This window comes from Pangasianodon hypophthalmus, chromosome 27 (assembly GCF_027358585.1).
Source record: "Pangasianodon hypophthalmus isolate fPanHyp1 chromosome 27, fPanHyp1.pri, whole genome shotgun sequence".
NCBI classification, from domain to species: Eukaryota; Metazoa; Chordata; class Actinopteri; order Siluriformes; family Pangasiidae; genus Pangasianodon; species Pangasianodon hypophthalmus.
Window position 1 is genome coordinate 3154549 of NC_069736.1, and position 58868 is coordinate 3213416.

General features: G+C 38.5%; 5 protein-coding genes and 1 long non-coding RNA gene across 7 annotated transcripts; 3 read left to right on the top strand and 3 right to left on the bottom strand.

Annotated features, from left to right (window-relative positions):
- Window positions 1-563: 563 nt before the first annotated feature.
- Window positions 564-9941, bottom strand: LOC128317611 (uncharacterized). The gene is made up of 3 exons (XR_008301137.1): window positions 9817-9941; window positions 2015-2065; window positions 564-628 (listed from the first exon to the last, which is right to left on the bottom strand). It is a non-coding gene; the product is annotated as an uncharacterized LOC128317611 (long non-coding RNA).
- A 4407-nt stretch (window positions 9942-14348) lies between these two features.
- On the top strand, window positions 14349-19047 carry rabepk (Rab9 effector protein with kelch motifs). Its single transcript, XM_026922373.3, has 8 exons — window positions 14349-14581; window positions 15504-15560; window positions 15658-15812; window positions 15981-16136; window positions 16216-16377; window positions 16921-17070; window positions 17149-17298; window positions 18546-19047. The coding sequence occupies exons 2-8, from the start codon at window positions 15508-15510 to the stop codon at window positions 18764-18766; spliced, it is 1047 nt and encodes a 348-aa protein (XP_026778174.3). The 5' UTR covers window positions 14349-14581; window positions 15504-15507; the 3' UTR covers window positions 18767-19047.
- A 653-nt stretch (window positions 19048-19700) lies between these two features.
- Window positions 19701-23818, bottom strand: hspa5 (heat shock protein 5). Its single transcript, XM_026921821.3, has 9 exons — window positions 23648-23818; window positions 22781-22926; window positions 22451-22682; window positions 22216-22353; window positions 21962-22074; window positions 21433-21823; window positions 21096-21333; window positions 20834-21001; window positions 19701-20745 (listed from the first exon to the last, which is right to left on the bottom strand). The coding sequence occupies exons 2-9, from the start codon at window positions 22894-22896 to the stop codon at window positions 20183-20185; spliced, it is 1959 nt and encodes a 652-aa protein (XP_026777622.2). The 5' UTR covers window positions 22897-22926; window positions 23648-23818; the 3' UTR covers window positions 19701-20182.
- Window positions 23819-27407: 3589 nt separating this feature from the next.
- Window positions 27408-29279, top strand: LOC113531427 (homeobox protein goosecoid-2). Its single transcript, XM_026922181.2, has 3 exons — window positions 27408-27666; window positions 28855-29087; window positions 29178-29279. Exons 1-3 carry the CDS (start codon window positions 27408-27410, stop codon window positions 29277-29279), a joined length of 594 nt encoding a protein of 197 aa, XP_026777982.2.
- Window positions 29280-30850: 1571 nt separating this feature from the next.
- LOC113531609 (3'-5' RNA helicase YTHDC2) lies at window positions 30851-49445 on the top strand. Of its 2 annotated transcripts, none has more exons than XM_026922433.3 (31): window positions 30851-31004; window positions 32074-32238; window positions 32718-32808; window positions 32891-33090; window positions 33741-33943; window positions 34076-34242; window positions 35168-35270; window positions 35752-35908; window positions 36743-36850; window positions 37226-37374; window positions 37478-37613; window positions 37758-37884; window positions 38708-38773; window positions 39164-39342; window positions 39723-39819; window positions 39911-39998; window positions 40092-40172; window positions 40263-40345; window positions 40625-40730; window positions 40892-41011; window positions 41452-41724; window positions 42331-42457; window positions 42632-42837; window positions 42944-43139; window positions 43594-43706; window positions 44079-44362; window positions 44527-44719; window positions 45278-45481; window positions 45630-45812; window positions 47719-47790; window positions 48644-49445. In XM_026922433.3, exons 1-31 carry the CDS (start codon window positions 30959-30961, stop codon window positions 48647-48649), a joined length of 4329 nt encoding a protein of 1442 aa, XP_026778234.2. In that variant the 5' UTR covers window positions 30851-30958; the 3' UTR covers window positions 48650-49445. The 2 variants fall into 2 exon arrangements, with proteins under 2 accessions (XP_026778234.2, XP_026778235.2); XM_026922434.3 differs by having other exon boundaries at window positions 43597-43706.
- Window positions 49446-49504: 59 nt separating this feature from the next.
- Window positions 49505-51306, bottom strand: LOC113531539 (vasotocin-neurophysin VT 1). Its single transcript, XM_026922324.3, has 3 exons — window positions 51088-51306; window positions 50452-50656; window positions 49505-49924 (listed from the first exon to the last, which is right to left on the bottom strand). Exons 1-3 carry the CDS (start codon window positions 51304-51306, stop codon window positions 49785-49787), a joined length of 564 nt encoding a protein of 187 aa, XP_026778125.2. The 3' UTR covers window positions 49505-49784.
- Between the last annotated feature and the right edge of the window lie 7562 nt (window positions 51307-58868).

Here is a 58868-nt window from a genome sequence, read left to right on the forward strand (position 1 = left end):
TTGATGTTTACTACTAAAACAAACATGATACCATCTGATATACTTGTGATAAAGCTTGAATACCTGATTGCTCGGTCACGATTCCAGACAGTGAACAGAAGCCTCTTCTTCTTCTCCTCATCAGTGACGGCACTGGAAACAAGAAACGGATTCATCTCAGAGATCCATATGGTACTGTTCTTTTGTGGTGTTAATAATAATACAAACTAAAAACTAATGCACAACAAAACAAGCGATTTTGTCTTACAAAAAAAGAGTCTCCTGGAAAAGTGGACTCCTGCAATCAGGCACCGTCTTGGTCTTCCTACGAGTTCTACCATCGCTGTCTGGTGCCAGTCCCACCTGAGAGAGACAACCAGATTAAACACAGGCTAGAGCATGTAAAATAATTTTTTATGATACATGCTGTATGAAGGTTATCATCTGTACATTGCTGAGCACTTGGGGGTTAAAGATCTCGATCGTGGACCAACAGTCATTCTCTGAGAGTCTTCGAATTTTCTAGAAACTAGAAATACTTTAACCCTTGAGCTACGCTGCAAATTTCAGATACGGTGTGTGTTTCTCACCTTGACGTAGCAGTTGCACTTTCCCTGATCATTTCCCACAAGAGCCTTAGCCTCAATAACTGCAAGTGTCAAAAATTGAATGACAAAATATGAGGCAAGAACTATGAAGGATATATTACGCAACAATCACTACAGAACAATCCTTGATTGTAGATTTGGATTGGATCATGTCAATATAAAGCTAAAAAATGTATGAAGAGGTTTCTACATTCATGTCATTTAACTTTACTTGACACATTCAGTGAGTGCACTTTAAATATTCACAGTTTTTTTCATATTTCTTAATAAATTTTAATGAAGTAGGCTTAAAATTTTTATTCCAAAAGTAATCGAGTAGCCAGGCTTATATCGAGGTGATAAGGCTAGCTAACGTTGTCACAAGTTCGCTCTCTCAGCACTGCACTCACATTGTAACACAGGGGTCAAAACAGACTCAACATAGGGCAATCCATAATTGTAAATCAAAATAAACATGCCGAGAACAAAACCAGGACATAATCAAAGACATGGAAACAAAGGCTTAGACTTAATTAAATAAAGCACAGTAAGCACGCCACAAAGTATTAATGGGAAAACTAATCAAGAGCTAATATAAAACAGGTGCACACAATCAGGTAATACACCAATGACAAGATGAGGGGAGGAGACAGGACCATAACAGAAATAAACACAACCATGAGTACTTGTCACCCAGGGAAACCACAATGTGAAGGAGGAATCCATGACACGTTTTGTTTTGAGGTCACGTCACGTCAGGTACTGTCTCCGCCCCTGTCCTGTCATTGGTGTGTTTCCTGATTGTACTCGCCTGTTCTCGATTCAGCCCTGGATCATTTTGTCTATCTTGTGTCTTTGTCTAGTTGCGAAGTCTTTCTATGCATTCAGGTAGTTAAGCCATAGTGTTGTTTTCTTCGTTTCCATGTTCTGTGTTTCATGGATTAGACCCTCACCAATTTGTCTAGTTTTGATAATGACCTTATTTGACCTCTGCCATGAAGTATGACAATGAGCCTTGGATTTCCCTTAATGAACAACACACTGATCAACACACTTCTGTCCTGCTTTCACTTACTGGACGTTACATTTACGGCATTTCTCAGACACCTTACATGTGTAAGGGAAAGCTATAGAAGACATTTAAGCATCATGCAAACTTAAATTACATCATCTTCACACAAGTTTTGAATGTAACGAGAAAATGGTGTAGGCATTTTTTTTTTTGCCAAACCATCTTTATAGTTTATAATTCTGCCCAGACTATTATTATTATTATTATTATCCTTAGTGATAAAAATGCCATATGGCTTTATGCTGAATAGTGACATTAATGTTACTATATATAATACCTTAACAAACTATATAGAAAACATTGAAAGTGTTGCACATCACTATTCAGTTTGCACTTTAATTGAGAGTCCAGGAGTTTACTGCGTTTACATACTCACTGTCGACGATGAGGACGCCATCCCTAAACGCCATCGATAACCGGAGCTGCCCTGTGCAGATAAAATGAGCGAAATTTCATAATTACGAAACGTTTTAGTGCAGCTTGAAGAAATGTTCAGTGCTCCTCACATTGTATGAACATAGCATAGAAAGAAACTTGAAGACAAACCAAAGTATATTATTATTCACAAAATTCCCGTTGTGCATTATTGACTTGAAAATAACCACACAGTCAAGTTTTCATGTAACTAAATGCAGCTTTATTAAATATGGGCCTGTTGTATACAGTACATGGGTGTCCTGATGGGCTAGCAAGGACTCTCGTCAACTTCAGTCAACTACTAAAGTTGAAGCTTTCTGAAAGTTCTCATTTCATGAGTCTCAATACAATACTTGATATGGTAGATGTCTGGACTTTAGCATTTGTGATGTGTAATTACAGTGGAATTTTAGTTGTATTATTGTAATTTTACAGTTGTAATTTTAGTTTAGAGTGTTTTTCACTTAATTGACCAGCACTTTTGAGGAAAATGTTGGTATTGCCAATGATTTTTGATTCATTTCCGCTGTCATTACACCTCTGCACTGTGTATATACAAGACTTAACAGCTACACCTTAGCTAGCTCAATTGTTAGCAATATTTCTGGTAAAATAACATTGACAAAACATTAAGTATTGTATATAGACAATGCCAATGTGTAATGACAGTGGAAATGAGTGAAAATCATTGGGAATACCAACATTTTCCAGTCAAGATCAGACTTAATGGCTACGAGCTAGTTTGCTCAACTGTTAGCCTCATTTCTAGTAAAATAACATTGAGTTGTTTTGGTCATCTATATTACCCAGTTGCTTAGCAACAGTCTTAAATCAGATAGAGGGTGCTCAATTTCCTGTCCTGACAGAAGAACAATTTTCTTCTTTATCCACAAATTGTACAACATCACCATAACAATATATCTAACCTGTAACTAGCGTGCTAGCAAACCTGGCTAGCTACATGACATCTGATACTGTAGCAACTGCTGAAATAGTAACATTAACATTTAGTTAAGCTAAACAAGCTAAATAGCTATTTAAGAGTAGTGCAGTTGTGCTAGTGTGCTAACATTGCCAAGCCCCAAAAAAAGAAAAGAAACAGCAGTGGTAATACGATGGAGTTTATGACTAGCTGAGCAAAGTTAGCAAACTTGTCGGCTCAGGGACTCCTGATGCTCGGTAAAATCAGGACGTGCTTATATAACTCGCGCGTGAATATTGCATGAGTGTTGCTCTGTTCCTCCGTGCTAGCAGTAAAAATTAAGAAGGCTGAAGAGACAAAGGATGTGAGAGGAAGCTGTCGCACAGCCGAGACGGTCTCACTGTTTAAACCCACACTCAGTGTGTCTGCACGTCTCATTAATCATCTCTTGCTGTCTCCATTTCTATTTTCTTTGTCCTATCTCTCCCTCTCTCTCTCACTCACTCTCTCTCTCTCTCACTCTCCAAGTGTCTTATTTTAGACCCAGCCTCAAGCATCAGCGCAGGATTATTTTTTCTTAAGCCCACATCTGTACATAAATCCACAGTCCCAACACATAAGAAACAGGGAGACACAAAAAGATACATTTTATTGAATTATTTCTAATAAGCACATACTTTATAACCTGATATATCTTCCTGTACAAAGAACAACACAGAAATCCATTGGAAGTTGGAGCAGTTGATAAACACCACAAAGCTCTTGAATCCTCAATTCTGATTGGTCAGAAGGTATTGATTAATTTGCTACATCAGCAGACAAGATTGCAAGGTTTATATTGATGCGTTTATTTTAATAAATAAGAGAAGCTGCCGAGGAAATGACAGTTTATAGTTACTATAACATAAGTGATAACAGGAACTAACTAATCTTGGATGTTCCACACCCTTAAACGCAACTATAAACAGATAAAAGTACAATGTGTCATTTTTTATTTAATTAAAAAATGAATCGTTGGCAAATTGTCGTGGTATAAGAGGAATAAAACACTTGTTTTGAGATGTGCTGTTATGGGAAAATAAGCAACTTCATTGTGGTGAATAACTCAGCTTCATCACATCACCCTATCATTGATTATTTTCCGAGACCATTCCATGAGAAATGTACATATTTTTGTAGAATGTCCTTCTGAATTATTCAGTCAAAGGCATTTGTCAAGAGAAGGATTTTTTAATGAAAAATCAAAGAATCTTTATTGCACAGTATAACTTGGTGAAATAGTCCAGTCTGCATCTTCCTAATATTAATATTGCAGGAAGGATGTCTGGATAAATTTAGTATTAGAGTATTAGCAAATTAACCGTTCGGAAGTATAGTTAAAGTTGAGGGAATAATTTATACACAGGTTCAAATATGTGGTTAAATAATCTCTCCGGGCCAGTCTTGTTTTTTAGGTTAACGTTTAAACACTGCTGACAAGAGCGCCCGTGTGATGCAACAAGAAAAGCATTTGGACTATTTGAATCCATATGAGGGGTGGGAGGGGATCGTGTTACTCTCTTTCCCCTGTCAATCACAGCAACATTAGCCAATCATGGGTGTCTGTGAACTCATGTATGCGGAAAAGGGCGGACAGCGCTTTCCTTCTGAGTGTGTTACACTGCCCTGCATGAGCATCATTTCAAAAAGTTACGCTAGTTGGCTTCAGGCACTTGTTAGCCTTCACCCTGCCATGTTACTTGTTGTCATGTAATATTGGAAAGCTGGCTGGTTGGTGGGAATTAGCAGATGATGAAATTGGGGGGAAAATCATGGCTGCTGATGGATGGGGGAGATGAGGCACGCTGAGATTGTGTTTGGATCTCCTCTGTGCTCACTGTGTGCTTTAATTGCACTTCGTTTGAATTAGCAGGAGGTCCGAGGGAAAGCCTGGCAGACTGGAGCACACACACAGATACACACACACATGGTGACACACACACACACACACACACACTCAGGGGCTTCACATGTCTGTCTGGCTGTCTGTGCCAGTGAGGATCCTGGCATTGATCCTGTCATGGTATAAAGGGATTCAGGTCTCCATGTTTGGCTGATCTTCATACGAGACACTCTTTCAGGGGAGAACAAACGCTGGACACGAATGAGAGGACAAGAGGACGAGTCTACAGCGTCACTCAGTTGAGACACGGAGGATTCAAGAATCATGAACACGCTTGGATTCAGACATGCGGTTGTGTTTTTGAGTGATTTTTTTTTTCCCTTCTGCATGTTTGTGGACTTGTATGGAGAAAAAAAAGAGGTTTTTCAATAAGCAAAACATGCATGGAGATTTATTCGATAATGTTTTCCAGACCCTAAAATATATTCAGTATACACTGCCAATCAAATGTTTTTGAACAATTTCATCACTGTTATTGCCACAGACCCAACAGAATGAGCAATTAAATGAACAATTAAAAAAAAATTGACCTTTAAAAAAATAAGACCTTTAATTGTAAGACATTTAATTGTAACTTATAAACTGCTTGCTCTCAGATCCAAATGCGATGCAAAATGAGTGTTTTATTAAAGGTATTCGATAAAACATCTCATAGACAGCGCTAATATTAAGTGTATAAATAGTTTTGGTAATCTGTGATAAAGATTTCTTTTCTGATTAGGTTAGATGTTCCAATAAAGTTTCGATTTTCTGAACATTTAATAATAAGTTTGAATTATTTGCTTATAAAACAAGAAAAAAAATCCTTAATTCACTAAAACCTATTCCTTTATTACATTTTCTTAGTATTACATCATCATTTTTGAAAAATAACATTTATATTGAGTGCACAGTGAAAATGAAGACTGTATTTGCGGAAAAGTATACATATGCATGAATATTAGATGACATATATAATTCCACTCTTACTTCTTTGTGGTCGTATAAATGTGTTTATAGAAAACTGGCATTCACACTATGACTGTAAGATCAACAGCTGTACCCTCAGGCAGGTGTGTAATTTGATGGTAAAATATTTGCTGGATATTGCTAACTTATTTGGGCATAAGCTACTTTTTTTCATGTGTTTTCCACATTTTTGTGATCAGAAATGAACATGGCTACGCAACAGGGGGTGTGAAACTTGAAAATTGCCAGAGCAGTGGGATTCCATTCTCTTAACATGAACAAAAAGGCTTTAAGTGAAGCCTACAGAATTCATTTGTCTTTATGCGATCTAGGAAGTGTCTAACAACATGCCTGGCATAAAAAAAGATGATCACCAGGATGAGTGTTCTCTAGTCAGATGAAACAAAACTTGAACTGTCTGGCATTATGGATGGAGGAAAAAGGCTAAGGCTTTTAATCTAAAAAAAAACACCATCCCAATTGTGAAGCATGGGGGTGGCGGCATCCACCACGATTTGTTTTATGTTTTTTTATGCATGAAAACAGGAATATTTAAGCAGTCAGGAAAATACCAGTTTAGCATTACGCCTAAGGATGGAGTCATGAATGGAAGTAACATTAGCTGATGGTTTTTAAATGTCACACACCTGTTGTGTCGCTGTGCCACTTCACCTATGTAAATGCAAATGTGATCATTTCTGATTGTGAAAACAGCAAGTGAAGAGAAGACAGAAATAATATGCCCTACTCTTGACCAAATTAGAAAACAAACAGTGCTTTCATATGAATTACATAAAGCTGTCAGTGTCACGCTGTTTGGTTTGGTACAGAGGTAGTTTCTGTAAGAAGAAAAAAAAACATCTACAAACCATGTGGTCAGTAGGAACGGACATGACACTGACATGACATCTCGCTATTCACAACAAAATGTTCCGATTACCCAGCAGCCCCTGGGGCAGCCTGTCAGTGTCAGTGAGATCTGCAGCAGTAGTTTGCTTGTTATCCCCAAACTAGTTCTGCAGCCTCCATGAGAAACACAGCCGTCATTCTTTCCTTTCATTATCCCTCCCTCGCTGCTTTGCCTTTCCTTCCATCCCCCTTCATTACAGCGAGCCAGCAGCCAAACCTGTGTACCTTCTTCCTTCCTTATTCCGCCTACTTTCTTTCTCTTTTCTCTCATTATCCAGCCCACGCTTCCTTCCAGACTCCAGTTAGACACAAACTTGTTGTGTGTTATTTAGCAGACAAATCTGACACATCCATCACAGGAGGCGGTTATCACAGGCAGTGTGTAGAGAAGTTCCCATTACTGGAACACTTCCTGAAATTCTGAAATCCTGAAAATCCTAAAATCCATCGGGATTGAAGATAAACCCAGTGTGGGTGATTAATGACTAGTGTGTGTGTGTGTGTGTGTGCTCGTTCAGCGATGGACAGAGTTTAATGGCCTAAATGCATTTTCCATAATGCCGAAGTGCCTGCTCTCCCCCTGTTCATCCTTTGGCATTGTAATGTATTTAAAATGGACGCTAAAGATGCATGACATTCCTGTGCAACTTTTAAATGTCCACGCAGAGCTTAAGAAAGTGACGAGTCGTTTTGGGGAGTGGCCTGTTTTTTAGTTCTGATGAGAAACACTAGGCGCTATATTGTATAGCTTCTAAAGTTAAACACAAATTAAATACGCACTAATGAGTGTGAAATTTGTTTTGGTTATTTGATTGACATGTTATGTTCTTTGTTTTGTACTAGCTTTATTTGCAGATTAGATTAGCAAAGCAAACTATTTGTACTAGCTACATACACATACACCAGAGGCACCGACGATCTCTGCTACTTCCTTCCAAGCTTTATTTTTCTTCATAAGGTCTCAAGGTCTCTACACACTTTGAATGAGAGGCCGTATATTGACAGGGTAAGATGAAACCAGTTATTTTTCATTTCGTGAAACTAATCGCAGGTAGGAACTGAAGAAACTTCAGACCACATGCTCCATAAGATTGGTTCAAGGAATCATTCAGGATAATCTTTTGGATTTTTCGCTTCACAGTGTCAATTTGCATAGAATTGAGAAAACGTTCAATTAAAGTGTCACTTGTTGCACTGTTTCTGAAATTGTGGCTCCGTTTCAGGTTTATACATAGAAAATGGATGCTTACCTGCACTCAAGCATGTGATGTGTGAAAACAAATCATACCGAATAGAAAACTAACAAAAAGTATTGATTTCGCTCAGATTGGACCTTGAAGATAAAGCCGAGAAAGCCACCTGAATACAGTTTTAATTCACATCTACTTCCAGTAACCAATTTTCCAGCATTTAAACAGGATTAGTTTAGCATTAATGTAAAGCCGGAGATGCTGAGTCAATTAATGAACAGAATAATCCAAAAGTGAATCAGTGACTCAGTGAATCATTGAATCATGGAGTCCCGGTGTTCCTCTATGCTAATCCGCTGGAGCTAAACTCTTCATTATTGATGACTTTGGCCTTTGAGGCTCAGTGACAGCAGCATGAATGATTAAATGCTCCTAAAGAGACGAGCTGCTAATTACCCCCAAAATAAGTGCAAGGTGAGCACCTGAGCTTAGCCACCTGTGCTGTTAGCATAGCATCACTGTAATACAAGCTTTATCAGTTCAAGCCTGCGGAAATGACAACAGGGATTTCTAACATTTGGGAATGTACTATATGTGCTGTAACAATCTGTATTATTATTATTGTAATTTTTTTCAATTAATATTATTTTTATTACTATATTGTATTTTTTTTAAGTGAAAAATAAAAATAAATGATGATTAGTGGGTTCAAATTATGTTGGAGGGTAAAAAGAGTTCTTATTCATAATCAAAAAAAAAATCAGTAAGACTTATGTATAGTGACCTATGAATATTTTTCATTACCTGTTATAGTGCATTCATAAGGCATTATTCACACTGTTATAATTATTTATGAAAAGGCATTACATTAGCAATGTTTATGATGTATTTATAAATTGTTAACAGAATGAATTATAAGCACAGTTTATAACACATTATGTCAATACCATAGACATTCTGCCCCCTATTTGGTTTCTTTGGTAATGGTGTTATAATCTGTTAAGAGTACTACTTTAAATTTAACATGTTAACAATTCATAATGCATAATAAACAGTGCTATAATGTGTATTGTGCATTTTCATAAATAATTATAACAATGTGTATAATTCCTTATGAGTGCTTTATAATAAGTTCATAGTTCATTATAACTACGACCTTCATAGAAAGTGTTACTGAAATATTTAATACATAATGTTTTAAAAGATAGAAATATCTTGTATATTTTATTGATTGATTGAGAAACTTAATTTTTACTTAACTTAGCTTTTTTTTTTCAGGACGATTTTTGTTAAAGCACATGTTAGTAGTTTATCCAGTTCAGTGGAAAATTTAAATAATTGTGTGTAATGTTAACTATAGGCAATAATTTATTGCATATTCTTTCAAAGGGTGCCAATAAATTTGACATAAAAACATAAAATGAAAATAATGAAAACATTAGACCTAAAAAAGCAAGGAATGTTACAATAATGTGTTAAAAATATATTAATTAGTACAATAAGTCACATGACCTGCTAGAAGGAAGGAATCTTACAGCCTGAATTCACCTGTTGGAGATTGCACTGCCAGTTCAGCGCACAAGATTTCTCATGGTTGAATTTACATTTATTGCTGAAATAATTCTACCTGATTAATCACAATTTCTGGAATTTCTTTAACAAAGAGACTGTTAGAGCACAAACGTAGAAATAGTTTATAACACGGAGCAACTTCCTGAACTTCCACAGATCAACTGAAGAAGATCAAAAATCAACATGTGACATCAAGTTTTTCAAACTCGAGTAAAAAAAAGGAATGAATGAATGAAGAGAGTTGTGAATAAATACATTTTTAAAAACATGAAACTCACCATAGGTTTGGAGATAGAAAGAGGATTCGGGAGAATGTGAGCGATTGGCAAAAGACACTTTGTGTAAAGTAGAAACGTCCATAACAATGTGACACACAGTCATTACAAGAGAGACCAGAAACCTGAACCTGCACCTCGCAACCTGAGACAGAGAGAGAGGGAGAGAGAAAGAGTGAGAGAGAGAGAGAGAGAGAGAGAGGCAGAGACACAGAGAGACATAGAGAGTGAGCCAGAGACAAAGAGATTTAAAAACATATAGAGACAGACAGAGAGAAAGACACAGAGATACAATCAGACAGAAAGATAAAGACAGAGAGAGAGAGAGAGAGAGAGAGAGAGAGATCTACAGTGAAAGGATCAGCACCCTGTTACACCTTGTTGCCACTGACGATGAGATGATACACACTCAACACACACTGAAGACACTGAACACACACTCAGCACACACTTCACTCGCTCTTTCACTCTCACTCCATCATGCACAATCACTCACCAAGTAAAGTTCATGTTTTCCGTCCCTGCATTAATGTTTGCTTCTTTAAAGTGAGTCACCAAAATATTCAGATGATGCAAATAAGAGTAAGGAATTTGAGATTTTCTTCCTCATAACAATTTTTTGTAGTAACACTTTCTGCATTATTTCTTTTTCTTTTCTTGGTTATTTTTTTTTTTTTTTTTTTTTTGCTGACACGTTTATTGTATTGTGTATTGTTTCCTTTACTTTCCTCGTCACTTTGTGCATTTTTTTCCTGCTTAATACATTTTGTTTTATTTATTTTTCTGTGTCATATTTTGCCTTTTTCTTTTTCTTGCCATTTTTCATTGTGTTTTTTACTGTAAACCGTTCATTTCTTATCATTTTTTCACATCTTATCATTTCTTATTTTCTTATTTTTCTTTTTTTCATTGCTTAACACTTCCTATATTGTTAATTTTCTTATCTGTGAGTCATTTTTTTAATTATTCTTTGCATATATTTTTTGTGTTATTTTGTTTTATTTTTCTTGTTATTTTTGCCTTTTTTTATGTTTGTTTGTGAAGTAAAACTGTGTCCTGGAGCTGAAAGAGTCGGAGCTGAAATCAGGTTTCAGGGTTTTGATGACGGCGAGCTGATGATGGTGTTTGTGTCAGTGGTGTGTTTGGCACACTGACCTGAGAATGACCTGAATCAATCAGACATCAGACATCAGAGAGTCAGACATCAGCCGTCTAATCCCTGTAACACACACAACCACACGTACAGTACTGTTCACTGTTTACACACATTTCTGCCCTAATGTGTCAGTGGAAAATGGTGAATTTTAGGTTTCCAAACATTCATTTCCACATAAATGAAATATTACTGAGGTTTGTAAGTACTTTTCAGATAAAAATATGATGGCTGTTCTGGTTTTAGCTGCAGAGGGGGGACAGATGGGGGTGTGGGGTGGAAAGAGGGTGGCAGGGGGTGGAAAGGGGGCAAGGGGGTGGATAGAGGGGGCAGGAGGTGAATAGAGAGGGGAGGGGGTGGATAGAGGGGGCAAGCGGTGAATAGAGAGTGACAGTGGGTGAATAGAGGGTGGCAGGGGGTGAATAGAGGGGGCAGTGGGTGGACAGAGGGGGCAGTGGGTGAATAGAGGGGGTAGTGGGTGAATAGTGGGTGTCAGAGGGGTGAATAGAGGGTGGCAGTGGGTGGAAAGAGGTTGGCAGGGGGTGAATAGAGGGGGCAATGGGGTGAACAGAGGGGGCAGTGGGTGAATAGAGGGGGTAGCGGGTGAATAGAGGGTGGCAGGGGGTGAATAGTGTGGGCAGGGGGTGAATAGTGGGGCAGGGGGTGAATAGTGGGGGCAGGGGGTGGATAGAGGGTGGCAGGGGGTGAATAGTGTGGGCAGGGGGTGAATAGTGGGGCAGGGGGTGAATAGTGGGGGCAGGGGGTGGATAGAGGGTGGCAGGGGGTGAATAGTGGGGGCAGGGGGTGAATAGAGGGTGGCAGAGGGTGAATAGTGGGGGCAGGGGGTGAATAGTGGGGGCAGGGGGTGAATAGTGGGTGGCAGGGGGTGGATAGAGGGGGCAGGGGGTGAATAGAGGGGGCAGGGGGGTGAATAGAGGGTGGCAGGGGGTGAATAGTGGGTGGCAGGGGGGTGGATAGAGGGAGCAGGGGGGTGAATAGAGGGTGTCAGGGGGTGAATAGTGGGGGCAGGGGGTGAATAGTGGGTGGAAGGGGGTGAATAGTGGGGGCAGGGGGTGAATAGAGGGTGTCAGGGGGTGAATAGAGGGTGGCAGGGGATGAATAGTGGGTGGCAGGGGGGTGAATAGAGAGTGGCAGGGGGTGAATAGTGGGTGACAGGGGGTGAATAGAGGGTGGCAGGGGGTGAATAGTGGGTGGCAGGGGGTGAATAGAGAGTGGCAGGGGGTGAATAGTGGGTGGCAGGGGGTGAATAGAGGGTGTCAGGGGGGTGAATACAGAGTGGCAGGGGGTGAATAGAGGGTGTCAGGGGGGTGAATAGAGGGTGGCAGGGGGTGAATAGTGTGGGCAGAGGGTGAATAGAGGGTGGAAGGGGGTGAATAGAGGGGGCAGAGGGTGAATAGTGGGGGCAGGGGGTGAATAGAGGGGGCAGGGGGTGAATAGAGGGTGGAAGGGGGTGAATAGAGGGGCAGGGGGTGGATAGAGGGGGCAGGGGGTGGATAGAGGGTGGAAGGGGGTGAATAGAGGGTGGCAGGGAGTGAATAGAGGGTGGCAGGGGGTGAATAGAGGGGGCAGGGGGTGAATAGAGGGTGGCAGGGGGTGAATAGAGGGTGGCAGTGGGTGAATAGAGGGTGGCAGGGGGTGGATAGAGGGTGGAAGGGGGTGAATAGAGGGGGCAGGGGGTGAATAGAGGGTGGAAGGGGGTGAATAGAGGGTGGCAGGGGGTGGATAGAGGGTGGAAGGGGGTGAATACAGGGTGGCAGGGGGTGAATAGAGGGTGGCAGGGGGTGGATAGAGGGTGGAAGGGGGTGAATAGAGGGTGGCAGGGGGTGGATAGAGGGTGGCAGGGGGTGAATAGAGGGTGGCAGGGGGTGGATAGAGGGTGGCAGGGGGTGAATAGAGGGGGCAGGGGGTGAATAGAGGGTGGCAGGGGGTGGATAGAGGGTGGCAGGGGGTGAATAGAGGGTGGCAGGGGGTGGATAGAGGGTGGAAGGGGGTGAATACAGGGTGGCAGGGGGTGAATAGAGGGTGGCAGGGGGTGAATAGAGGGTGGCAGGGGGTGGATAGAGGGTGGAAGGGGGTGAATAGAGGGGGCAGGGGGTGGATAGAGGGTGGCAGGGGGTGGATAGAGGGGGCAGGGGGTGAATAGAGGGTGGAAGGGGGTGAATAGAGGGTGGAAGGGGGTGAATAGAGGGTGGCAGGGGGTGGATAGAGGGTGGCAGGAGTGGACTATAACAGGAGTACTGATGCTCAAAAGTGTCCTTACCGTAGGTTTTGGTCGATATCATGTCTGAGATATCTCGGATTAGCTCATCATCATGTCTGCAATGTGGTGGGTTTCACTTTATCTGAAGACATAAACACATCTGGCAAATAATTTCAGTCGGAGTCCCAGCTGTGTTTGAAAACCATCTATCACTCATAACTTCTCCAACAGTGACCTCATGTGGTGGTTTGAAATCACAGTTTACAAACATTTGTCCTTATTCAGGATTTGGTATTACACATTATCCTAAGGAGGGAAGGAAAAAGGAGACACTAATGGCTTCTGTAGCCGGGGAGTGCACTACATGTCCATCTGGGATTCGGCCATTGCATACAGACGCTCTGTCACATGGGTTCTTGCCTGTAAAGGCTTGTTAAATTGCTCTGCTATTAGATTTTATTGGTGCAATGCAATAGTTAATATATTGTCTTTTAAAAGATAAGAACCTTGAGAATAAAAAGTGCTTGCTGAAGTCCACACTTTGTCAAGAACAGCTACAATCACAAGAACTACTGTGCACATTTTGTAGAGCAAATATTAATTCAGAAAATAATGAAATGAAAAGTTAATAAATAAATTAATTACTATACTGAGCAGTAAACATTATTAAGCAACCAATGAAAAATGAAATGAACTCACAATTTGCCTTGAATAAATTCTCTTCATACAGGTTTTGAAGGAAATTGGATCGAAGGATGTTCCAGGATTCTTGGAGAGCTTCATTTGAAAAACTTTTTTTTATTAATACACACTATTATAAACATTTTAAACATTTCAGAAATAAATTATTACTAGTATTTAACCATGTTAAGATTTGAACTTAGTGTTTAAATCAGTATCAAATATATGAATCAATCCAAAATAATCTATTTATATGATTATATAATTCTGTATTTAAAGACTAAAAACAAGAAATAAGCTAAAATTGCTTATTATATAGTAAAATATTCTGGGAGCTTTAATTTAAACCTGTGAAAGTTTAAGCTTGGCCTGACTGTAGCCTGTTTCACAGGTCATTATTGAGGCGTTTTCATGATCATCCGCTAGATGGCGACAGCAGCCCTTTCTCTCCAACACACACGCTCACAAACACAAACTTCCGCAGAAGAAGCGCGAGTTGCCCTGGGTAACAAAATTCGGTTGTGTTCCAAATGGCTTCCTGTTCCCTACATATGTGGTCTGTTTAGTGTTTTTCAGGCTGACAGCGCGGCACCACGCAGCGCACTATATAGTGCAATGTTCAGTCATTTGGGACGCAGCCACTCCATATTTGATTTTGAGCAGTATTAGCTGAAGTTTGTGCTCGTAATCCGTTTTGTCGTTAATTACGAAAGGTAGGTTTAAAATTTGTGCGTCTGCTAGACATAATAATGTGAATTAATTTATTAAATAGTTAGCTAAACAGCACGACAGACAACTTCCGGTTGCTAACGTTCCTGAGGCTGTCATTAACCACACTGTCATCTGATGTGGCTGGTTATCATTGTTTTTTATCCTGACGCTTGGTTTGTTCGTAAATGTTAGCTAAAAGAATCACAGATAGCTAATAACATAAAATATTTCAAATAAACCTCATAGCTCTATCGGAGCCGTCATAAATAGTGCAATAAATAGTGTGTATATCATTGATGTGTCGTTCCCTTTGAGTCGGCTCGCATTTCTGAATAGCATTTGGGGAGTCGACTCGCATTTCCAAAGAGCCGTTTGGGAGTCGACTCTCATTTCTGAATAGCATTTGGGGAGTCGACTCGCATTTCTTAAGACCCGTTTGGGAGTCGACTCGCATTTCTAAAGAGCCGTTTGGGAGTCGACTCGCATTTCTGAAAAGCGAAACTTATTGGAAATAAAGACTACAGCTCTGTGATGCTCTTGCAGAAAATGTATCGATATTCAATACATAAGTAATAAAACATCACATAGCCATATATTTTCATATAACAGCACACCCTGAAGTGTTTTATTCCTCTTATACCACAGCACTTCACCAGCAATTCCAATTTTTAATATTAACCAACATCATCCATTTACAGTTATGTTTATTTATGGAACATCTGAGTAATCGCTCCCTCACCTGCCATCTGTCCTGAAAACGTACTGACTTAAAAAGCACTGACACTGGAGACTCCTTCCATAAACATTCATTAAATTTCTCCTTCTTTTTTCCTATGTGAAATAGCATGCTTTTAATCCATATATATGGCTTTTCTATCATACAGACTGATCTGATTCACTGTTATCTTTCTGTGCTTTATCCAGACTCATGGAGCTTCTGCCCATCCTCGGCCCAGAAGATAAGCCCAGAGAAAAGCAGTGGTACATAGCACACACACACACACACACCAGGTTGATTTCCCATCATTATCTGCCAGTGCTATGATTCAGTGACTTTTTTCCTCTTTAAACCCTGCAGGTATGCTCTGGTGCCCCGAGGTGAAGCTCCTGGACTCAGCGTTGGTCACACCTGCATGTTCATGCCTTCAGCTAGTGGGGGAAAAGGACAGATTGTGATTGTCGGGGGGGCCAATCCGAGCGGCAGCTTTTCACACTCCTCCTTTATAAATCTCGGTAATGTCTCATCATATCCTGTCTCAGCAGTTTCATGCATTACTGTTCATAATTGTACTGGAACACATTGAATTAAAAACATGCTTGCTTGATGAATAAAAGTGTTTATAGAAATGACTGTTACTTAATTGACTTAAGTAATCGAAATTAATTTAATCGGTTTTTTAGACAGTCATGAATGGAACTTTCCAGATTGGGAAGGTCTACAGGCGAGATATGAACACTGTAGCTTTGTGTCTGAGAGCGACCCTGCGAGTCTGTGGGTGTTCGGAGGAGCTGAACAGAGCGCTAACCGGAACTGCGTTCAGGTTTTACACACCACAGGTAATTACTGTACTGTCTTATGAGTGGATTTTAATGTAGATTTTATTACGTAGCTGTGTGTTTGTGTTCCTGTGTGCAGACAGTGTTCTGTGGAGGACAGTGGAGGTGAAAGGGACACGCCCGAGCCCGAGAACGTACCACACTAACTCAGCGTGTATTAGAGACAAACTGTTCGTCTTCTCTGGTGGAGAGACGGGAGCTACGCCTGTGACCGACCCCCAGGTGCACGTCTTTAACACAGGTCTCTTATATACCTATAACTATCTACGCCTGTATGTTTATGTGTTTGTCGACGAGTTTGTTCATGAAATGTTTGAACTGTGTATGTTGTCTATAACAGAGCATTTTTTATTACACACCTTTTTTTTGGCTCTTATCAGGAATTTAAACTTTTATATGTCAGGCATCTTTTTAGATTCTTGGACCCAGTTAAAGGAAGAGGATTGTAAGCCAAAAAAGATTTTTTTTAAAAAGTTTGTTAGGCAGATGCTAAAAATTAGCTATTCATCACAATATTACGCCCACAAAATATCATGGATCATGGACACTTTAAAATATCACTGCTACCCCTGCTGTAGATCGATTTCAAATGCAGCATGAATATTATTTTTAAATACCTTAAAATTGAAGAAAAAAATTGAAGTAGGTCTAAAAATATGTACGTGTATGCTCTTAGTGAAAGAAACTGTGTAGAAACGTATCAGCTATTGGACTTTATACACATTAAAGCTACAGTGCAGTTATTAAAGTTAATAATTGTGTGTGTGTGTGTTTCTCTCTAAAGTAACCTGCACATGGTCACAGCCAGAGAGCAAAGGAAAGCCTCCCTCGCCACGGCACGGTCATGTGATCGTAGCCGTTGGGTCTTTCATCTACATCCACGGAGGGATGGCAGGAGAGAAGTTCCACTCTGATATGTTCTCTCTGGATACAGGTACACAGCACACCTTCTTCCACTCACTGGATAAGTTTAAATAGTTGTGGTATTTTTATGTGTTAATGTGTTCCTCAGAGAGTATGAAGTGGGAGCGGGTGAAGGCTAAAGGAGACGTTCCTCCAGGAACAGCAGCTCACTCCGCTGTGCCTTTGGGGAGAAATGTTTATATATTTGGAGGGATGACGGCGGACGGAGCGAGCAATTCTATGTACAAGTTTCAGAGTGGTATGTAAAAGTAAATAGCGTGATGCCATATTACATTCTTGTAATGTTTACATAATACACATTTACATACCCCTGGCAGAATCTGCAAGATGTACAAACCATATTTTCTTTATTTATTAATAATCCTCAGATGAAGGTATTTATTCACAGATATTCACAGAAATTTCCATGTATTATATTAATCATAATAATAACTGAATTTACACAAATGACCCATGTCAAAAGTTTACATACCCTTCTATTTTGAGCCTGTTAATACTCACTCAAGTGTATTGAGATCACTGAAGGTTAAGAATCCACACCTTGTCTTGTTTGATTGTAATCAGAGTGTGTACATGAATAGTCAGTGTGTTTTCTCAGTTATTAGGGAAACATTGTGCATTTAGTCTGTGCCTGCACTGAATTTGCTGAACAGTAAAATATAGGGAAAGCAAAAGAACTGTCAAATGATAAGTGAGAAAAAAGTAATTTTAATAATTTTGTAAAATTGTACAAGGTGCAAAGAAAAGCCCTAAAACAACTTCTCAAATACAGGCTTATCTGAAACAAAGTGTGATGGCTGTTTCTGACTGCACCATAAGGACATGTTTTAACAAAAATAGGCTGGGTGGTAAAGTTGCCAGAAAAAAAAAGCCATTTTACACCACCACCATAAAACAGCATCTAGAGAAACCTCAAGAATTTTAAGTAATTTGGAGTGATAAGGCAAAAACAAAGCTTTATGGTCACAACCATAATAATGAACAGAAACACACCCTCCATACCATGAGGCATGGAGGTGCAGCTCTGATGTTTTGCAATTGTGTGAGCTACAGTGGCAAAGGAAATTTCGTCCAAATCGATGGCAAGCAAAAAATGGAGGAAAATTCAGTGTCTGGAGAGCATGTGGACGTTCAAACATGACAACGATCCAAAGCACAAGGCCAAGCTGAATGATCAGTGGCTATAGAGGAAGGAAGTGAGGGTTCTGGAGTGGCCCTCGTGGTCCCCAGACCTCAACATCATAGAGACTTTGAAGAGAACTGCAAAGACTTTTTGCCCGGAAGAGTAGGCAGCTACTCTGCTCACTCATATTTTCTAAAAATCACAAACATCTTACAAATTCTGCCAGGGGTGTGTAAACTTATGAGCAGAACTGTATACATAAGACTGCATATGTGCAGTTAGACAGAGGATACAGGTCTGTTAATGATGCAAACTGCCTTGACATTGTGATAATCAAGATTACATTCCTCTTATCGTCACAGACAAACAACGCTGGACTCTGATGAAATTCGAAGGTGACCTTCCTCCTAACCGACTGGATCACTCCATGTGTGTCGTGCCTTGGCCGGAAAAGACAGACGCCAGCGTGGAGGAGAAAGCAGAAAGCCGTGAGGGGGAAATGAAGCATCTGTGCTTTGTGTTTGGAGGCATGGATACTCAGGGGCTCATTTTCAACGACTGTCTAGTCACCGTGTTAACATGATGCTTTTTAGCTGCTTTTATTTTTGTAATAAACACAAAACTCTTGACTAAACCCGTGTCTGTAAATGAGTGTGAAGACTGAGAATGAGAAATGTTATTTATTAATGTATAACGGATGGGTAGAATTGAAAATTATTATAATTAATAACATAAGGAGTACAGCCATTCTCAAACTACAGAATATACAGCATATTGATTATGATATATTTATACATTCAGTCTTTTTTTTTTTAAATGTAGTTCTTCTTAGTACACTGTATTTACTATCCACCATTTTAAAAGTTAATTTTTACAGCAAGTAGTAAACACACCAAGGCAGAAAGGTTGTACAAAACATTGCCTAAGGTGTGGAAAGTCCCAAATTTAAAATTGCTCACTTTGAGAAAATGGAACATAATATGGAAATCGTAATCAATCTGCAAAAGCATGGATTTATTTATTTTTATTTATTTTTTTCCTGGATAGAGGAAGGAATTTCACCACTGACTAGTTCTTCCAGCAGAGCTTCAAGTTAGTACATGCTCAAATACCAAATGCAGGTAAAGTTTAAAAAAATAAATAACTAAAAATAAAAAAGGAAATGCACCATTGCCTATTTTTTTTAGTTAGATTTTTTTTTTATTTTAAGCTCTGGAAGTGAACATTTCACTTGGTAAGAATTTAATGTCATAATTTATTTAAAAAAAAAAAAAAAAGTCAACAAGGAGCTTAACTTTAGAGACCCAGATATAGAGACTTAATGAGAAACCCTTAAGAGCAAGAAAAAAAAAAAAAGAACAGATGCTCACCTTCATATGGTTAATACTAATACGCTCTTATAAACTATAACATTCATAATGCTGAGAGAAAAAAATATTAAAATTAATAGCACAAAAAGAAGTGTTTATGGCACTCAAAGTAGAAGTGTTCAAGAAAATGATGACACACACAGCAAGTAGTTTTGTATCAAACGTTTATTCCCATGAGGTTGCAGTAGAAACGTACTCTACATTTGCCAGATTTAAATAAATAACTTGAGTTTGTGAACAATGATGTTTGCCCAAGACCCAACACACCCACTAAAGTCTAACCCCGCCCACCCCCCACCCCAAATCACACCCTAATCCACAGAACTCCTCTCCAACTGCCTGAGAACAGCAGCAAGCCTCAGTCCAGGCTGACTAAATCTCCACCTCGGTGAAGAGCAACATCTCACGCTCTCTAAATGCTCCAAGTCTTTTCCAGAAGTAAATCGTGGTTTTATGGTTGCCCCACCCCTTTATACCTTCCCTCACAATTGTCCATCAAATCCAGCAACTATGTACATCTGTCCCCTTTTTTTATCCAGAGAGGGCAAGGGCATATCAGGAGGGCCAAAAGGGAAAAGAGAAAAAAAAAAAAAAAAAAAAACAGCTTCAAAATGGAATCACGCAGCAACCTACAACTCGTCCTTCTCGTCATCGCCGCCCTCTTCTGGTGGTGGACCGCCTGCGCTACCGTACAGCTTGCTGATGATCGGCTGGACAACTTCTTCCAGCTCCTTCTTCTTGGCCTGGAAGTCTTCAAGGTCGGCGTCCTGGTGGGACTCGAGCCACTCGATCTTTTCCTCCACAGCTTTTTCAATGGTCTCCTTGTCGTCAGGGGACAGCTTACCTCCCAACTTCTCCTTGTCTCCCACCTGGTTCTTGAGCGAGTAGGCGTAGCTCTCGAGCTCGTTGCGGGCGTCGATGCGCTCTTTCAGCTTCTTGTCTTCATCGGCGAAGCGTTCGGCGTCGTTCACCATGCGCTCGATGTCTTCAGGTGTCAACCGGTTCTGGTCGTTGGTGATGGTGATCTTGTTCTTGTTGCCCGTGCCCTTATCTTCAGCTGTGACCCTTAGGATGCCGTTGACATCGATTTCAAACGTGACTTCGATCTGAGGAACACCACGGGGTGCTGGAGGGATGCCTGTTAGGTCAAAGGTGCCCAGGAGGTGGTTGTCTTTGGTCAGAGGACGCTCACCTGTGAGAAAAAACAAGAAATTTATAAAGGAACAGCTCAAATTTATCAAAATAAGTTTACAGTAAATAAGAATTGTTTACAATCTTACCTTCATAAACTTTGATGGTGACAGTTGGCTGGTTGTCAGAAGCTGTAGAGAAGATCTGAGACTTCTTGGTGGGCACGACAGTATTCCTAGGGATGAGTTTTGTCATCACACCTCCAACAGTCTCAATACCAAGAGTCAGAGGGCACACGTCCAAAAGCACAATGTTTCCTGTGGAGGTGATCCAACATCATTAGCTTAATGCTACTTTTTAAACTGAAGAGGTTTTACAACACAAATTTACTGAGGATTTTCCAAAACTCACCTGTATCTTCCTCTCCAGACAGCACTCCAGCCTGCACAGCAGCTCCGTAAGCCACAGCCTCGTCAGGGTTGATGCCTCTGGATGGCTCTTTGCCATTGAAGAACTCCTTCACCAGCTGCTGGATCTTGGGGATACGGGTGGAGCCGCCCACAAGGACAATCTCATGGATGTCAGACTTCTTCAGGTCAGCGTCTTCCAGGACTTTCTGCACGGGTTTCATGGTGGAGCGGAACAGATCCTGTGATGGAAGCAGAAAAAAAAATATTAAAGTTTAATTCAAGGCAAGTTTCACATGCAGAATAAAATGTGAATAGCAGAGACTGGAGAAAGGTCTTACCATGTTGAGCTCCTCAAACTTGGCACGAGTCAGGGTCTCAGAGAAGTCCTCACCCTCGAAGAAGGACTCGATCTCGATGCGGGCCTGGTGCTGAGAGGACAGGGCTCTCTTGGCCTTCTCGACCTCACGGCGCAGCTTCTGTACAGCGCGACTGTCCTTGCGCACGTCCTTTCCGGTCTTCTTCTTGTACAGCTTGATGAAGTGATCCATGACGCGCTGGTCAAAGTCTTCACCGCCGAGGTGAGTGTCTCCGTTGGTAGCCACCACTTCGAAGACTCCGTTATCGATGGTCAGCAGGGACACGTCGAAGGTACCGCCACCGAGATCAAATACCAGGATGTTCTTCTCACCGTCCTTCTTGTCCAGACCGTAGGCGATGGCAGCGGCAGTTCTGCAATGACAGCAATGGAAGTCTAAGTAATGGCGTCTCATAATAAGTATTACAGTATACTTATAAATATTATGCATACTATAAATATACTTATAAATAGAGTTTTCTAAAAGAATCAGAAAACGGGGAATTGCTTACGGCTCATTGATGATTCTCATGACGTTCAGACCAGCGATAGTACCGGCATCCTTGGTGGCCTGGCGCTGAGCATCATTGAAGTAGGCAGGGACGGTGACCACAGCATGTGTAACCTGCAAAAATAAACAAATAAAAAAAAATAAGGAAAAGAAAAAAAAAAAAAAAGAGAGAGAGAGAGAGAGGTGGCTATTACTCTCTCATGATATGTAGTGTGAGTCGAATATTATTTGCAGAAAAACACCACCACAACATACCGTCTTTCCCAGGTAAGCCTCTGCAGTTTCCTTCATCTTAGTAAGCACCATGGCTGAGATCTCCTCAGGAGCGAAGGTCTTCAACTGACCAGCTCCAACCTCGACCTGAATATGGGGCTTGGTCTTCTTCTCAATAACCTAGAATTGTTCATATGAACATGACGGTCAAGCCTCAGACTTCTCTACAATATTTCTACAGCTGATAATATGGATAACCGATATAATAAACACCCACCTTGAAAGGCAGATATCTGATGTCCTGTTGAACAGAGGAGTCGCTCCATGTACGACCGATCAGCCTCTTGGCGTCGAAGACCGTGTTTTCGGGGTTGGAGGTGAGCTGGTTCTTGGCGGCGTCTCCAATCAGACGCTCACCCTCTCTGGTGAAGGCCACGTAGGATGGAGTGATGCGGTTACCCTGGTCATTGGCGATGATCTCAACACGGCCGTTCTTGAACACTCCAACGCTAAATAGAAACAAAGCAATTTTAGATACAATTCATCTTATCAAATAAATAAAAGAATGCTTGCAGACTGATAAATGAGGAAAGCACTGCATGCTCACCAGGAGTACGTGGTGCCAAGGTCGATGCCCACTACAGTGCCGACATTTTCCTTCCTGTCGTCATCGTCGGCGTACACACAGCCGACCACCAGCAGGAACAGCCCCAGCAATCTCATGTTGGTATCAGTATCCGATCTGACTTCACTCTGTTAAGGAATAAAGTTTAAAGCAGACATGAATTAGATTAGACTAGAAGTCACAGCAGGTGCCGCCCTGAAATCACGTGGGTTTATCCATATAGAGGAAAAAATACTAATGACCCCATTACCACTCGAATGAACAATTAATTAATTAAAATAGTTATAAATGCATTCAAGCTACTTAACTGTCGACTAGCAAACTCGGATAACGAGCTACCAAAAAATTTTACACAGCAGAGCGGAAGAAGCAGAAACCATTTGCATTGCAAAGCTAGCAAGCTAGCTGCATGGTTATAAAACCATCATGCTAGCATGTAAACCAAATTAATGTCGTTACAAATAGTGCTTTAGTATATTCATTTATTGTTAATGATCAAAATACTGGTTTAACGCTGAACAATCTTTTCTAACTTGCTTTTTTTCCGGACTCAAGCTAAGCTAAGCTAAGCTAAGCTACCAGCTTGCTAGCAAACCGTTAGCAGCTATAGAAAAAGCTAGAATGTGCGCGAGACGAACCGCTAATTAAACTACTTAGCAATATCAGAGCAATACCAATTATATTAAATTATAATTAAATTATACCATCTTTACGTGTTAAGTAGCCAAAGCGTGCAACGCTGTTTAAATTTTAAACACTTTAACCGCTTTATTTCTCCACCTTACCGTTAAATAAGCATGCATTATATTTCTAAGGTTAAGTACCATGAATTAAATGCAGAAAACTTACCGTAAATATTGTAGAAGATGAAACTGAAGCAATGAGAAGCCGCACGGCGTTATAAAGAATCCGTTAATACCGCTCTGTCTGTCTCTCTCACGCTGGTTCTGTCTCTTTTTATACACTCACATACACTCACTCTTTTTCTTCTCTTCGTGTCGCTGTGTAAAATGAAACGGGATGAATGACGGCGCCTGTATATAAGCTGTCACTGCTTTCCCGTCGTGGAGGCTCGCCATTGGTCCACGGGCATCTCGTTGGAAGACGCTGATTGGCTGAGACCGGCACGCTGGCTTTTCCTCATTGGCACACGTACCGGCGTGTGTGGCGTCACGAGAAGGCGTTTACCTGCGCTGTGATTGGACAGGGCGTGTGTCATTTTATTAAAGACCCGGAAGCTAAGTTTGCTGTTACATACTAGTACGTGTGAACAAAAACGGGAAAATTTGTGGTTTATCAAACCACATCAAACAACAAATATTATATATATATATATATATATATATATATATATATATATATATATATATATATATATATATATATATATATATATATATATATATATATGTGTGTGTGTGTGTGTGTGTGTGTGTGTGTGTGTGTGCCAAGCAGTAAATATAGAATGAACACTGACACAAATAAAATAACCATTTATATACATATATATATATATATATATATATATATATATATATATATATATATATATATATATATATATATATATATATAATTAACATTGACTTATATAGAATAAATGCAATATGTTTTCCATTCTTAAGGCAACAATAAGATATGTGATACCACTGAATCTGCTATGATACGGTACTTTACGATTCGATTTAATATCCTCCGATCGATAATGTGAACAACTTTGCTTAGAATCTGGTGATGAAGAGAATGATGATGAAGAGAAGGACTATTTTAAGTATCAAAGTTACAAACCACCTTGCTAGCCTATTAAATTATTTACACATCAGTTCAAAAATATGAATTGTTATTTACACATGTTGTCTGTGTTTTCCAGTACAAATCAATTTACAATCAATTATATTCATGTGATTCATGTTGAATGAACATTGATATATGTATAGCTATATCTATATATTTGTATGTATATATTTGTCTGTATATATCTGTATATTTGTATGTATGTATGTGTGTGTGTACACACACAGAAAGAATAAACTAATACTAAACCACATGTGTAAGTGTAAGGATTTCTTACACAAAAGCTGTTTAAACCAAGTAGAAGAATCAAGCTTGTCCATTTACTTTTAATTCTTAAATTAACACATTTAATTTACACCGTAAGTGACGTGCTGATCAGTGATAACCATCCATCCCAGTGCACTGATGCAACCAGAAAGAAACAGTGATTGTAGGTTACATCATCCAGAGGTTCCCTGTTTGTGACTCGTTTACCCCTAAAATGATTCATGTATCCAATGGACTCACTTACCTTTTGATATATTAGTCATGGCTGAATAGTCAGCTGATGAGTCATGAGTAAAAACATGTACGATGAAAATAAAGCCATTAGAGTGTAATTATTTGCATAATATCCTCAATAGTCATTCAACTTCAGTAGCCTCTTTATCCTGGTCAGGGTCACGGTGGATCAGGAGCCTATCCTGGGGAACACTGGGCACAAAACGGGAATACACCCTGAATGGGACATCTGTCCATCACAGGGCAATAACCTTAATAATATTAGATTTAATTTTAGAATATTCTGCTAAATGAAAACACAACAGGGAAAGTAGGAGCACAAAGTGATTTACTGGTAGTAGAGAAACAAGATCAGATTGGATTAGATTTTATTGTCATTGAGCAGACTACAAGTATGAAGCCAAAGAAATGCAGTGTTCTGTGAAATGAGGTTTTACCAAAAAATATTCACAATTCTTACAGATATTAATCATTCTTACAGAAGATTTATGAATTTTTAGTTGTGAAAATGTTGTAATATTCTTGCATGGAGATGATTTGTTTGGAAACTGGAAAGTCCTAAATACTGTATTGTTACAGAGATAAACCAGGAGGCCTCCTCTGGAATATTTGAATGTCTGTGGTACGTCCCTGTGTGAATGAGCTGTTTTCTATAGAAATGATAAAATATTAGAACAAGTGGATTAAGATTAAACTCTATAGCATAAAAAATATTTATAACAAAAAAATTAGTGTTATAGAAAATTAATGAACACCCTCGGACCAATCAGAATCAAGAATTTAGGGGTCAACCAAAATGCAAGAATGTCTCTAGCTAGACCTGTGTTAATATTACTCTCTGTATGTATGGAGATGCAAACTGGAGATGGAGGTTGACTGATCTGGTTAGCAAAATAAAATAAAGGTATAGTAGTCATTGGTATAAGCCCTAATCACTGCACTGAGTTAGACCGGCATAGATTGATATAGTCATAATATTATTTCCATTAGGGCTGCATGGTGGTGCAGCATTTAGCGTTGGTACCTCACAGGGTCCCCGGGTCAATCCTGAGCTCGGGTAGAGTTTTATGTCTTCTGGGTTCTCTGGTTTCCTCCCACCTCCCAAAAACACACAGGAAGGTGTATTGTCTATGCTAAATTGTTCCAAAGTGTGAATGAGTGTGTGCATGATGCCCTATCCCATCCAGGGTTTATTCCCACCTCACACTCGGTATTCCTGGGATAGGCTCTGGATCCACCACATCCCATTACCGCTTACTGAAGATGAATGCATAAGTTACTTTCCATTGAAGACATATTAAAAGAAAGCTCTGTCTATTAAACACATTGAATTCCCATATTCTCAATCTCACCTGTTTACTTAGAAAGAGGATTTTCTTGAAAATCGCTTGCTGGTGAAATTAGTAGCATTAATAAGCGGACATGATACATTTCTCTGAGACGGACACAAAAGACTCAGATAGCAATCACATAGATACTAAAGACTATAACTCCAACAATGTAAAGGCAATGAATATTTGTGCGAAGGATGGAAGCTGTTTATTGTTATCTGTTTTTATCCCCCTTATCTGCACGGCTTAAGGCAGATTTTGAAAATCCATTAACACCTCAATGAATAAGAGCTTCTGACTTGTATGATTACAAGGGATTTGTTGTGGAAAAGAATAGGAATGTATAACAGCCGGTGTGCCGTATGAGAGACACTGTGTTTCAGTGATAAGGTGTGCTCAAGCTACTCATTTATACCACTCATAACCCAGCCACACATGATGTTTAACATCTTGCAGTTTAGGCCATGCACCAGGTAAATCACACCAGGGTTTGTGATACACACATACAAACACACTATCCTGAGTTTATCCTATTGAAGCACCATGGTCACTTCTGACGGCCGTTATAGCCTCAACGAATCAAAGCCTCTAATGCCAGACAATTTATCTTTCTTCTAAAACCACAACAAGAAGGATTTCTCAGGGCCTCTGGACCTCTCATTTGATACAGTGAAATCTGATTTCATTTCAGGCCAAAGCCAGATTAGCTGAATCTCCTGTTCTCGCTAACACCTTCACAAAACTGCCCAGATTAGATGGGATTTTTTTTTTCTTCAGCCACTTTATACTTTTTTGTGCTTTCTGTATAGGGGGATTATGTTTTGTTTCCTTTCTTTAATCTATCGAGTAAATGGGGGGTTTGACACGAAGCACAAGGAGCAGAGAGAGAGAGAGAGAGAGTGAGAGAGAGAGAGGTAAAAAGATTCAGTTCTGTATGAAAGTCTGCTTATTTAGAGTCTCAGAGCAGAGGAGCGCAGCAGACCATGGAGGTGGAAGAAGCTCACATGGAGAAGAAAACGTTCGCCTTCAGCATTGACAGCATCCTGAGCAGGACGTTTGAGAGAAGTGACGAGAGCAAAGCGAGCACAGCTTCCGACTCACGACTCCCCTCTAAGGATGGTCCAGATCTGGAGTCAGGAGCAACTATAAATCCAGCAGAACCTCTTCATCATGTCTGTGTGTGCTGCTGTTACTGCTCACACTGTGGAGAGATGCTCCAAGCTGATTACCTACCTTCTATGTGTAAGACTCACTGTTTAATTCTGATAAACTCATGGTAACTCATCTTACAGTAGTTTTGAACTTATTATATTCAAGTTTTAACCTTCCACATAGAGTAATATAAAATTTGTCTCAGAAGCTTGCAAACTTTGTAATAACTGATAAAGCTTGTAAGAAGAAGCAGTATTTTAATGTAAACCCACACCATACACTAATGTCTATGTCATGTTAACAACTGTTAAAATGTTAAATGCTGTTAAACATTATTTTATATTCCATAAAAATATGAAATGGTTTTTGGGGTGATTATTCTGTTCTCACATTTATTGATGTCTGTTTGATTCTCTTTAGCTCACAATTAATTTTTTAACCCTGTTTAATATATGTCAGTAAAATATATGTTAGTAAACTTCTTCATTTATGTAGGATCAGGCTAAGCTCAAGACATACAATGATGTCTATTACATGGCTATATAAAAGATTTAACATAAGTTTAAGTAGAAGTGGCTGTAGTTTTACGCCGTTAAATATGTAAGGAATAAAACATGTTGGTGTGCTCTCATAGGAAAATAATCAACGAAGGGATGGTATGATGTGGATTGATATATAGAGGGACACGGCTACCACTGTGAAGTTGCCTATTTTCTTATATCAGCATATTACGAAGTCTTTCATATCTCGTACACCACAGCAATTTTTAATTTGAATTTATTCATGAACAAGATGTCATACTTTTTAACTATTTATTGTTACATTTAATGTTATGGAATGTCTGCAAAACAACTTATGACATAGTAGCTGTAAACAGTCATTCCCTCATCATCCTCTCTTTTTCTTTCTCTTGAAGTTAATAAGACAAATGCTTTTATTTGTTCATTATTAGGCGTAGACTCTGTAGCGAGTCTGCCTTTTGTAGGTCATTACTATAGAAACAATAATGTTAAATATATGAAAAGAAATTTTTGAAGGATTTTTAACTTCTCTGAACCTTTTTTGATAATGAAATATAGTGTCCATATTTAATTTTTCAGCTTCTATGTGAAGTAAAAGGCAACTGAACTTTATTTATGCACTTTGAGGAAGAATGACAAGAAACAACTCAAGCTCATGATGTCTATTTGATAACCATACAGTGTAGATTACCTTCATTTAACAGCTGATGTGTGAAAACTGTGTAAAACTTACACATGCACTTGTGTTACATTTCAGCCTGTCAGTTTGCATGGAGCAAGAGAGCGCTGGCTGAGACAAGCCTGACAGGAGAAGGTCAGAGGAGAGAGAGCTTCAGTCAGATCCAGAAACGGATCCGGCGTCACCGTACCATCTTCACTGAGGAGCAGCTAGACGCTCTGGAGGAGCTGTTTGTGCAGAACCAGTATCCAGACATACACACTCGCGAGCAGCTCGCCGAAAGGACTCACCTGAGAGAGGAGAGGGTCGAGGTGAGAACTAGCTACAAACTAAAAAAACACTACAGAATACATTTTAACACATCATTTGGGGTCTGAATAATCAGTGTGATGCACATTTAGGTCTGGTTCAAGAATCGTCGAGCGAAGTGGCGAAGACAGAAGAGGCTACAGTTCAGTCTCCATGGGCAGGATGAGTGGAAAAACGTCCTGCATGGTGATTGAAATGTTCTCATATGTGATTGTGTGTGAGCAATGACTTAACATTCATATATATATATATATATATATATATATATATATATATATATATATATATATATATATGTATGTATGTATATATATATATATATATATATATATATATATATATATACATATATATGAATGTTAAGTCATTGCTCACATATATATACACACACACACACACACACACACACACACACACATACATACATATATATATATGTGTGTGTGTGTGTGTGTGTATATATATATATAATGTTTAGTCAGTGCAGAGATTTTTCCCCCCATAGTGTTTTTAATAGAAAAAATGTTAATGTACCACTATCTTACAATATACACTATATTATTAATATAACCCCTGACCACACCCATATGTGGTTCTTTTCCAAACGGTTACCACAAAGTTGGAAGCACACAATTGTAAAGGATGACTTTGTATGCTGTACAAAGAACCAAACCTGTTCCAGCATGACAACGCCTCTGTTCACGAAACAAGTTTCATGAATACATGGTTTGCCAAGGTTGGAGTGGAAGAAGTCGCGTGTCCGGAACAAAGCCTTGACCCCACTGAACACCTTTGGGATGAACTGGAACACTGACTGCACCCCAGACCTCCTCACCCGACATCAGTGCTTGATCTCACTAATGCTCTTGTAGCTGAATGATCACAAATCCCCACAGCCACGCTCCAACATCTAGTGGAAAGCCTTCCCAGAAGAGTGGAGCTTATTATAACAGCAAAGGGACTGAATCTGGAATGAGATGTTCAGCAAGCACATATGAGTGTGATGGTCAGGTGTCTGCATACCTTTGGCCATATAGTGTATTTACAAGAACTATAAGGATTCCAAGAAGTTAAAAATGAAACATAGTTCAAAGAAGACAACAGATATATTAATGTAGGGTGAATAATTTAAATATTTAAATCACATTTAGAAAGGGAAATGCAAACTTTTGAACTGATATCATTTTTAGTTTTATCTTTTTAACCATTTTTATTACTTGTCTTAGATAATAAAGAAATATGTGTGTATAAACCAACATATTAAATGTCTTGTTAATATAAAATAAATTTATTTATCTTCATTTTGTCTCAAGATAATGCAAACATTTGCATTCTGCTGTGGAAAACAAACTTTCTTCTTAATGTCACTGAATTTGGTTTGTCAGTAATTATTTTTTAAATTTTAATAAACTAACTAAAGTTTAATTTTTGTAATTATTATTATTTTTATTACACTGTTATAATGTATTACTCTGTATTTATAGTAAAATAATGGTGAAGCATGGAGATGAGACATACTGTACAATGTGTTTTCATTTTAACCAATAAAATCTCATCCAGAATCTTTTCCTTTTGTCAAAGTTTTTACTAATTAAAACAGATTAATGGATAACTCTGTGTAAATGCCAGGTATTAATAATCCCAGGATTTTTCTCCTGTCACTTGGCACCAGCTTGAAGAAGCGTTTTCATTCGCCCGGTTTAGCCGGTAGGCGGAGACCATTAAACAACAACAACAGTGCAGAATCACAAATAGCTTATTATTTCCTTTATAGGCGCACTACATAGGGCACGAAAGACGTTTTTAACACCCTAACTAGTGCACACTTTATTTAACACGAAGCTTTTTGGGATTCAGCCGCTAAGTTTCATTAATGCTAGCCGGCTCAGTGTGTATGCTAGTGCAACACACAGCAGAAAGTAAGTAAATTCATTCAGCTCTGATATTATACAAACTGTTTAAGTTTTTTTTTAACAATACACAACACCAGAGGTGTTAATAACATGCCATGAAGGTTTCTTTTTTGTTATCTACAAGCGACCATGTTCATTCTTGCTAGCTATGGGCTTTCAATATATTTTTAGCTAATTATTCAGTAGAACTAGCTAACGGATTTTTTTTTAAACAGGTAACAAAAATATTATCTTGTCATTAAATACAAAAAAAACTGACTTATGTAATGGTTAGCTAATGTACCTGGCTAGCTTCAGCTAACAGAAGTTGTCTTTCTAGCTAATATAATGTTGTGATATTCATAAGATAGTTGAAGTTAAGTTTAGCTAGGTAAGTGTGTATAAAGATAACTAAATGAATTCATGTTAGTTTAACGTGGACAAAAAAAAAGCTTCACTTTCGTTTCTTGGTTGCTGAAAGTGCAAAGCCTGTGAAACTGGCGAGCTAATCTGTGTTAATGTCTTCTAACACATGAACTGAGTTAGCCTTTTTACACAAGGATATGATCTCTCTGTCTGTCTATCTCTCTGTCTGTCTATCTCTCTGTCTGTCTATCTCTCTGTCTGTCTATCTCTCTGTCTGTCTATCTATCTGTCTGTCTATCTATCTGTCTGTCTATCTGTCTGTCTGTCTGTCTGTCTGTCTGTCTGTTTATCTGTCAATCTATCTGTCTATCTTTCTGTCTATCTATTTATATATCTATCCCCCTCTCTAACTGTCTGTCAGTTTGTCTGTCTCTCTGTCTGTCTGTCTATCTATCTATCTATCTGTATATATCTATCTGTCTGTCTATCAATCTGTTTATCTGTCTGTCTATGTATATATTTAGCTGTCTCTGTTTGTTTATCTATTTAACTGTCTGTCTGTCTATCTATCTGTCTAGCTGTCTGTCTCTCTGTCTATTTATCTGTCTCTTTATCTGCATGTCTGTCTGCCTGTCTGTCTAATTGTCTATCTCTCTGTTTATCCATCTGTTTATGTATACTATATTTTTAGAGCCACTTTAAATCCATTTTTATGTTTTTCTCTTATAAGGTGTCATGTCTCAGTCGAAAGCCGCCTCTCAGAAAGCAAACATGAATCCATCGAAGCTGTCCAGTTCACTAAAAGCCAAAGGGCTGAAAGACATCAGGATTGATGAAGAAGTTAAAATTGCGGTGAACATTGCGCTGGAGAGGTTCCAGTACAGCGACCAGAGAGGTGTGTTTAGCCGAAATGGAACAGAAGGCACCATCAGGAACATGCACTTTTTACTTTTTACTCCTTCTGTAGTTTGACTTTAGCTGGAATGTATGAGATTGTATGAGTTTTAGATGTTTGATAAATCAACAATTGAGCTTGTGCTTATTATAATATTTTTTTTAACAGTAGCAAAGATTGACCCATTCTTATGGCTTATATCTTGTGTGTTTCCTATTAGCAATACTTGCACATTTAATGGTGGTCAGTGAATTTTCATGTTTGTAATATTTGATGAAGTTCTTCAGGAAGGAGCTGTCAGTAAAATGTCTGCTCAGATGAGAAACTCCAGCGCTTGAAAAAGCATTCAGGCCTAACCTTACCCCAAGAAGCAGATGTGCTTAAATGAAATAAAAAAAATCACAGTCAGAGTACAAGATCATTCAAGTGCATTACGTACAGGGTTGTAATGTAAATTTCTGTCTTATACGTGCACGTAGAGATGGAGTTTCCTTCTTCACTGACCAGCACAGAGCGAGCATTTATACATCGCCTTGCGCAATCCCTGGGTTACATTTCAAAAAGCAGAGGGTAAGTGTATCTACCTGAAGTTCCTGTCTTTATAAAACTAAACCAAATGTACTCAGTGATGTGTTATTACATGTCATTACAGTAAAGGAATACACCGCTTTCTCATGATATGGAAAAAGGACCGTCCAGAGTCAGCGCAGTCCATTATGACCTTTAGTCTCACCCACAATTCCAAGCATGTGGTTCGAAACCTGCTGCAGAGGTTCCCTATTACTAGTAAAGAGCGCACTGATCTGCTCCAACGCACCGAGAGAGGGCTCGCTCTTTCTCCAGAAGCTGCTGGTAATCACTTATTCAGCATCATTCAGCATCATACTATTTATTTTATTACTCTGATATTATTATTCTGTCAGTGTCCGTATTACAGGAACATCGTAAATCTAAAACCATGACGACTTCTGTTCTGATTTAGAGCAATAGCTGTTACAGAATAACAGTTGCTAAGTTGTTTTAGCTTAGTTACTGGAGCTATTAACTTCAGATGGGAAAAGATAATTAAAGAACATGCTAATGCAAAGTCTCCTAAAAAAAAAAAAAAAAGTGTCCTAACTTTCTTTTGTAATATGTATTTGTGAAATGCTCTGCCTTGCTGGATCTTAAGATAGGAATTTTCTGTAATTCAGCTCCAGGAGTAGTCCAACACTTTTTCCAATATGCTTATTAAAGAAATAATAGCAAGAAATGATGCAGAAATAAATACAAATCATTAAAATGTAAAAAAAATAAATAGATAGAAAATAAACAAAAAAATACAATTGTGAACATACATAATAAAGAAAAAAAAAGAATAAATACAAATAATAAAAAAATTGAAATAAATATAAGAAAAGAGAGAAATTTTTAAAAACATTTTTTAATATCAAGGAAAATGAGAAAACAGAATTGAACATCTGGTTATAAAATAGATTTAACATTAAACATGTTTTCCCCAGGTAATGGACGAGACAAGAACAGGACAAGCGGGCGGCTGAATAACGGCATCCCTCAGGTCCCTCAGAGGAGAGGTCCTTCTGAGCTGGAGTGTTTTCGGAGAGCGCTGCCTGTCTACGAGAGGCAGGAGGAGATCGTGACGGCCATCAAGGAGAACCAGGTGGTGCTGATCGTGGGTGAAACGGGTTCAGGAAAAACCACCCAGGTGAGGCGCACACGTACACCTGTGTGAATACTGGATGAGGTATAAGCATTAATTCATACTCAGTCCTTGTTATTGAGATCGATTAAAGGGCTCACAAAGAATAAGTTATGCACTTGTGTATGTGTTTCCTAGATTCCTCAGTTCCTGCTGGACGACTGCAGCCAGATGGGAAATCCCTGTCGGATCTTCTGTACACAGCCCAGGAGGCTGGCAGCCATCGCTGTGGCGGAGAGAGTGGCGGCGGAGAGAGGAGAGAGCGTCGGCCAGACCATCGGCTACCAGATCCGCCTGGAGAGCAGGTAGAATGACGCAACACATTTCAATGCATTCACACTACTTTTCATTAGTATGGGTGGTTAGCTTTGGGTGGCTGCTGTACACTGTAACTGTGGGAGAAATAAAGAATCTGTTTATCTTCATCTGTCTACCTAATTTAGGACCATCCATCTATCTATCCATCTATCTATCCACCCATCCATCCATCCACCTACATCCGCACTTTTCATTTATCCACCTAACCGTCTCATTTAGTATTCATTCATCCATCTTTCTCATTCCTTTTTATTTAGAACACCCATCTATTAATCCATTCATCCATTTCATCTTTTTCAGGACTTCCGTCCATCAATCCAACCACTCACCCTTTCATCTTATTTAAAACATCAATTTATCCATCCAGACTTTTCTCATTTAGTCCATCCATCCATTCATTTGTACGTCCATCCATTTCTCTTAGTCTATCTGTCCATTCATCTGTTCATTCAACCTTTCACCCACCCAAACTTTCCTCTTATTTAAAAGATTTATTTATCCATCTATCCATCCATCCATTTATTTCATTTAGACCATCCATCCATTCATTTCATTCAGGATATCCATCCATTCACCCAAATATTTCGTCTTATATAATCCATCCATCTAACCACCCTTTCCATCTGTCTACTTCAAGACAGTCCATCTGTCCATTTCATTTAGAACATCTGTCTATCAGGCCGTCCATGTAATTCAGGACACCCATCCATCTCTTTTAGAAAAAAAAAAGGAAAAAAAGAGAAAATGCCCTTTAGTATTAATGTTAAGGTACATCTAACTCTGATGATAAAAAAGACGGTTATTATGGGATTTCTTGATTTATGTGAGATATCTGCCATGTTGGAAGACTTTAACGTACTGTATAAACTGCACAAAGTTTCAGTGTTGATCAAATATTGTTCCCTTGTCCAGAGTTTCTCCCAAGACTTTACTGACTTTTTGCACAAGTGGCGTGCTGCTCAGAACACTGATGGCTGGAGACGCCGTCCTCTCCACCGTCACACATGTCATTGTGGTAAGCACACATTTTAGATTATTTACTGGGATGCCTCTACAACTGTCGATACAACACATCTGCACTGTTGATATGTATGATTAAGACACACCTTTAAAAAGGTGTTTGAATGGCATGATTGCTCCTTCGTAACAACGGCTTTTCAGACAATTTCCTTCCTATTTAATGGGTGTGCTATTTATAGTGAGTGGCTTATTCAAATAACAAATAGAAGTTAATGATATAATAATTAAATAACTTTCAGTGAACTTATAACTCCTAATGTTGTCTTCCTGTTAGAGAGAGTATATTTTAAGTCGTAATTGAGCAAAATATCATTTTGACACAGAATTGATGGTCTTTTTTTTTTTTTTTTTTTTTAAAAACACTAACATATTTAACGTCATGGCATTGTCTACATGACAGTCAAGGAAACACGGCTTTACCTTAATTAAAAAAAATCCTCAATTTTTCAAGTGTTCATCTACCTCCTTTTTCTTAGGACGAGGTCCACGAGCGGGACGGCCTGACAGATTTTCTCCTGACTAAGATGCGGGACATGCTGCAGAAGATGCCCTCTCTGAAGCTCATTCTCTCCAGTGCTGCTCTGGATGTGGATCTTTTCATCAGATACTTTGGCCAGTGCCCGATTATTTACAGTGAGTGAACTAAATGAACATCTAAATGCATAATTAATCATTTTGTTGTTTGGTTACAAGACTATATGACCAATATTTGGCCACTAGGTATCTATCTATCAGTTACAGTTAATATGTTGTGATATTAGGCAGACATAGTATTGTTTTTTTACTTTTTTAATCTCGTGTGACATGGACAAAGCAGTTAATGAATTTACACCAGGCATGATAAACCCCTTGCACAACGCTGCGTCCGATACACATGTTAATCATCATGGCCTTGCTTTTGTCCCATGAGCATCATATCTGACCTACTGCTCCCGTCAGCATATGAGTAAAAATTGCTAGCTTCTGCGACTTTTAGATTATTGTATCTTTCGTTATACACTATATGGCAACATATATACAATATATATTGTAAAGGATGTCTTTGTGTGCTGTAGCTATAACTTAAGAGCATAAACTTGTTCCAGTATGACAATGCCCTGTGCACAGAGCGAGCTCCAAGAAGACATGGTTTGCCAAATTTGGTGTGAAGAACTCGAGTGGCCTGCACAGAGCCCTGACCTTAACCCCACTGAACACCTTTGTGTTGGATGAACTGATGCTCTTGTAGTTGAATGGGCAAATCCTCACAGCCACTCTCCAAAATCTAGTGGAAATCTAGTGGCCTTCCCAGAAGAGTGGAGCTTATTATAACAGCAAAGATTATATTAAATCTGGAATGTGATGTTCAAAAAAGCACATATGGGTGTGATGATCAGGTGTCCACAGATTTTTGGCCATATAGTGTATGAAATCTAATACTGGAACATGATTTTATGCCAACATATTGTGTTATGTCTTTCTGTTAAGTCAAAGGACGGCCATATGACGTCAAACAACTTTTTCTGGAGGACATTTTGCGGACCACTGGCTACACAAACAAGGAGATGGCCAAATATAAGGCAGAGATGCAAAAAGGTGAGTTACACCTAGTGAGTTACCCCTGCCTTTATTATTAGCAGGAAAAATGTTTTTCCAAACCTGCAAGTAACGTAAAAGGGACAGTATATGATGAGCCTTGCACAATAAATTATGTGTTACACCTTTCTGAGAGTACCATCATTGCTTTTTAAAACACTGACCAACTCCATTTCTATTCACTGACATGTAGTTTATTGGCTGTTTTAGTTTTTTCTTTTTAATGACACTAGAAACAGGTCTATATATGAAAAGGACACAGCTGTTTAGCTGCCAATAATACATATACATTTTGAAAATGTCTTCAGCGATCTTGATTTAATATTTTTTGCTATGCGGTCTACACCATCATGTCCCTGTGTGTGCTTTGTGCAGAAGCAAAGCAGCAGACGTCTCTTACAGAGTGGTGTGAGGTGAAAGCGGGTGTATCCCCACCAGTGTCTCAGAAGAACCGGCAGTCTGCTGGCGTCCTGGAGGACGCTGACCTGCTGGACAATGGAGGGGACAGTGTCTTCAGCCAGATGGTAATTTCTTCAGCAAGCTCAGTTCTTTAGGGATGATGGAGCATGATATCAGTTAGTAAATCAACGTGCCACAAAAATAAATCACTTTTGCCTGTGTTTCCAGAGTGAGAAAGACGTGACGTCGCTGGAGCCATGGCTGCTGAAGGAAATGGACGCTTGCATTTCAAGTATCTTTCTGCAGCAGGAGGCTGATGCCTTTGTGCAGCTTTTTAACCTGATTGTCAATGAGAACATCAGTGGTACGGCGCTTACAGATCCACTCGCACATACACACTACTATCAGCTTCAAAAGCTACATTTAAATCTCCTCACGTGACTTGAATACTTACCATGGTATGTTATGTTAATGTGCACATGTCTCTTTTTCCCTGTATTTGTTTCAGTGGATTACAGGCACAGCGAAACGAGTGCCACACCTCTGATGGTGGCCGCAGGGAGAGGCTTCATCGGCCAGATGGAGCAGCTTCTCAGCATGGGGGCTAGTGTGCATGTTAAAGCTTCTAATGGCTGGTGAGGACAGAGCTGAACTTGGATATTAATATAGCATTACAGTTTTCATTTACAGCAATAGACTATAAAAAAGTAAACTGCAGTAAAAGTTTATCTAAAAGGGGAAACAATTTTTTACTGTGTTCAGATTAGAGAATTCAGGACGTTATCTTTATGAGTGGTCTGTGTAAGGAATCACACACTCTGTGTCCTTGTGTTATAGGAAAATAATCAATCATGGGGTGTTGTGATGAAGCAGAGTTACTGTCACCACCCTATAATAGATTGTTTTTGGTTTTTTTTCCAAATAAGAGCAAATTGTTTTATTTCCCTTATACTGTAGCAATTTGCCAGCACTAACAATTTTTTATTAATTAACGAATGACGCATATTACTTTTTAGCTGCTTACAGTTATGATGTGGAATATCCACAAAACAAGCTTTTATTATCATTTATGTTATAGCAGCTATAAGCAATCATTCTTTCTCCAGCCTCTTTTTCCTGTCTTGAAGTTACTAAAACAAAAAAACAGATTGTCATGTTACCAAGAACCCATGAAGTGTAACTGCTCTGTTTTGAAGATGTCAAAAAACTCAAAATTACAGGTTTACTTCTGACTGTGATTGTGATTTTAATCTGTTTATGTGGGGCTTCCAAGATGGGTTACAACGTATTACAAGTGCGTTGATATAAATATTGCATCTGGAACTACTCACAGTGCTGCTGGCATAGAGCAACACCTTCTGACCAATCAGAATCGAATGTTTAACAGCGAGGAGGTATAAAAAGAATAATTTAAGTATAATAAATGTCAATGTTTCATTTTTTTTTTTTTTTTTTTAGGACTGCTCTTGACTGGGCCAAACACTTCAACCAGACTGAAGCAGTAGATCTGCTTGAGTCACACATGTGAGTACTTACAGAGTTTCAACAAATGAAAATAATCTAATAAGTGCATGTTATTGTTCATCCAATTATTGCCAAAGACTGATTCTCTGCACTGGAAAAAAGTATACATCTCAATAGCTGCCAGTAAACCCAGCAAGAATGAAGAATGCAATCCAATTTGAACTTCTCCGTTTTTTTTAATATAGTGTTTTTCACTTGTGTGTATTCGTTTGAGAGAGTTATGGTTGCAAACTTCACACAGTGCTGTCTTCCTTAAGTCAAGTGCCAGCACTCTTTTCTGTCATATATATGCAGATATTGGGGGGAAAATACAAATAAGTTACTCTATACATGCAGTATTAGACTAAAGTTTGGTGTCTGTTTTGGATATTATTTTGCACATCTGTGCAGCTCGTCTCTGGAGGCTGGTCAGCTGGACGAGTCGTCCCTGGTGCAGTCAGCCAGTGGGGAGCTCAGCGCTCAGGACAAGGAGCTGCTCAAGGCTTACCACCACAGCTTTGATGATGAGAAAGTGGACCTGGACCTCATCATGCACCTGCTCTTCAACATCTGTCAGAGCTCTGATGAAGGTGAGAGTAAGGACGAAGATCGGGAATTAGTATCTCGATGGGATAAGAAGACATGTAGCCAAAACTCTGCATCTTAAAAATTGCCGTAGTGTTGAATTGTGAGTTTAAGAGAAGCAAAAGCAGCATTGTATGACTATGTAATTAACTGTGTGTGTTATCTGGCAAATCAAAATGAGTTTGGGTTTGGTCCAACTACCTGGAATAGACACCATAGCAACACCCAAGAAATGCAACTTTATAGTTTATATCTGTTCTTTTACTCTTATCAAGCTGAGCATTGCAGGCCAGGAAATATCTTTAGTACCCTGGTGTGTTATTGGGAGCTGTGCCATAAAGAACTTTTGATCAATCAGAAGTGTGTGTTTCTTCTCTGTCCTTAGGTGCAGTCTTGATATTTTTGCCAGGATATGATGAGATAGTTGGACTGCGAGACCGCATTCTTTTTGACGATAAAAGATTTGCAGATCATCAGCATAGGCATGTTAAGTTTCATGGTTCACTTAATTTGAAATATGCAACATTTTATTCATACATAATTTACTTGTAATATTTTGTTATTGTCCTTCAGGTACCAGGTGTTCACACTACACTCCAACATGCAGACTTCAGATCAGAGGAAAGTTCTGAAACCAACTGCAGGCGGGGTTCGCAAAATTGTGAGTGCACTTTTTAAATTTTGGACACTTCACCATGCTAATTTTCCTTAAGATTTCTTATCTTGGTGATTTCTCTTTTTTTCCCCCTATAAGATTCTCTCGACCAACATCGCTGAAACAAGTATCACCGTCAACGATGTTGTCTTTGTTATTGACTCTGGCAAGGTTAAAGAGGTAACTTTATAAAATTCTGTTAATTCTAAGACATCTTGCTGTGTTACATCTCAGATACAATAATTTTTTGGTTGGTGTTTTTTGTGACAGAAAGCTTTCGATGCCCTGAATCATGTGACCATGCTAAAGATGGTGTGGATATCAAAAGCAAGCTCACTACAGCGTAAAGGAAGGTGCATAACTCTTTATATTTATGTATTCAACAGTGCTGTGCTAGGCTGTGACATTTTAAAACAATCACTTGTCAGTAATGCTAATACTGTTAGACACATAATGGCCTGTGACTACCAGGCCTAGAACCCAATTTCAAGCCTGCCCAGGCCCAACCTGGCCTTAGCAAACCCTTTGAAAGTGGCTGAGATACCACACCAAACACTTGGAATGCCAGTACACCTGCCTAGCAACACCCATGCAACACAGTTTTATGTCTATTTTTTTTTTTCGTGTTCTAGAGCCGGACGTTGCAGGCCGGGAATCTGTTTCCATCTGTTCAGCAGGCTGCGCTTCAATAACATGCTGGAGTATCAGGTTCCTCAGCTGCTGCGTATGCCTCTGCAGGTATATTCTCACACACGTGCACTTTGCATATCTCCAGCAGTTACACACAACAAAGGCACAACAAAGATAATAAATCCATACTGTGATTCAGAGTGATTCAGAAGTGAGGAAGTAATAGTTTTTTATCTCACTCTCTCTCTCTCTCTCTCTTTGTGTTTTAGGAACTCTGTCTTCACACTAAACTTTTGGCCCCTATTACCTGCTCCATTGCTGAGTTCCTTGCCAAAGCCCCAGAGCCACCACACCTGCTCACTGTCAAGAACGCTGTGCAGATGCTCAAGGTATTAACCACGAACCTTCACAACTTACACTAAAATATCATTTTACACCGTCCTGATTTATTATTTAGGCTGAAGTTACAGAATACTGCCAGAGGGAAATTTACAGATCCAGTCCAGAACTCCCAGTCTTGTTCTGCTCAAGCTCCTAACACCCCTGAGCCAAAAAAATCATCTTACTGCATTATCTGGTTTGGGTTTGGGGTTGAAATGAGATAAAATATTTTTATTTTCATTTGAATAAAAGCTATTTTGGGGAATTTTACACTGCTTATTCTTAGATTTAACTCAGGAACCCTGAGGGGGGGAGATCATTTAGTCCTGTCTTCTATTTTTTTTCCTGCATGTTGTACCAGTTCTGTTCAGTTTTTCTGTATACTTGTATATGAAAGGAATGACAAGTTAAACTCAATGTATCTCAAATTCTATGTGTTTATACAAAGACCATAGATGCCATGGACCCATGGGAGGACCTGACTGAGCTTGGCTACCATCTAGCTGACCTGCCTGTGGAGCCACACCTGGGGAAGATGGTGCTATGTGCAGTGGTGCTCAAGTGCTTGGACCCGATCCTCACCATTGCCTGCATGCTGTCCTACAGGGAACCATTTGTGCTACCATCTCAGGCTTCACAAAAACGAGCCGCCATGTTGTGCAGGAGATGCTTTGCTGCCAACACCTTCAGTGATCACATGGCCTTGCTTCGCGCTTTTCAGGTAGCCACACTCACTGCCGGACAGTTTACCAGACAAATCTAGACATGTACTGATAATGTAATACAAAATACTATGATTTTTTGGTCTTGAGATGAAGTCTGTCTCATTTGGAAGACAGCTGAATTCATGCTGTCTTTTAGGTTTCAGTATTTTGGACAAATTGAAAGACTATTGCATGTATTCCTTTTGGGAGAAAAAAAACAATCAAACTGTAATTTGTGAAAAAATATTCAGAAAAATGAATGGGTTTGCTTTTATTAAACATGTAGCATTTTAACACTGAAATATCACACACTGAAGTTAGACAATTATAAAAAAAAAAATCTAATATTGGCACGTGGCTCTAATATTGGAACCATCTGCTGTTGGCAAAAATGGCTTATCAGTGTATTACAACAGCAAGAGTTATTAACATGCAAAAGACTGATTTCTAATACTTAGATTAGCATTTGTCTTGTTTTCAGTGATGAATCAACACTGGTCTTGCAATCTTGACCAAGATTAAGCCTAATGTATCTTTAGGAAACTTGAAATCCATATAAATGGAGGAGATAATTTTATCTGAGTTTTTTGTTTTTGATGTATGAAGTGTGTTTTGTATCTCAGGCATGGCAGAAGGCCCGCAGTGATGGCTGGGAGAGGTCTTTCTGTGAGAAAAACTTCCTGTCACAAGCCACCATGGAAATCATCATCAGGATGCGCACCCAGCTGCTGGGCCAGCTCCGTGCCATAGGTACACCAACAACACTCCAGGAGCCAACCCAAGCTTTGTTCCAGCTCTGAAAAACATGTACAAAAAATGTATATTGTAGACTGGGACTGAAATAACTAATCTTGTCTTTTCACACAGTATTAAGATAATGTGACCTGTTACACAGTATAGCTCAACGCACACTCTGGCTTTCAGGTTTCGTTCGCGCTCGGGGTTGCAGTGATATCCGGGATGTAAATCTGAACTCCGAGAACTGGGCAGTGGTGAAGGCGGCGCTTGTAGCAGGCATGTACCCTAACCTGGTCCACATAGACCGCGACAACCAAACACTCCGAGGTGCCAAAGAGAAGAAGGTTCGCTTCCACCCTACATCCGTCCTGAGCCAACCCCAATACAAGAAGGTCAGTTTCAGCCATCGTAGAACCATCCACTTTCTTTTAAGTGCTCTTTTTTTTAGATGAAGGATGTGTGTAAGTGTGACTTAGTATGTCAAATTTCCTTCTTCAGATTCCTCCAGCTAACGCCCAAGCAGCAGCAGTTCAGTCTCTGCCTACAGACTGGTTGATCTATGACGAGATGACACGAGCACACAGGATAGCCAGCGTGCGCTGCTGCACTGCGGTCACGCCGCTCACCGTGGCTGTGTTTGGAGGGTGTGCCAAACTGCCCAGCACGGCGTTTCAGGAACCTTCCTCACCCCGAGGTAACCCACTATCAATAAAATGATCAATCAGTTTTAATCGTATTCCTGTTTTGGCTGTGTACATATTCCGAAGACTTTTCCACTTAAATGTTCTCAATCAGCCAAGACATCCCTGACATGTCCGACGTTTTTGATCTTCTAAACATGCCTTGGTTAAATTTTGTACATTTCACTGAACATTCTGTTAGAAAGGAGCTACATATTTATTTTATTTATACACAACAGTGGTGCTGACATCTACTTCATCTACATCTTTCTTGATTTCGACAAGCTACTATAAATATATAACTATAGGTCTATATTTATTGGTTATTCAGATTAGCCTGGCCTTTGTACTATATCTATGTACTATATAGAGGTCTTCACAGCTATTAAATAAATAGTTGTAAGTGTTCAGTTGTACAGTCACACTAATCGTGGCTCTGTGTGCGTATGGGTTTGTGTACATTCCCAGTAGCAGATGATGGTCTGTGTGAGAGCAGTGACAGTGACAGTGAGACTCGCTCCACAGATCAGCTGGCTCAGATGAAGATCGATGAGTGGCTTAACTTCAAATTGGATCAAGAGGTATGGAAGGGGGAAAAACTCTTGATTTTCTTTCTCTGTTTTACTTACTGCTCCTTATTTCTTTGCTGTTTGCTAAAATGTAGAATGTATAGAACATTTCCATTCCTTTCCTCTGCTCTTCTTTATTTTTCCCACACTTTTCCTGTATTATTTATTGCACTGCCACTTTGTTATTTGGATTACTGTTTAAGAGAAGAGTTAATAGTAGTTAGTAGTATTTATTCTACCAAACTTCTTTACAGCCTAGTGTGCAGAATGTTTTCCCAAAATGTCTGATGTGGCTTCTGGGATATACTGATACTTTAAAATTGTTCAATATTAGATGTTTTTGCACTTCAGTGTATTTGATTTCCTTTTCTCTCATTTCTAAAGATGGCGTCCATGGTGTTCCAGCTGAGGCAGCGCTGGCATAGCTTGTTCTTGAGGAGGATCCGTTGCCCCTCTAAGCCGTGGTCCCAGCTGGACGAGGCGACGATTCGGGCCATGGTGTCCATACTGGGTGCCGAAGAACAGGCAGCCGGCCTGCAGCAGCCCACGGGTATTGGCCAGAGACCCAAACCCATAAGTCCAGATGAGCCTCAGCACCAGTCAAACAGCTGGAGGAGTGGACACAGGAGTGTCATGGAGCAGAGTCATGAGGCTCCCACACCAGATAGGTAAGACTTCCAGAAAGACAAAATGCTCATAAGGATGGCTAATACTGAGCAAGACAAATATTGTGTAAATTTGATTTTCCTCAAAACTACTACTTTAGGTCTTTAACTTAGGACTTTTTTAAGATTGTACCATGATTGTACCATGGTTATGTTTTATTTCTCAGGTCTCCAAAAGTGCCATCTGCTGTTTCTCTGTCTAAGAGCCAAAGAGATAAAAGTGCTGTCTTTTCCAAACGTTCAGCTGATGACCATCTGCCAGTAAAGTCAGACAGCCCCAGTTTAACCAGTCCCAGCGCCAGTCCCTCGTCCAGTTCCTCAATAAAAGGACCGGCCGTTCTTATGTCACCTTTAGCTGGGGTGGGTAAAACTTTTTTTTTAATTGATTAAACAAGTAGAATAAAGTAAAGTAAATAAATTAAGCTCACAATGAAATGTGCATCTTTCAATTTAAAAAATTTGCCAAACTGAAATGGAATTTACTCTGACCCATTAAATATGCAAAGAAATGTTAAAGAAAGGATTTTCCTAACATGGACTATGTCTATTTAGGAGGGTAAAGACTGATGGAGATGGGGAACCATATTTGTAATAAAATCCTGTAATTCAATTTAGGTTTGTTGATATTATAGTGCTTTTAATGATAGGCATCATCACATCGAATAATGACACCAAATAGTGGGGTATTGATAATAGCAGTACACAAAATTATGAGTTGCAGTAACATTTACTAAAACATTGCAAATCAGCTGCAATTTTAGAAAAAAAAAAAAAAAAAAAAATCTGGATTTTTAACCAGTTTAGAATATGCGAAACTTAACCTTCACCTTAATACATCTATACATCCTTTCTTGACCTTAGCATAGACTCTGTTTCTCTTTTTTTTATCTTCTATATATAATATTTAATCTACTCCAGGTTTCCAAGTCGCCATCGCTGAGGCCCAGACCATCAGTGCGTTACTTCATCATGAAGAGCAGCAACCTGAGGAATATCGAGCTCTCCCAGCAGAGGGGCATCTGGTCCACTACACCCAACAACGAACACAAACTGAACCGAGCCTTCCAGGAGAACGGCACCGTCTTCCTTATCTTCTCTGTGCAAGGCTCCGGACACTTCCAGGTGCGCCATGAGACTCAAAAGGATTTAAACCTTCAGTAGCTTAAAATAAAGTAGAAATCCTGTTTCCTTTATTTTCACCTTCAAAAACAGGCAGTCCTACTTCTAATCTTGTGCTAATCTTGTTGTAATTATGTTTTATATCTCTCAGGGTTATGCTCGGATGAGTTCGGAGATTGGCTCGGAGCGCTGTAAGGACTGGGGTGCGACCGGTCTGGGAGGAGTCTTCAGTGTGGAATGGATCCGTAAAGAGAGTCTCCCTTTCCAAGTCACTCACCAACTCCTCAACCCCTGGAACGACAACAAGAAAGTGCAGATCAGCCGAGACGGACAGGTGGGTCACGATCAGGACAGATAGCCCGACAAGGTGCCAGTTTCTAATTGGTTCACACTGCACAGCTTTTTTTTCCCCACTATAAATCTTAAGAAGATTGTCTTTTTATGGAGAGCTCAAGTTATGGAATCAATTTTTTTTTTAATAGCAGAATTAAACAAAGAATCCATAGTCAGGGAATGAAACAACAGATTTACTGGCAATTACAGCAAACTAAATGAGAGCTATATTGCTACTGCTGATAATAACAAAACATCTTTTGAACAATTAAACACTTTTACAAAGTAGAAATAATAATAATAATAATAATAATAAACATTTACAAAAATCTGTAGATATCTGTAGTATCTATAGATGATAGAACTTTGGAGGGTAAAATTAGTTCTTAAACGCAAAGATAATTTTTTATTTTTTTGCCTTGTATTATGAAATGCTCCCATCTGATGAGAGAGTTATTTTTCTGGCCTCCATTAAGAGAAACGTGAACAATGAATCAGGATTTGTAGATTTCGGTTACAAAAAAATTAAACATTGCAATGGTCAAGGAAGAAGCAATGGGTTTACTCACAATTGAGAGTCACATTGCCAATGCTTAAAAAAAGATCCTCTATGCTACACACTCTGAAAACAGCATTTATAAAACGTGTTTTTGCATGTAATATATGATACTTCTGTGATGGCCTTGTGGCTTTATTTATGGTATTTTTGAGCCTCATGAGTGAATTTTTAAATATATATTAAACAGACTGTTATTTTTCAGCCTGGTCCAATTGTAAAACGTGTTTGTGTCAGAAGCAGTCATACATGGAGTTGTGCACTGGAAGCACTATTGAATTTCATTGATGACATCGTCATATAGCACCGAACTCTTTATATTCTCTCTGAAAGGCCACTGAATTCAGAGCTTCTCTATTTGTGGGCATATAATAAAGAGGTGTAGGTGAAGCAGACGCAGATGAATCCTTGACCTACAGGAAACAGAGAAAAATGAAGAATTACGGTTGGATTATGAAGACTAGAGCCGTGTTGGAATAATACTTACGATATTAAGCGGTCTGTTTTGAATGCCAGCCAGTTCTGTCTGAATTCTCAGTGGACAATTAATTTATTACTGCTAATAGTGTATAGTGCTCTATGTAAAAACCCTGTGGACAAGTAAATAAAAAATACATTTTCAAAGAGAGATCTGGTTAAATTAGTTTAGAGAATTTACCACTATAGTGTCTTGTGTTAAATATTTATTTACATGAAAAGGTTACCGGGCCAAATCAGCATCTCCTTGTGGGAATAAATGTTATATGAATATACACTCACCAGCCGCTTTCTTAGGAAAACCTGTAAGCCTGCACATTCATGCAGTTATCCAATCAGCCAATCATGTGGCAGCAGCGCAGCACATAAAATCATGCAGCTACAGGTCAAGAGCTTCAGTTAATGTACACATCAAACTTGAGAAAAAAAGTCAGTGACTTTGACCATGGTGTCATTGTTGGTGCCAGACTCTTTACAACTGTGGTGGACAGAAAAGCATCTCAGAAAGCACAACACGTCAAAAATTAAGGTGGATGGGCTACAACAGCAGAAGACTACATCGGGTTCCACTCCTGTCAGCCAGAAACAGGAATCTGTCCATGGATAGTTGAAGTTTGGAAAAATGTCTAGTTTGAAATTCTTGAGGCGTTCTAAAATTTTTTTAATCGTAAATTGTACTCGAGTTTATCATAAAGCTGATTTGCTCACTGGTTACTCTGGAATCTTCTGTTCGCCACCTTCTGCTGGCTGTGGTCAAAGCTAACAGTATTTCCTTAGTCTTTGTTAGAACTCTGGTGAAAATAGTAATGAATAAATATGTGTACATATATTTGAAGCAGGTTAAACCTTGTATATTTGTTTGTACGATGTGTAGGAGCTGGAACCTCAGGCTGGAGCACAGCTGTTGCAACTCTGGGATCGCTTCTCCGTCAAACAGCAGCATGAGGTATACAACACTGCCTGAGGCATACCCTGGGATTAGAAACAAAACATAATGTCATGTGGTGTAACTAAAAGTTGTCAGTAATCCAATTTTTCTTTAATGTCTTGTAGTAGGTCATGGCAAGTGAACTTTATAATCTATAAAAATGTTTTGCCACTCACCTGAGGGTCTATATCAGAAGTTTCCCGCTATTTAGTCGACGTTATAAAGACACACAGATGTGCACTAAATTTCTTAATGTCCTTAAACACACATCCAAGTGCTTAGACTTATTACTACAAGACATAGTGACCTTTTAAAAGTGCAATTTATAATGACTTGAAGTGTTTCTACATCTGTAACAACTTTATTTAATAATATACATTTTAAAAATATACCTTAGATCTGGCTTATTTTTTTAATCCAGACTTTAACACCATCTCTTTTCCCTTTAAGGCAATCCACAAGGCATACATAGTAGAGATGAACAATATGAACAAGAATTAAAACAAAAGTTAAAATATGTCATAGTTAAATATTGGCTTGCACTACTTTGACCAATTTTATTTACTTTTATTTATTTTTGTTTATTGATTGATTAATTGAGCCAGTGCCACAATTCAACAAAACCCACCAAAAAATTAATCTGGATCCTCTGAAATGGTCAGGATGAGCACCAAACAGAGTCAAACGTCCATATGCTTTGCTAGAGGACTTATTTGCATATTGCAAGTTCTAATACATAGTTTCAGCTGAGTGGGTGGAGTCAGCTGGGGGAAGGAGAAAGGCTTTTCCATGATTTACTTGGAATTGTGTCCTTTAGGGTATTTAACGACAGGTAATGACATTAAACCTTTTTTTTTTTTTGGTTTTCCAGCTTTGAAGAAGGATGTTGGCAAAATTACTGTGACCTTCGACCTCATGTACCTCATCAGTAAGCGAATTGACGCAGCACTGAAACCTGAAAATGTCACTTCACTTCCTGTCTTTTCATACATATAATTAAGGTGATCCGAGAGTATCCTATTCAAACTCGAGAGCCATAGATATTCCACTGTAAAATGTATTTTAGCATTTAATCCCATTCCAAACATCCATTTACATCCATCCCATAATTATCAGTGTTGGCATTTTCTTGAGCATGGGGCCAGTCTTTTTTTTTTTTACTGCACTATTTTCCTGGCTGAGCAAATGTTCCTCTGCTGTCAGATTTGCACAGACAGATGAAATAACACTATGTTCATGTTGAGTTATTTTTATTATAATGTGAATTCTGCTTAACCAAAAGAAATGGTCTATAGGGGGGATCCTTCATGTAAGATTGATTAGTATAATAGAAGAGATTCTCTCCAGATTCCACAAATGGCTTCTCTCTCCTCATGAACTTTACCAGCTTTCTGATTATAAATGAATGAGGAAAAGAAAGTCAAAGAACTTTGGCCAGTACATACATGATTTATGTGTTCTTTTCTGCTGTAATTTTCCCCTTGATCTTATGAGAGCTGTTATTTGATCACTTTTTATGATCATTTGTTGGCTCGGTTTATTCAGTTTTGCTTGAAAATGAACAATCAGCTAATGCGTAATGTTCATCAATGCATGGTTTTATGTCAGATTTGAAGTTATATGATGTAATCTAATCTCTACAGACAATAAACAAGTTCATGTTTCAACTTTCAGATGTTTTTCTCTTTTTTTTTTTAATGTGGTGTGAATCACAAATTGACCAGACCAATGCTAACAGTTCAAGAGCAGTTTTATTATCTATATACTGTATTTACACTCTATGTAGATAGATGTACAGTGCATATTTCCATATAAGCATTTCAACATACTGCAGCACATTGCTGCATACAGTGAAGATTGACCGAGCAGAAACTCATAAATTCATCGTTTGTGTGTGTTTCGGAGTAAATCGTGTGGATAAACAGATCTACAATGTCACTACACCGATCGCGAGTCACTAATACACTGTGTGAGTGTATATGAGTGAGTGTGTGTGTGTGTGTTAAAGGAGTTTAGTATGGACTGCGTGCCCTGCCGGGATGGAGGATGTGCAACAGCAGCTCTCCCCGCGACCCGCCCAGGAAGTTCTTCCTTTCAGCCACGTCTTCGTGTTCACTCCCCTCCACGCAGTCTGAATCCAGTGTACAACCATCTGTGTGCACAAACACACACACACACCACAATGAGCTCATCAGCACAGCAAGTAATAACACCGGGAGCCCCAACTGTACTCTGTGTTTCATCTCAGATAAAGTGATGGGAGAATGGCAAGAAGGTAAGTACACAAAAATAGTATAGAATGCAAAAGGCATATTAATATAATACTAAAATGTTAAGTATATGTATATAGAAAAACAATATATTATTAAAATTATTAAAATTATTGCAGCAAAACCAGTATATAGTACGGACTGTTATATATAAAATAGAAAAAAAATTCTATATATAAGGCTAATGATAAAAAGATAGCACTTTAAAAAATATACAGAGATGTATAGAAATCTATTTCAAATGAAAATAAATAGAAAATCTATGTTAAAATATTTTAAAATGCTTACATTATATATTGTGAAATAAATAAAAATATATTTAAATTATTCTGATAAAGAAAATAAATTCAGAGAAATGATAAAATACATATAAAAAATATATGGTGAAAGAGATGCACAAAAAGGTCACCTGAGTCGCAGCAAACCCCAAGTGCAGCACAGCGACCCTCGTCAGGTCCACACGGTTTTCCTCCAGCCTCACACGGCAAGGGCAGGTATTCTTCCTCCAAACAGCGAGCCGTCACTGGAGATCCCATCACGCAGCCCAGTCCTTCTCCACAGCAGATATTGGGGCCAAAACAGCGGCCCTTATCTCCAGGACCGCACGCCATACACTGGAATCCGAGATCAGAACAGATGATGCTGTACAACGCACTTCATTTCATGATCTGTGGCTTACTTACTTAGAAACAAAGAGACAAACCTTTAAAAAAAACATACAGGCAACAGGACTGAAGTTTCATTAAATGAAAAACTTTTATCTTTAATCTGTTTTATGCAGCAACTCTATGAAAAGCTGTAAAGAAATAAGCAAAGTCTCACAATAATGCTGGACTAAATACTCCATTTCAGTTATAAAGCTACATATTGAAATATTTTTAAAGCTTTTGCATTATTTGGCCCGTTAAAATATTTTTTTTAAAAATCACAGCACATAAACCAACATAAAATGTATGATTCTGTACAAAGACTCATTATATATTATCAAATATCACAATACCAATTAACAAACGATCTATCGTCACATCCCTGGCGTGTGACTTACCTGCCTGGGGACGGCATCCGGAAACGAGCGCTTCCCTCCTCTGGGGCAGTTCTGGATGTAACATGCAGAGGAAAGCGAGAGAACCGCGAAGGCACAGAGGAAAGAGGGCACCCATGCTGCCATTGTCACGTCTTGAACCAAGGTCTGACTCTCACTGGACTTTTCCTGCTTCTCCGTCTTGTCTGTGTTCACAGAATCTTCCATATTTATACCGAACATCAATCACTGTTGCCAACGGATACTCCCCCTCCCACGTCGTCACCTTGTCCTAGTGAAGTGGTCCCTCAGTGCCAACAATGGATGGTTCAACTCATTCAAACAATAGACACTTTCAAAGAAAAATGGAGAGAACACAATAATGTAATTCCAACCTATTCGTTCAATTGCTATTTTATTACATTTTTTTTCCTTTTAAAACAAATCATTAGTCAAAATGTACAGAATGTAAATTAACCAGCCCATGCTTCTTTCTAGAGTCTACTTCCTGTTTATGAGTAAGGATAACAGTCATTATTAACAATATTGAAGTGTCACAGGTTTAATAAGTAGGTGTAGATATGTGCACTGTTAAAGCACCGTTTTAACTTTTAGCCAGTTTAGGATGCAGATCTCTTGCACAAAATGTATGTCGGTGCATGTGAGCTAATGATATGCATAATTCATGGCTGTATAGGATCGTGTAGGTCCTTCAGTACTGATAGGGTGGTAGTCTGTTTATTTGTCAGCCCAAGGTCAGGTGTGTGGCAGAACGGTTGCAGAAGAGCAAAGGGCCACATGAATAAAATGTCTTTACAGAGCAGTTTGTACATCTTTAAGTACATAACACTGGGTTTGGATTTGTAGTGCAGAAAAGTGAAATGATGTTTATTAGGTAATAACACATGTTTTAGTTATTGAAATATATGTGTGTTTCTGGAAAATGCTGAAACTGAATTGACCAAAAACACATTGACATTTCTACTTTAAGAAGACTGTCAAAATGTCCTCTCTTACACAAAATGGTCAAATGACCTAATACAAGAAATTTAGTCAATAGAACAAAAGAGATCCGTGGACTGAAGAGATGACGATGAAACTTGTGTTTAAACGCAACGACTGACTTTTAATTCATGTGATGAGACAGAGGCAGCGACAGATAATCAAAGTGATAACTCGTTCCCCACTGTACACATATAATTCTTTAATTTGGCAGTGATGTTTTTCCATCAGTAGATTAGCTTATAAATGTAGAGGTAGACAGGGCATCATTTAGTGAATCTGGAATCAGATCTTTAACTTTCTCCCTTTTCAAGGAGAAACATTTTTTTTAAAAATACTATAAAGAGCAGTAAACAGTAATAAATGAAACAAAATCAATATTTGGTTTGATGAACCTTTGCTTTAAAAAAAAGAGTAGTCTCAGGTACAGTGTGTGCAGTTTTATAAGGAAATGAGCTGTAAGTGTTACTGAGCATCTTGCAGAAGCAGCCACAGTTCTTCTGGAGACTCTGACTGTCGAACTTGCTTCTTATTTCTGCAGCGAAACCCAGCAGCCTTCATTATGTTTTTTTGTCTGAAAAGTGTCTCTTATGTAATATGCTGCTTTCTTTACTGACATACAAACAGTTTTCTGTAACATTTAATTTTGTGCTGGAAAACTAATATTTAGAAATTTAAAATGTTTTTGTACTGGCTCGATAACGTAGAAGGCATAAAATAAAAATCTATAACAAAGTTTGTACTAAAAAAAAAAAAGGGTGCCTAAGACTTTTGCACAGAACTGTATATAAATAGAAAATGTCAAAATATGACCATGTGAAGTGTTTTCCCAGACTGGCACATAAATACCTAGATATTCTTCTGTCATTTTAAGTCTGAAATCTCAAAGTGCATAAAATAGAAAAGCTTAAATTACTAACGTTAATTTATGAAACATATTATGTGTGATGAAGCACATTAATCAAATAATTTACACTCATTAATAAAGCAACATAGAATGACAGCCTATTTGATCAAGGTGTTTAAAATTAAAATCCCATAGATAGATAGGACGATTTGCATGTAAGTGTATTTTTACCACTTGGACAGACTGGGATGCAAATCTCAGGGACAAAGTGTGCAAGTGTTCTACTTCCTTAACTCCTAAACTACCTACATATATTTACTATTAGTTTCCGAAAAAGTAATAATAGTAATAATGTGCAACATAAAAGGAATTAACAGCAAATGTACTCTATGTATCTCAGGACAATGATAAGCCCCAATTCAGCTGCTCAGTTCTCAGGTCTTTTTGACTGAAAGCGTTTGCCAAATAGATAAATGTCAATTGGAGTGTGTGGAATTAGTTGCATCAGAAATTAATCAATTATGCGCACAAACAGCTGCATGTATTATTCTAATTGCTCTCAGTATTCACGCAACGCATCTAATGACTCATATCTATGCGAGGCAGCAACAACCTGTGGGATTCAATGTAATGCTGTAATATGATTTTTGGCTATTTTATCATTTTGCAATTGTTTAAAACATCTTAATGAGGAACACATTGAAACAATCAATTCCTCCCTCAAGCCTTAATTATATTTTATAAATGTGCCACATACAGTAGAAAGTAGCGAGAGTAGCACATTCATATTAAGAAGCTGATCAACACAATCAGCATCAGGTCACAACACAAAAAGCACAAACAGTGAGAGAAAGAGAAAGGGCCAAAAAGTCAGGCTTCTATGTGGCAGCTAGAAGGAACTCCATGTTCCATTGCGTTAATGGATTTGCATCAAACACAAATCATACAAGCATCAAATGACACATCAGCAGGACCAGTCTATTCCACATGGCCACTGAAGAAGACGATCTGGGCCCAGGTTTCTCAACGCATTGTAGTTCAGATCTTCTTAACTGGTAGAGAGAGTGTGCAGTGTGATGACCATTGTGCTGCTGTCTTTGAGAAACTCAGCCGTCTTCATTTGTTACTTGATCTAAATAAAAAACAAATTGTATTTAACATGCTTAAATATGGCTGGAAAGTTTTTTTTAATCAGGCCTCTGATCTATTTCTTTTTAGCTTTTCACAAAAATCAGCTCAAGAGATTATTTAAGCAATAAAACCTGACAGATCGGCTGTTATAGAAAATCAGAGATAGCATGGTGTGATGAAGAGGCATTACTGTGTTTTATTTTAAAAGTGTTTTATTTCTCTTAAATCATAGCAAATTACCAATGATTACAGATTTTTATTTATTAAAGAATGACACCTTGTACTTTTTATCCATTTAATGTTATGGAACAAGTTAATTATTGTTCTCTAGCTATAAACAGTCATACCCTCACAAACCTCTCAATTTAGTAATACAAAAAAAAAAATCATAGATACAAATCTTAAATAAACATCTCCTTACAATAAAACTTATACCTAGAACTGATGTAGTGATGAAAGTGCTTAGATGTTCCAATCAAATTTAATATTAATCCAGCCAATATCTGCTTGATCCATATGTTTTATTTGGGTTAAATTCAAGTTTAAGCCACCCACGACCCCCAACTAATACTCCTATATTCAGGCACCCAGACTAACATGGAAACATTTTTGTGCATTTAAACATAGTTAACTGATGATTGTTTTTTAATATTGGTTGAATGTTGTTTAGTAGAAATTGTTCTTTTTTCTGGTATGATTTTGAAGGATCTGAATGAAGCCTGTTGTTAAATAAACTGCTGTAGTTCTTCTGGTGAATCCTAAAAAACTTGCTGTGCTATTAGCTAACTGGTTCATCAGATGGAAATGGATGACGATACTTAATACATAGTCAACTCAATTTTTTGGTGTCCTTCATAAGAAATATGGGTAAAATGAACCAGTATGCACATCATCCTTTTTTGGCAAATTTTCTTCTGAAGGGTGCCAAAAATTTGGCATAGAATGAAAGAAGAGAGAATGTTTTTCAGCACAGTTTACTCTGTCGTTTGAGTGGAACATTTATAATCATTTCATGTAATATTAATTTTATAACGTCGATTTGTACCTTCTGTGTACAAAATGGAGCTGACCGTATAGTCTGTAGTGTAAGTATAGAATATAAATATAATAATACAGATCCATACACACATGGAAAAAGATGTTGTGTGCTAAGTTGACAAAAGGAAAGAACATTGGTAATTCATCACCAAGGGCATCTGTGACTCAGACGCTGCAGCTGGGTCACAGCTGAAAGAAACCTGGTACACACACACACACACACACACACAATCAAATTTCACAACAAAAAGAGAACTTCACTAACTAAAACTAATGAGTCATGAAGATGTCTTAACATATGGCTTCTTTATTGTTATGACTAGCCATAATTTTTTTTTAGGAGTGCACTGACCCTCCTGCATTGCTTTATGGGATTTCACTTCACTTTTACATGTGATTTTTAGAAAAAGGCAAAAGTCCCCAAGTGGTGTCCAGGATATACACTAAGTATATGGTTTTGGATTTATTCATATGTGTGATTTTTGTTCACTTTTTATGTGCATCACCCTCTCTGTATCCATGCTTTTCCTCCCACAAGCCAGTGAGCAGCACAAAATGGACACCACAGGCCTTGGTGGAAAATGGCCATTGTTGAATCCCAATGTTAATAAAAATCAAGAATGATCACCGCTGTGTCTATTGGGGATTTTCATTCAGGATAAAAGGTAAAAGGTCAACATGCTCTTTGTAAAGTTTTTCTCTCTCTCACACACACACACACACACACACACACACCACATAGGCCTCTTCAGATGATTATTTCAGCTGCCACAGGTTTAACAACTCATTTTCATCCAAGGACAAGTTGCTTTATTCACATTTTTCTTCCTCCCTTTTCACTTTTCACTCTTCATGGTTTCCCTTCTCATCTGCTTATTCATGTTTTTTCACATACATCACACACTTCACAGCTATTCAACATGTTTTTTCACATCCATCACTCACTTCACAGCCAAACCCTCTACTTTTTTTTTTTTTGGCATCTTGTGCAAAGGTTTTTTTGTTTGTTTGTTTGTTTGTTTGTTTGTTTTTGCAAGTTGCCATAAATCGTATTTAATTTAATCTTCAGTGGCATGCTCTATCCCAGTGTGTAGTTAGAGTTCTCACTGGAACATCCACTTTAGATAACATGCCAAATTGTTGAGCAAGGTCATAACCCTCAAGCTATATAAACAGGGCAAAACTCAATAGCAAAAACCAGGGAAAGCACAAAGATCAACACACTGTATGAAGACCAGCTTGGTAATACCAGGTACATGCACACTGAGCACATACTTCACAATATGAGTGTGAACCTGGAGTCCTTAAATACTGTGTGGAGTGATTATGTTCAGGTGTGTGTGATTAGAAGTAAGGCGAGTGTGAACGTGACAAAGTCCATGGGTGCTGGGATGTGTAGTCCATGGTGGCCATATTAGTAGGCCACGTTGTGTTCTGGGAAACAGAGTTCTCTGTGGATGCGGGCGTTGACCTGACAAATAATAAATGGATTTAAATAGATGTGTTGTTATTTAACAAAGGAAATGTATCATTTTAATTTTGTGATGTTTTCTACAAGGAGATGTTTAACATTTATGGAATTAAAGTTTAAAGTTAAAGCTGGAACTTTAAGGTTTCTGACATTTTCAGGACAGAGGAGTTTACGCTTTTTGCTTTCTCAGTAACATGACAAGCTGTGTTTCTTTCTCTCATTAACTTTAAAAGAGTGAAAACAGAGAGGCTAGTGAGAGAATGACTGTGTATAACTGCTACAGTATAGTGATAACAGAAACTAACATGCTTTGTAGGCATTCCACAACATTAGATTTAACTATAAATGGATAAAAAGTATAAAATGTCATATGACATCAACTAGCTAGCTGACACAGGAACATCAATTTGTACCAAAAAGCAGAAAAATGCATCTCCCTTTTCCAGTTTCTGAACATTTTAGACTAATTTCATGTCACTTTGTGGTTTCTCAGATGTAGTTGGGGTGGAAATTTTTCTGAAGCTTTTTTTGAGACCTGGAAACTCTGCAGTTTGCAGAATTTATCAGATTAACTTCTGCATCTAAATCATCACACACATTCCTCAAAAATCCCTCTGTCTACAGTTCAGTCTTTGGGCTGTGCTTGGTACTTGAATGTTGATGTACATCATGTGTTAAAGTAGAGTTTAAATTTCATTTTAGGTCAAATAGTATCATATTAGCATGTGTTTTTCTAATCTTACATTAAGGCTTAGTATTTAGGCTTATGATATGCTTAATGTATCGAACTGTAGACACAGAGATTTAAATGCAATATAGTTACAGTATGATTGTATATAAATATTCTGTTTTATTAAACTTCTGAGGGATGTGTGATGATTTAGACTTGCAGTTTGCTCAATGCTGAGCTGCTAGCAATAAGCTTCCCTTACATTAGCTTTTTAGCTAACAAATGTCTTGGGTGATTGTTTGTGTTTTGTGTAAGGGTACATTTACTTCTTCGCCAGACAGCTTTGGCGAAAAAAATAAAACAGTAAAATATTAAAATGAACCGTTATCCATATTGATGTCTAATAAGCATGCTAATCAGTTACACAGTACAGAAATCAAAATCTAACAGAAATCACTTCAGCTGTGACCTGATGGAAATCTGCGCCACTCTGCTGCCACCTAGCGGTCACCTGGGAACATGACACCTCCGTGTAAAAGCATTAGCTTCACATTTAATACTACTTTCATACTTTAATACTTAATACTTTAATGATATGAAGTATATTGTAATATACCATGTAAATTTGCATTAACTTAGAACAGGCAGCAGAGTTGTCAGGTTTTTACTGTAATTCATATCTACAACATTGTTACTGTGATATTTCTCAGTAATGGCACATTGCACTATAATTCAAATAAATATTTTTTACAGGACAACACATTGACAGCTTTACACAGTAGTTTCATCTTAACCAAAAAATCTGAACGCAATCATTTCAAAACAAAGTTACTCAGTAGTAACTGCTAAAAATTAACAATGATGATAACAAACATAAAATCAATGCTTCACAGTCCTGAATAACACACACACACACACACACACACACACACAGAGAGAGAGAGAGAGTGAGAGAGAAAAGTAATCTATACAGTTTATCTTAAAAATATAAGGCTAGCTAGCAAACGTTAGCTGCTTAGCTAGGTTAACGGTTTAAACAGTTTAAACTTGTTGCTTCACTAAAATAACTGAAGTAACGCTTTTTTTATTATTATTTAGGATGACAAAATAATGGAAGAAAATGTAAAATTAGCCAGACAAAGTTCCCTTGCTGCTTCAATTCAATGCTATAAGTAGCGGCTAGTTTTACAGTAAAGTTAATGATACTGTAGCTAGTCAGTAAAGAGTTTTAATACAGTATAGTCTCAGAACTGTAAATATTTAACAAAATACCTCACAGACTACTGCGTTGAACAGTAAATATATTTCTATCGTTATACTGGTTTGAATACAGTGTTTTAAAACTCCTTCCTCTGAGAATCTCAGTCCATTTAATAAATGCTGATATTTCGTAAATTCGTGTTAATTGTAAATCTGTAAAGTGTACATCTAAAAGGTCAAATCTAGAACACCGTTTCCAGTTGTTCCTCTCTGGGAACCCATAACACAGTCTTTCCCCATTACAGAGGGGTCCAAGCACTTCCTTTCAAGAAGCCAAGAACCCTTTTGTAAATATGGATTCAATAAAATCCTGATTATTTTCAGTGTACAGTTTTGTGTAACCGGATTAATAGATCAACTTCATGTAAATTTCAGGTCAAAGTTTT

What these genes read in the sequence shown, in the direction of transcription:
- rabepk (XM_026922373.3), top strand. Translation starts at nt 15,508, where the DNA reads ATGGAGCTTCTGCCCATCCTCGGCCCAGAAGATAAGCCCAGAGAAAAG. An exon ending in AAGCCCAGAGAAAAGCAGTG is followed by an intron (nt 15,561 to 15,657) that starts GTACATAGCACA and finishes TAAACCCTGCAG; the next exon opens with GTATGCTCTGGTGCCCCGAG. An exon ending in GGTGCACGTCTTTAACACAG is followed by an intron (nt 16,378 to 16,920) that starts GTCTCTTATATA and finishes TTCTCTCTAAAG; the next exon opens with TAACCTGCACATGGTCACAG.
- hspa5 (XM_026921821.3), bottom strand. Translation starts at nt 22,896, where the DNA reads ATGAGATTGCTGGGGCTGTTCCTGCTGGTGGTCGGCTGTGTGTACGCC. An exon ending in AGGCTTACCTGGGAAAGACG is followed by an intron (nt 22,075 to 22,215) that starts GTATGTTGTGGT and finishes TTATTTTTGCAG; the next exon opens with GTTACACATGCTGTGGTCAC. An exon ending in GTCTGGAGAGGAAGATACAG is followed by an intron (nt 21,002 to 21,095) that starts GTGAGTTTTGGA and finishes TCACCTCCACAG; the next exon opens with GAAACATTGTGCTTTTGGAC.
- LOC113531427 (XM_026922181.2), top strand. Translation starts at nt 27,408, where the DNA reads ATGGAGGTGGAAGAAGCTCACATGGAGAAGAAAACGTTCGCCTTCAGC. An exon ending in TGATTACCTACCTTCTATGT is followed by an intron (nt 27,667 to 28,854) that starts GTAAGACTCACT and finishes GTTACATTTCAG; the next exon opens with CCTGTCAGTTTGCATGGAGC. An exon ending in TGAGAGAGGAGAGGGTCGAG is followed by an intron (nt 29,088 to 29,177) that starts GTGAGAACTAGC and finishes ATGCACATTTAG; the next exon opens with GTCTGGTTCAAGAATCGTCG.
- LOC113531609 (XM_026922433.3), top strand. Translation starts at nt 30,959, where the DNA reads ATGCTAGCCGGCTCAGTGTGTATGCTAGTGCAACACACAGCAGAAA. An exon ending in CCGTCACACATGTCATTGTG is followed by an intron (nt 35,271 to 35,751) that starts GTAAGCACACAT and finishes CCTTTTTCTTAG; the next exon opens with GACGAGGTCCACGAGCGGGA. An exon ending in TTTGCAGATCATCAGCATAG is followed by an intron (nt 39,820 to 39,910) that starts GCATGTTAAGTT and finishes ATTGTCCTTCAG; the next exon opens with GTACCAGGTGTTCACACTAC.
- LOC113531539 (XM_026922324.3), bottom strand. Translation starts at nt 51,306, where the DNA reads ATGTTCGGTATAAATATGGAAGATTCTGTGAACACAGACAAGACGGAG. An exon ending in CGGATGCCGTCCCCAGGCAG is followed by an intron (nt 50,657 to 51,087) that starts GTAAGTCACACG and finishes CTCGGATTCCAG; the next exon opens with TGTATGGCGTGCGGTCCTGG. An exon ending in TGGGGTTTGCTGCGACTCAG is followed by an intron (nt 49,925 to 50,451) that starts GTGACCTTTTTG and finishes TTGTGCACACAG; the next exon opens with ATGGTTGTACACTGGATTCA.